Here is a 72,089-nt window from a genome sequence, read left to right on the forward strand (position 1 = left end):
GGAGTGTGGGAAGGAAATGTCAGATTCCTAGATTGGCTCAAATTCCAGCCTGGCAGTTCTCTAGGAAGTTGAGACATTGTCAATAGTCTCTGCTGTACTCTCTCCACTAAATTTGGACTTTCCTTCTGCTCTTTCATCCCTAGTATCTCCTAGGAAGGCCCAAAGAAAAGGTGCTTAAAACAGTTAGGAGCAGAGCATCTATGTTCTACCTATGGGTTGGAGAAAAATGAGGAGATGGATTGACATGGAGGGAGAAATGCTAAATGACCTTAAGATGGCCATGACACAGTCTTTCAGAAACAGTATCTGTACCATATTAAAACTTAGCCTATGGTGCCCCAGGCTTTCTAGAACAGGTGGCAAGACTCAGGAAATGGGGCTATCTCAACATCAGAATATCTCTCTAGGTTGGCATTCATCAGATTTGCCTGAGACTCAATCTACTTCCCCTTTACTCGTACATTTCTCTGGATGGCTTCATCCTGTATCTCTACTTCAGGATGGTCCCCTTCTTTTAACTGGTGGGACCAAGAGCAAGTGCTGTCCCCCCCCTCCTCTTTTTCTTTCAGAATTGAGCCTCTGGAAAACTTTCTTCTCAACACTCATCAGTTTTCTTCTTGAGGAACTCAAGCTGCCACTGACCTCTACTCTTTTCACTGCTTTCATTGGCTGCCTTTAGGACCTTCTACTCTCCTTTGTGACCTTAACATCTGGCTTGGCCTTTTTGCTTCTGTACATTTTCTCTCCATGCTCACTCAAGTTCAACTTCCCATCAACAACTTTGAAAAGACATCGATCACCTCTTTCTCCTAGTCATGTCTATCTTACTACCTCTTCCTATCTTTTTCCATGGTCACCAGGGTAAAAAGAACTGCATTTGATTTTCCCTTTCTCACCACACTGAGCTGCTTTCTTTTATACCAACGTTTCTCATCCTTCCTATACCCTCCATGAGCTGTTCATTATGAAGACCTCATGCTTTGGGAACATTCTGTTCTCCACTTGTCAGGAGCTCTTCTTGAAGTCACTGTGGTCAATGAGTTCAGCCTTCTCAACATAGCCTGGGCCCTTTCCAAACTACCCACAAAATTAGGAGATACTGTAAACTCATTCATTTGCCAAATATTGACTCAAGAGTTGGCATTTTTATAGGCACTAAAGACTTGAATCAGTTCTCTTCTCCCATCCAAGTAGTAACCAGGCCTGACCTTGCTTAGCTTCCGAGATCAGACTAGATTGGGTGCTTTCAGGGTGGAATGGCCATAGACCAGTTCTTCTATCTATTGGAGTTATGAAATAGTAAATAAGCATAAAGTGAGCATAAACATTAAAATACAAGCCATAGTGACAGAGGGAAATAAAGAGAGTGCTATGATGGCCAGACACAATAATACTTACTAGATAGTGTTATGCGTTCCATGTGCTTATTGGTTTATGTAACCTTCTAACCAGCCTCTGAATAATCACTTCTTAAGTATGCTTGGGAAACTGGGGTACTAAGCAATTGTGTTTACTTGCTTGTGAGCTAAACCAGTGGCTAATAGCCTTGAAATTAGATGGTCACCTTCTTGCATCTGTCCTTTCAGCCTCTGAATCTGCGTGTTAGTGTTACTGTCACATTATTTTTGTAGACAAGAAGGTCACTGGAGGACTCTTTGAAAAGAAGGCATTTAGCCTGAGGCTTCCAGACAAAGAAAGAGCACTTCACACATACATAACCAAAGGAACTAGTCAGGGAAGACATTCCAGCAAGAGCCAGCAGCCTGGAGAAAGGCCTCAGTGTATGTGAGACATGGAAAGAAAGTCAACAGTTCTGTCCTGCAGAGTAGGAGAGAATGACCTAAGAGGCTGGGACAGACTTAAGACAGATTTGAGAGAATACTGGATTTTATTGTGTGCAAATAGCCATGGGGAGACAGAGTTAGTTTTCAGTTTACAAATCTCTCTCTGGCAGATGTGTGAAGAATGGATTGAAGGTTAATAAGGAAGTGGGGAGAACAGCTGGGAAGCTGTGGCAAGGGTCCAGTCTAGGGATAATTGTGGCTCGGTTTGTGGTTGTGACATTTGGGATGGAGGCATATGATGCTTTTATGGAGATACTGACATTGGAGGTGGCATCAGCAGGGCCAGGTGATGGTTAAACCTGAGGAATAATTGAAGGGACAGAAACGAGGGTGTTTCTGCTTTTTTACTCAAATAGTGGGCTTCATCCTTATTTTCACTGAGCAGAAGAGGCCAGCTAGCAGCCAATACTCCTCCTTAATCTCTTGAATTACCTCTTTCTCTCCCCACCATGTCCTTATTCCATACCTTTCTAATGTCTCCAGCCTCCATTCTTGACCCTTGTTTTCTCATGTATTTTCTGCCTTTCGTCCCCTGGTATGCCCCTGAGCTGAACCAACAAATCCAAGTTTTATCCATTCTGAAGAACGTCTCTTCTCATACTGTTGGTGATCTCTTTAGTTGCTCCCACAGACACCATCATGCTTTAAAAGCAAGTCATTTTAGTAAATGAGCTACATCTCTCATGACTGCTACTAGAATAAATGTTCTCACCTTGATGTCTCATGAGAAGTGAGTGATGGTGGGCCTTCCTGGATGCTACCCAGGCATGTGATTTATACCAGCTTTGAATTCTGCCTGAGACCATGCTGCTGCTGCACTTCTAGGTAGTTGGTAGAGATTTAGCAAAAGGCAAATCTTGCCTGATAGAATCATATTGGGAGCCTAATGCTTGTTGCCTTTAAGTTGTTTTTTCTGGAATCTCTTAAAATATAAGACTTAGGAGGTGAATTGACAAGGATCTTATTAAATTCATGAAAGATTTGGTAATGGTTTCCTCTGAGGTAATCAATAAGTTACGATATAGCCTTTTGTGATATGGACATAAAAAAAAATGAAACTTCTATTTAACCTTGTGGCCAAATATCCAGAACCATTTTTAAATGCCCAATGTTGAGTGGTTATTCAAACAACATTAAACAGTTGGTATTTTCAAACAGCTGGTTTATTAAAAGGGGACAGTTCTGCGATTATCCCTTGTAGGATCATTGTTCTGATGAGCTAACAAAGCTAGCTATTGAATTAAAAGAGACCATCGAGAAAGAAAGAAATGAGGGTTGGAGTCACAGGAAGGGCCTTGTACAGAATTCAACTCTAATGGTAAATCTAGGAGGGAAATTGAGAAGCCATAAGAGGGAAGAGTCCCCGCCTTGGCAGCTTTAACTCTGTTTCTCTAATCTGTCTACACACACTGCTAAGTTATCTTCAGACACTGAGCTTGGACACTCTGCCCATGCTATTCCCTGTGCACAATCCCCTCTTCTGTCTTGAACACTGCATACATGTTATTTTCTGTGTAAAGCATCCTGAAACATCTGCAGGACTCTTATAATTTGGGTTTGGAATTGGAATGCCTGGATTCAATTCCATACATATACATCCTCTCTCTCTCTCTCTCTCTCTCTCTCTCTCTCTCTCTCTCTCTCTCTCTCTGTTGAAATTTGTTCTCAGACAATTTTTCACATGCACATAATGCATACTGACCACTCTCACCCACCGATACCAGCCTCTCCCACCTCCCTCCCATCTGTCCATCCCACCTTTTCCTTACAAATTGCTCTTACACACGTGTCTATTTCTTTTGCTTTGTTACTCGCTGAGTGTAAGTAATCAAGGTTGTCTGTGTGACCATGGGTTTGGACCTGGTCATTGGAAATGAGTGAGCTCAGCAGTAGGTATACCACTAAGCACAATGATTCTCCTTTCTTAGAACCAATCAATGGTTAATAGTTCACCAATAATGAGTAGGGCCCCAGGAGCCCCTCCCCTTTCATGACTGATTGTTGATAGTGCCAGTCTTGTGTAGACCCACTGTAGGTGGCCACACTTGTGAGTTAAGGACTGCAACAGTTGTACCTGTTGTCTCTGACTCTGTCTCTTATTAGCTGTGTGACCTCAGTTAAGGGACACAATCTCCTCATTTCTCTGCTTACTGTTACACAAAATGAAAATAACCACAGCAAGTTTTTCATAGCAGTGTTGTGATACTTACAGTTGACATATGTAAAATATTTAAAATATTATTTGGGTATATTAAGTACTTAATAAAGGTATCTAGAATTTTTTAAGTAGCATTATTCATTCCTTCTTCTGGACTCTTATAGTCAATTCTTCTATGAAAATGATTGGCACAGTATAGTGTGCGTTGATGTGCATTATGGGATGTAGTTTTGTAGGAGATGGAAATGACAACATTACTTCTTCTGTCTTCTGTGGAGCCTCTTTTGATGCATGGACATAAGGAAAACTCAACAAACATTAAATGAATTGTGAAGTAACCATGGGAAAATTTGTGGTTTATTTAAAGATAAATTAAGAAGGCGCTCAAAGTGCAATTGTTAATAAAATCAGCTAGCGTGATTAGTTACATTATGTAGTTATTTGTAATTTTGTAGTTTAATCTTTGGCGACATGATGCTCAAATTTCGTACCTGTGTATACCAAGGGAAAACCAAGCCATGAAAGTTTACTGAGGACTTCCATAGGCTTTGTCATCCTAACTGCCATCCTCTCTTCAGATGTCAGTGCCATTACACAGCTCAGTCAAGGAAGCACAGTGAGAAACCCAAAGTTAAGCAAAAAGGAATGGGTGGCCAGTCAGGATTTCCAACCAATGGAGTCAAAATTTAGAGTCTAAAGACCCCTAGAAATGAAGCCTGCTTCTCTCGTTGGTACCTTTCCTCCATGGAGAACATGCCACTGTGTGTGGTTTGCCATTCACTCTGGCTTTTAGAAGACAGATTTGTGGCAAGATGGAAGAATTCAGAGTGAATGGGGAGGAGAGGTGTTCAGTTCTGCTTGATAGAAACACCATCATTATAACCTGAGCCTGTAGCTTTACCATTCTTTCCAGGTCCTACTTCATAAGCCTCCAAGGACAGCTCCCAGATCACTGAAGAGACAAGATCTACTTTTCCAATATTTTCTCGAGCTCTGCTCTTAGGTTCATACTGGACTCTTGCAAAGACACCCTCCTAATCTAAGCATCGAAACCCTATGACTATCATATAGAGAAATCTTCATTACTGGATCTTTCTTTTTTCTAGGTATTTCCTGCTTGAACAACTTCCCAAGAATATCTGTCCACTGTTCTCACATTATCAATTATACATCTAGTTTTTTTTATTTTTTTCTTTATTCCCTCAGCTCCTCCCCTCCATTCCCATGTCCTCCAGGATCAAGGCACCCCTGGGGATTCATTTAAACCTGGTAGATTCAGTACAGGCAGGTCCTGTCACCTCCTTCCAGACTGAGCAAAGTGTCCATGTGTAAGTCCAAGGTTTCAAACAGCCAGCTCATGCACTAAGGACAGATCCTGGTCCCACAGACTGGATGCCTCCCAAACAGATCAAGCTATTCAATGGTCTCACTTATCCAGAAGGCCTGATCCAGTTGGGGGCTCCACCGCCTTTGGTTCATAATTCATGTGCTTCCATTCATTTGGCTATTTGTCCCTGTGCTTTAATATATCTGGATTTTGATCATTCCCTGAGGTCTTTCCTTCCATCTCCCATATATAATTTCTGTAAAAAAAAAAAAAAAAAAAGGGTTCATTTCACCGTGGGTCTCTCCTGCCAAGCAGAGTAGTAGGACTCCTCAGGCTGCCCGTGTTTCATTTCTTACAGTGATGACTTTGGATCCTCCACTCCGTTTTCATATTTGAGAACTTAGTCAATTGAAAAACAGATCAGATTGCCACACCATTGAAGTGGTTTTGTTTCTTCTTCTCTTTTGAGTTACAAATCTTTGATGTCTGAAAAACATTATACACTGCTTGACAGCAAAATCTTGAGGGCAAATTTCCACCATTACAAAGGTGTATCTATTTCAAAAGACCTGGGAGATTAACTAGATTACTGATTTATAGATAACAAATATGTGGTATCCCAGGGGCAAACACTAGCCTAGAAATTAATGATGGACATTTGTGCAGACCTGTGTCCTTCTTCCCACAAGTTTTTGAATGATGGAAGTATTCAGTTGGTGAAATCAATTTAAAGTATTACACATAGGTATATTTTTTTCCTGTGCAGACACTTCTGTTATTTAGGATAAATAAGTCAGTCCTTCAAGGAGCTTACAGGTTTCTTATCATTTGCAACTGTCTGTGGCTTACTACTTCTCTTTAGTTTTAAATGCAAAACCAATTTTATGTGTATAAGTGTTTATCTGCACATATGTACATGTAATATGTGTATGCTTTATGCCCACAGAGGACAGAAAAGGATACTGGAACTGGAATTACATACAGATGGTTGTAAGACACCATGTGAGTATTAAGATTTGACCCTGAGCCCTCTGTAAGAGCAGCAATGCTGAGCCAAGAGCCACCATGCCTTTAGCAATTCTTTACTGTTGAGGAACTTATTTGGCTTTGTATATACATTACTTCCTGTGCATAGTTTGACTCTACTTCCATAAAGAGAGTTTGTAGTTTTCATTTACATGGTTTTATTTTGTTACCTATTTACTGTGTGATCCACTGAATTAGATTAGGGTAGTTTGCTTGAGCATGGATGAGAGGTAATTTACTGGAGCATAAACAACTAACCAATGGCTACACCACTGAATAAAATTATTCTTTCTCTCTTATAACGTATCTTCTTGCTTAGGTCTCTGTTACTCTAACTTTAGAAACGAAAATGATCCCACTGAAGTGGAAGTCAGATGGTCACACTCCTCTGGTCAGCTTCCATGGCTCCCTACTCTGTACAGAATGAAACATTTAAATTCCATGCAATGGCCTCCCACACCACCTTGGTTGCATTTAGCATTCTCCCTGTCTCTCCTTTTCTTACTTTATGCTATAGTTGGTGAGTACCTTGTCCTTTCTTAGGTTTAACAGGCAAGTCTGTTGCCTTAGCAACATTGAAAGTTCTTCCAGGGGCTCACTTCTGAGGTTAGTCTTGGGGCTCAGATCCTTACAGAGCTTTACATTTTCAGTATGAGTTTCTCTAATCACCCTATTCAAAAAGTATGTAACCCAGCCCTTGTTCAACACAACAGTCCTCCAATGCTTTTCTGTTTTGACTTTCTCCATCATCTGCCATATTGTTTACAATGCTCATTTAAGATTTTTCATATCTCTCCATTAAAGTATAAACTCAACTCGGGCAGGAACTTTATCATCTGCTTACTGGTTTATTCCTTGTCTAGAACAATGTGGCACTTAGCAGATAAATAAATATTTGTTTAATGAATGAGTAGCATGGCCTAGAAATCTGACATTCTTTCCATGTCTTCTCCTAAATTCTCTGATAGAGAACAGGGTCTAGACCTCTATCATTTGGTATCTTTCTTTCTTTGAAGAATCTTCTGGGCACTTGGCTGTTTGTCACAAAGATCTGAAGGCAATACTCAGGTATAACACTTTTATAATAAACCTTTTATAATAAACCTTTTAAAGTTTTGGAGTAATTTTGGACCTTAAAGGAAAGTTGCAAAACAATACAGAATGTTGTATATCTTTATCTAGTTTTCATTCTCCTGAGAAATCTATATTATTGGATTATGATTGAAATGCAAAAAGCTATACATATATAATATATGTAATTTGATGAGTTTAGTGATAATAATGTATTGTCACCAAATCTATGCCACAGACCTACTAATCATCTCTAAAGTTTTCCTCCTGCCATTACTATTAGTATTGCTACTATCATTTTCTAGAAAGGACAATTAATAAAAGTTCTATTGTCTTATTAACATTTTAAGTACATACTATATTATTGTTACCTATGAGAAATAGCTTTAGTAGATCTTTAGGATTTATTTCTCTTTATAATTGATATTCTGTGCATTCTGAACTAATACTTTGTTTCCCCTCTTCCCAGCTTTCAGCAACTCATTAGTTCATTCTCTGCTTCTGTGCATTGAACTATTGTAGAATCATTGTACACTGTACATGAAATAAGATTTATTCTTCTGTTTCTAACTTATTCTACTTTTCATAATGCCTTCCATATTAATCCATATTGTCTCAGACAGCAGGGTTTCCATCCCTTTTTGAGACAAAACAATATTTCATGGATGTAGATCACATTTTAAAATCCATCCTTTTATGAGCATCTAGGTTGTTGCTATCTTGGCTGTTGTGAATAATGATGCCACGAACACGGTAATACACTGGAGATCAAAGCCTTTGTTCTTTATTTTTTCTTTCATATACTGTCTTTTCTTCTTTCTTAAAATAATCTCACATATAAATTGCATTCCAATACATCCCCAGTGATCTCACTGGATCTTCACCTTCATCAGGAAGGAATGAGCCTAGTGATAGCTGGTCATTGCTTGGTGCCTGAAACTGAGTCATGAATGATCATCACGTTTATTCATTTATGTTAACCCCAGGATGGAGATACCTTTAACCCATTTTTACAGATGTGGTCCAGTGAGCAGTGACTGGCCACATGCCTGAGATCACATGGGCGCTCCAACTTAAGTGTCTCTCCTCTTGTGTCTCTTTCCTCTGTGCACTGGAAGCCCCTTTGTGTGGGCATGGTTTCACTTAAGTCATGTTTGAAGCTCTTCTTCTTCCCTGGAGATGGTCTGCTTTGGTAAAAACAGGTTGTTGTAGGTTCTTCATGTTGGCTATTATTTGTCTGTGAGTGTGAGTAAATCCAGGGACTAGAGAAGTCAGACTTTGTTTAAAACTAGAAACACACACACACACACACACACACACCACCACCACCACCACCACCGCCGCCGCCGCCGCCGCCACTGCTGCCGCCACCACCACCATCACCATCAGTACACCACCACCACCACCAACAACAACAACATTACAACCACCACTACTACCACCACCACCACCACCACCACCACCACCACCAAAACTGTAGAAGGCTTTAACTCATTAGGAGAAAGTTATCCCAGAAAATTGCCATTACAGTTGTCAAAAATGGGGTTGTCTTTAACATTTGGCTTGGTACCTGGAAAATGAGCACTGGGAATTTTATTGAGGAAAACATTGGAAGTTGTTCATCCTAGGAAAGGAGGATTTCAGTTCTTCTAGGCAGAATCTATGGGTGCTCTCTGAAAAGGAAGGGAGGGGTGATTGGAAGGAAGCAGATTTATCCCTAGGAAAAGTACACACAATTTTAAGGGAAAAAAAACGAAAAAACAAAAATGAAAATCAGAGCATGTAATTCAGCCAAGTTTTTTTTCTGTTGGCAGAGTCCAGGACATGTCTTCATCTTAAAATCAGCCCAGTCCTGGGAGAACTTCTCAAAGTTAAAAAAAAAAGTCCCAAATTATCCATATTTGCATGGAAAGCTGCCAAGGTGAACCTCATCGTTCTTATTATTACCACACACACTTCCTTAGTGCCCACTTTGCAGAGCTGAACGATGGTAGAAACTCTTCCCATGTCCTGTTGGCACCATGGTGTCCTGGGGCAGAAAGCCCAAGTCCTGTGTCTTCCCTTGCACACTTTTCACCCTTACTCGCTGCTTGCTCATGTCTCACTCAGCTTCTGCCTGGAGTTGAAGTTCTTTTCTGAGCAGGCTGTGTGTCTGCTGTGCTTCCGCGGGGAAGGGATTTTGTTTTCCATCTAAGCAAGCTGGTTTTAGAGCTTTTAGGATACACCCAGGCAAACAAACAAAATGTTCCACCACCCCAAAGAAGACGCTCAGAAAGTATGTAAGAGCAAGTGTAGTTGAAGGACTTTGTATGGGCTGACGCCGGCTCCTAGGTGTGCAGAAAGGTTTGTAGTGGGTGGCGTTGGCACAGTGTGCTTAGGGACTCACTTGTCATCTGATTGTGAGCTGTGAATAGCATTGTTGGTATTGTTATAGGAAAGCAGAAATGAGGAGAGAAAGAAGGAGAGGAGGCAGGGTATGGTAGGGCATAGTACACTCCTTTAACCCCGGCACTCCGGAGGCAGAGGCAGTTGTGTCTCTGTGAGTTCAAGGCCAACCTGGTCTTCAAAGGGAGTTTCAGGACACCCAGGGCTGTTACACAGAGAAACCCTGTCTCAAAAAACAAAACAAAACAATAGCAACAACAAACAATAAAACACAAAATGAAACAAAAAAAGAAGGGAGGAAGGGATGAAGGGAGGGAAGAGGGGAAAAAGAAAAGAAGGAGATGGGGAGGAAGGGCATTGATTTTAGATCTAGAAAGGCTCAGGTGACAAATGGCCTCTTTGTCCTCCTGTTGTGTGACTATGGTGATGCCATTTAACTCTCTGAGTCTCACTTGCCTGAAAAGCAGGAGTTGAAGTCTCCAGCAAACGTTTGGAAAGGTCCAGTGCATACGCAGCATATTTCTTTTCTCCTTCACTGCTCCGCCCTGTACTGATGGCTTACAGGTCCTCGGGGTGTAACTGGGTGGGTTTTCCTCTCCCTCCCACTTTCTAATCAAGTTAGCTCATCCTCTCCTCATTCTTCCTCCCTGAAGCCATGTTTTCAGTGGTGAGATGTGAACTAGTGGTATTAAGGTTAAATCCTGAGGGCCTCAGAGCATTGAAAGTTACCCAACAGTCTACTATTAGATATTATAGGCAATGTTGTCATGAAGTGCGGAATGACGGTCTACAGGTATGGCGATGGCTGTGTACTATATAGCCTAGGTGTGTTGGGTTCTAGTATCCAGGTTTATGTAAGGACAGCCTGTGATGATTATACAACAAAAAACATTTACAGAGGCTATTTCTTAAAACACAATTGCCATCATTAAGTGATGCAGGGCTGTATTTATACTATACTTAAACATTTAAAACTTACATGTATTTATTTACTCTGTGCGTGCGTGCATGCGTGTGTGTGTGTGCGTGTGTGTGTGTGTGTGTGTGTGTGTGTGTGTGTGTGTGTGTGTAAGGCAGAGGACAACTTTCAGGAGTCAGTTCTCTTCTTACATCATGTGGGTTCCAGGGCTCAAACCTGGTCTTTGGGACTTGGAAGGAAGATCCTTTTCCCACTGAGCCATCTTGCCTTGTGTGAACTGTGCTTTAATATCTAAGAAATACTTCCAAACAGATCTTCCTGTTTTATTTGTTAAAATATTTTGTGAAGTAGTTTTTAGTATCTCTTGTTATTCCAGTTTACAAGTGAGCTTTGGAGTTTGGAGCTCGGGAAAAGTCGCAGGACTTGGCCAAAGTCACACAGTTCGACATCCTGGGCTAAGCCGGGCTCCACTCTGGGCAGCTAATGGTAAATAAAACACGAGCTAATTTAGGGTACTGCTCTTCCTTCTTCCGGCTCTGTCTCAACACCCACCACTACTTCCCTTGGTCTCTAGTATTTCAGGGTCTCAGTCGTTGTCGCTGTTTCTTGAGTTCTCATAAACATACCTTCTGAGCAGCTGCTTGGTGTCAGCCACTTTCTCTCTCCCCAGGTTTAGTTTATTTTCGTTAACAGTCTGCCCCATGAATAGAACTATTGTGAAGGTGCCTCCCTGTTGCCATGGCTACTGATGCCTGCCATTGCAGGAGCTCCAATTGAAGGAAGTCTCCTTGTGCTGTCAGTCATTGGTGCTGCTGCTCACAACTGTCATTACCTAGGCCATGGTGAGCACGCTCATGTAGCTCTGTGGTGAGACCATCAAGATAGAGAAACTCTCACGGATCCGTGTCTCCCTTTCAGGTCTCAATGCAGTAGTACTGCCTCCATCTGCAGCCCAGTAACCCCCCCCCCCCCCCATTACTACGAGTTGCTTTAAAAGCCAGGGAGGTCTTATGGCTGAGGTAGATCTGTGCAGTAGGTAACAAACTGACCTAGGGATTAACCGCTGACTCCATGCAGAGATGGTGAATGGATGCAATTTCTCATCTTCCAGGCAGAGGAGTGACTTGCTGGCAGTTCCTTTTTAATTCCAATACATCGACTAGGTCCTCTGGTGATCCTAGCTTAAGTTCACACAGGGACCTTTGCCATTGACATATTATGACATAGTATGATCGCTCTCCTATGACTTTGATTTCAAAGACTGGAGATAGTTCAGGAACAATTTGTGGAAATAACACTGAATTACCAACTGTTTATTGTAACAAGACAGAGCAAAATGAAAAGAATAGCCATTGACTAAAACCATGGAGGGAAAAAGAGCTGGATTCCTGCCAGGCCCTTAATAACAGCAAGAGGATGTTAACACCAAAAAGGGGGCAGGAGAAACATGATAATCAAATAAAAGATCAGCTTTTAATGAACCAGACTGGTCACGAGCCCATATATTGTTCTCCTTTTCCCTGTTTTGCTGCTGTTTTGCCAATATTCTCTTGCCTCGTCTGCTCTCTCAGTAGTACTATGAGGTAAGTGCTCCCACCACCCCTCTTTCATAAATGTAGAAATCCAGAACCAGAAAGAGTGGGCATCATGCCAAAAGTCACAGAGATAATAAGGGAAGGAGCTAGGACTTAAATACCGGCCCTTCGGTGGCAAACATGCCTTCACTTGGTTGATTAAGCAGTCGAATATGATGGTGTACTCAATTGGAACGAAGCTTGCTCATATATTTACATTTTTTAAAATGTCAAACACCTTTAAAACAGGTCATTGTTTATCAGTTTTCTCCAGTATGTTGTTGTAGACACATATTTGCTAATAAATGTGCACATGCATTGTTAAAGTTTATCAATTCTCTGTAATCAGTATTATAATGTGTGTATAAATCCCTTTATTCCTATAATCCCTGATAAATTTGCTATAGAAAAAGAGTCGTCTGTTGCTGTAATTCTGAGTGTTGTAAATGTCCAGCCTTTTCTGCATGCTCACAAAACACAGGCTCAAGAACATTTCTAAAGCTTGCCATTTCTGTTTCTCCTTCCTCTTATTCCTTCTGTAGCTTTGCTTTCTGCTGACAGATTGGAAGCATCTCCAGGCAATACATGCTTTGCTGATCAGACTCAAGACTTATATCAAGACTTTAATTCAGACCACAGCAACCACAAACATGGACAAAATGGTTCATTCCTGGTGGAACATGGATGGAGGGATGGAAGAAATTATTGGGAAGACCCAGCCATGCATAGACTCAGTATTCAGTGCTTCTACTTTAGATTGATGACTCTGGAGATCAATGGCCCCATGGTCACTTGCCAATTTTCTAGGACATCAATTTGAATTAAATATATGAACTACAATGGGCATAACATATATATTTTAATACTGTTTTTTTAGTGTTTATACTTACTGTTAATACATGGTCATTAAATTTTTTTTTTTCTAGAAAGTCATAAAAAGTGATATGGACTAGAGAATCTTCACTTGGTAGATGAAGAAAATTTGGTAAAACATAGGCTATAGATATAACAGGTAGTCAAAAATTGGTGTATTCAGGAGGAAATAGTGGCACACACCTACCATTTCAGCATTTTGGAGACTAGGGCAGGAGGAAAATCATGAGTTCAAGACCAGCCTGGGTTACATTGTGAGTAGGTCAGCCAGAACTACATAGCAAGACCCTATCAAAACTGCACTAAACTCTCAAATCTTGGTCTCATCCAACTGAAATGTAAGATCCTTATTGGATCCCATTTCTACTAAAACAATTTCAGAAGACTTACTGTGATCACACTGTGTTTCTCAAACTGTATGCTTGAGTTCTGGGGTATCCCCTCCTTTAAAGTTGATGCCTGTGATGCTTAGTAACAGTTGTAAAAGCAGTAGGATCTTGAATTAATTTAAACAGCAAAGTTCTGGGGACATCTGTGAGGGATTATCTAGATGGGGTTAATTAAAGTGGGAAGATCCACCTTAACTGTGGGTGGCACCGTGCTGTCGGCTAGGGTCTTTGTTGGCCATAGTTAAGAAGTGTTAAGTGAGATGAACACAAAATCTTTCTCTGCTTCCTGGCTGTGATTGTGACGTGACCAGCTCCCTCAAGCTCTTGCTGCCATGGATTCCTCCAATAATGGACTGTACCCTGGAACTGTAAGCAAAACAAAACAAAACAACACAGCAAAACAAACAAACCAGCAAACCAAATCAAGCCTTATTTTTTTCAAGTTGGATTTTTCAGGGTGTTTTGTTGTATGAGCAAGACAAGTAGCTAATACAATGCCTGTAAAAGTCCTCTTTGTTTGGGTAATTCACACATTTATTTTTAGCTAGTGAAAATAAGGAGAATTTGAAATCTAGAAATGATATAAGGCCACAAAATTGAGTATTTAAGAATATGAAATAAATTATATGAGTCCTATGATTTATGGGAAATATTTTTCAACTTCTAAGCTCTGTTAGGACCAGCAGTAGTCATAACATCAACTTTGATGCTCTGCTCACTAATTATTTGTTCTGTAAGACAAATCCTTACAGGGAAAGGTGTCTCCTTGAAGCCCTCTGATTTTCTAGATCTAATTTGGATTTGGAGAAGATCCCTTTACTGTTTTGACTCTTTGCAAAGACATTTTTCATGATTACAGAGAAGTTTCTGAAAATATTGCATTTGCTTTTTCTTTAGGAGAAGTCTCTCTTGGGACTTTGTGGAATGAAAAAAGAAATGAAGACAAGGATGGGAGGTGCAAAAAGGAATAACATTATTATTTCCTCTTTCAGAACATCAACTAGAGTACAATCAGATGTTAAGGGTAGAATGTTTTAGAGTTTAGTAAAGTTCAATAACATTTTAGGAGAATATGTTATTTGAGATGGGTGGGTGGATAGATTCCTTTGGGACAGATTGGCAATTTGTCATCCCCAAATCTTAATTTATAATTTTCTTTTTCTTCAAGAGAGGTCTTGGGACACAGGTTCTTTGGAGGAGCTTGTTGGGGCGGGAATCTCAGAATGTTGGTTCTCTGGGACTTGAGAGGATGACATCATACACACATCAATCAACTAATCAGTCATTATTTCACAAATTTACTGTGTCAAACTGTTTCAGGCATGACTCTAGGAGCTAGTGTAAAGTAGGAAAGGGGCCATGTATATGATCCCTACTACCTCTGACCTTACTGTCTGTGGAGAAATGGAACACCAGCACATAGAAATATAGAGTAGACTTTTGTGGAGGATTCTGAAGTAAAGCAGAGATGGGAGGGGGAAGGGAAAGAGCCTGGATTTCCTGTTTTGTACTTTTGATGTTAGTGCATTCACCACTCCAAGCCCACTGAGCAAGAGCAGGTTCCCATGTGCCAGCTATGCTTCCAAAAACATGTTCAGACAGAACCTGGACATTCTGCTTTGACCCTTGCCTCTGTCCTACTCACTGATGTACGCATTCCTTCAGTACATGTTGGCTCAGCACCGAATCACTTCCATCCTGTGCCTGGCAGGAGCATCACAGAGTGGACGATGGACTTGGTTCTTGGCTTCGTGGCTGCTATAGCTGGTGGGCTATGGAGATGAGTCACCAGGCAGTTAAAAAGCAGAGGTTGTGGGCTCTGGGAGGGACAATACTAAGTGGTGGAAAGTGAACAGTATTGGGGGTGGTGGTGAGGGACAGTATTTAGAAAACTTGAGGTGAAGGGAAAGCAGGAGATTGAGAAACATTCCAGAACATTAGGCACACATGGGGTTAGACAAAGAAGATTTTTATGTGGAGCAGAAAGAAGTTAAACACAATGGGGTGAAGATGTAAATGGAGAGATGTAGAGGAAGAGAACATAGGTGTGGGAGGCACAGACCAGTCCGAGCAGAACATCGAAGGTCATGTTAATTAACTGGCAATCATTTAGCAGCTGGTACTTTCTCCTGGTTTGACCTTCATGTCCTTTCTGGGCTTTCTTTTTTCTTTTCTTTTCCTTCTGAGAATGTCACTTGATTATACTTCAATCTGTAGGAACCATCTCTACCTTTCATTTAACTTCCTGGTATTCTTGAATGGGCCTAGCCTGGTCTGTTGAAAAACAGCAGGGTGATAAAGACCTATGGATAAAATCCTTCAAATTACCCATAGACTAACTGGGTGGTCTAGACTACATTCATGAGGTAATTGTACAGAGCATCCAAAATGGGGAAGAGCTATGGGCCTTTCTCTTGAATGAGAACACTTCATAATGACAGAGTTTCCAAAGACAGCTGTCCAGGAATACGTGCACTCAGTCTTGCCTTCTAAAGATCAAGTTTCTAAGACACTGACGCAGCTCAAAGGATAAGTGCTCAAGGGATAAGCTCCTTTCTAGAGAGTCTTAGCCAACGCTTTGTTTAGGGCCACAGCCCTTATCTGAATAATTGGAGCTAAATGCTCTCATAAGTAAAATATTCATTATTTGGGGAAGGAAAAATGGAGCATGTATTTTTATACTGGGACACTAGCAGTGGGTTTGGGGTGGCACCTTAAAATCACATTAATATTTCCAAAACAAAATGTTTGAACATCAATTATCTAGATAATCAGAGACACAAAGTTTCTGGTGAGTTAACTTCAGATCAGTCAAGTTCACAACAGGTTTGGTTGACAGATGTTATATAAAGAGGCCTGGATTTCAAAGCTTTGGGATTTCAGAATTGCAGAAAGACAGTGGACCTGTAGCATATTGATTTGTTAAGCACAATGGAATGTTCATCATAGGAATTGAAGAAGTCTCAGGAAATCTTAACCAAGGGTTTTAGTTCTGGTTGGAGACCCCACTAAATATGTCTGTGTGGGTTCTGATAGACCAGGAAAAGAGACTTCTAACAACCTCCTTGGGTGATTCTGATTCACATCAAAATTTAAAAACCTGTACTCTAGAAGAAATACTCATTTCTGTATATTTAAGAATATGTTGATTCTTTTAGACTTCTATGAATAGATAAATATACAAACTGTGCATCAGAAAGGCTCCTACTGGAGCTAGGATGAAAAGTGTCTTATTTACTTTTCAATTATGGTGACAGAGTACCATGAGTGAGGCAGCTTATAGAAGGAAAAGTTTATTGGGGCTTAGAGTTTCAAAGACTGAGTCCATGACCATGATGGAGGGAGTATGGCCAATAGGCAGGTAGGCATGGTGCTGGAGCAATGCTGAGAACTTATGTCTTGAGACAATAACTGTGAGACAGAGAGAGAATCAAGTGGGAGTGGTGCGGGCCTTTGAAACCTCAGAGACCACCCCCAAGGACACACTTCCTCCAACATGGCCACACCTCCTAATCCTTCCCAAACAGCTCTACCAAGTGGGGACCAAGCATTCAAATACATGAATATATGGTGGCCATTCTCTTTCAAACCACCATAGAAAACTTTTGGGGTTTCCCTGTCTTTTGAAATAGAATGTCTTCCTGACTGTAAGACCTGGGGGTGATAGATGTTTATGTGTGTTTGAACTCGAACTTTGTCAGCTCCACCTCAGAGTCACCCAGCAGTTGAGTCTTGCTTCCAAAGAACTGTTTCCACAAAGAACAAAAAAAAGCCCCAGTATTTTACTAATTCTTTGAGAGTTTTATATATACATGCAGTGTAATACCAGAACTTTTAATTTGACTGAGTTTAGCTTACCACTGATACCACTTCAGGGCTCCATTCAGAGACATATGGGAGTTAAATTAGCATTTATTTTTTGACTTTTGGGGAAAAAGGAATTTAAGAACAGAGACAGAAGATCTCAAAAATTTGAGATGTGTTTTAGAATGCCTCAAGATATGAACCTGATCAGTTCTGTAAACAAGAGATTAGTTAGGAGAAGAGTGAAAAGACAAGGACTTTAAGGTCAAAACAGCTTGGACTTGATTCTCAGCTCTGCCCTGATCTGATTTATCTTAGGCATGTTTACTAAACCTCTGTCAGTCAGTTTTCCCATACACGATAATGGAGCTAGTATCTACTTCAAGGGTGTTGCTGTGTGGGCTCTTCTCTCCTCTCTACAGAATCACTTGGAGCAATAAAGGCTGTTTTCTTCAGTGTCTGCCTCACAGTACTTGGATATTCTGTGTTTCTGTAGTGTTGCTCTAGCTCATGCTACCACACCCATGGTTAGTCTCTCACACAGGACTGTGCATATCAATAGAATATGGACCTCATCATTTTCTCTTATTTCTCTGTCTAGTATGCGGTAAGTGTTCAACAATGTCTTCCTGAGAAGAAAGGGGGATGGTGAACTGTAGACTCTGAAAGAAAGTAGACATTGAGGTGTGCTGGTAATAACCAAATTTCTGATCACCAATCAAATGCCAATGTACATCATTTTATTAATATTTTAGTCATCTAAAGGGCTTATTGCACATATTTTAAAATCATGATAAAATATATAATGTCTCCCTTTAAATTGCCTATTTTATATAGCCAATTGAGTCTCTTAGAATGCTTCTTTTTAAAAAAAATATTTTATATATGTGGATATTTTGCCTGTATGTGTGTCTGGTGCAAGCCTGGTGCCTGATGAGGCCATAAGTGGATGTCAGGTCCCTTGGAATTGGAGCTACAGACAATTGTAAGCCACTAATTGTGTGTGCTGGGAATCAAATCTGAGTTTTCTATAAGAACAGTTAGTGTTTTTAACTACTAACCCATCTCTCCAGCACCTTCAGAGTGCTTCTTAGCTCCAGATCTCCAACTCAGGCTGGAGAAATGGCTCAGAGGTTAAGAGCATTGACTGATGCTCTTCCAGAGATCCCAAGTTCAAATCCCACCAAACATATGGCAGCTCACAGCCATCTATAATGAAATCTGATGCTCTCTTCTGGTTTATAGGCAAACATGCAGGCAGAACACTGTAAACACAATAAATAAATAAATCTTAAAAAAAAAAAAGAATTGACCAACTCTGTCCTGAAAGTCAATTTGACCCACAACCTATAAATGAAACTGTATTGATGTATAATTACACTCAATGGCCGCTTTTGTACATCTGTGGCAGAATTATATAGGTGTGACATAATCCCACCAGAATAAAAATATTAAATATTTTACTGTCCGACCCTTTGTAGGAGACCCTTTTCTTATCACTTTGCTTTTTGTCCTACTATTTCTTCTTGGACAGTGCTTTAAAATGGAAAACCAAGCTTTAGTTTGTGAGTCATTAAAAAATAAACTAGAAGTCAGATTGGCTATTGGGGCATAGGTTGATAAGCCCTAGCCTTGGTAATCAACAAACTAATATATCAAGTCTTGATTTTCAGCATTTGCTAATTTCTGCGATGTCAATACTGGCTCCATGGTTGACTTCAAGCTACCAATATGATATTACTTAATGTAGTGTTAGAAGAGAAGCATGATAACATACTTTGCTGTATTGTTTCTGCCGTGCAGGATAATACATGTCGACCAAACACCACAGGAGCACAGGCCATAGGAAAATGAAATACAATAATAAAGAGGTGATGTGTTTGGACAGTTTGCTACTTTTGTGTTCAAGGTGCCTCTTTTTAATAAGATATATGTGGAACTGAAGTTTTAATAATACTTATGGTTAACTACTGACGTGCAAAATTTCAGAAAATGTACTAATGTTCTTGGAAGGTAATAAAAGCAAGTCTAGTACATTTCTGGCTCTCTAAATCATGTTCATCAGGAGTCTGGGTCATCCTGAGTACTGTCAGGGAGTGTTGGGTATTCTGGTTTTTCACCTCAGTTTTTGGTTCCATGGCTTTGTCTAGTTGATGTTCCAGTGATGCTAAGGCAGAACCTGGTCCATGTTCTGGACCTGGAGTCTTCCTGCAAAGGTATGGACTGAATCATCAGATGTGAAGGTGAAGGTGGAACCCAGGGAAGGAGCCACAAAGAGGGTAAAACTGCTAAAAGTAGGCCTAACTCCCGTAGGACACGCTGGTCCTACCCCTTCAAGTGGTCATCTTGATGCCCTAGTTCTCATGCGTGCACTGAGTGGTGTGAGGAGAAATATGTGGAGAAGGAGATGCATTATGTTGATTTGCTCAACCTCGTTTATTGCTGGCTGTTCATCAGTAACTGGACATTTGGCTTCTATACTTAGGAGGCTTATCCTCATCTCTAATGGCAACGTAGTAGTAGTGCCCTGTTATTTTCAATATTACACTTTCAGGGGAGAGCAGGGACGAGTCAGAGCCCGCTGATGTAGTCATTATCATGAGCAGACAACAGGGCAGAGCCACCATCGTGCCAAGCCTCTCACGCCGAGCTTGTTAATGGGTGTCATTTTGTTAGTCTTGCAGTGAGGAATCTTTAGGTCATTCACACTGCGAGAGGTGAGGAGGAAAAGCTAATTGAACAAGGTTGTCACCTTCCTGAAAGCATAGTCAAAGGCTTGCTGCGAGCTGAAGGATTGCAAATAAAAGGGAGGGGGTTTCGCTAAAGCTTTTTCTCCTCTCTTCATTTTTTCCTCCTTTTCTTCATTCAACGGGGACTTCTAGAATTATCTAAGGGATGGAGAAAGAAAGATAAAGAGAGAAAAAATACATTTCTTCTTTTTTCCTCTTTCCTTTGAAAATGCACATGAAGGGTGTGGGGCTTGAGTGGAGTGGATGGCGAGTTTTGCAGCTCTCGGTGACATTACCAAGGGGAATCCAGGGCCAGAGGTGTGCAGGTGGGGCTGTCAATCAGAGGCAACATCAAGGGCTCTTACAAAAACAAAAGGGAAGAAAATGGATGTTTAATCAATAAAGTTGCTCTCTGCTTAACCTTTTGTGTTTTAAGCAACATTCACCGGAACCCAGAAACAGAGTCCAATCTTCAGCACATAAAAGATACTTAGAAAGGTGAAACCTCGGAGAACCGCTGGGAAGTGAAGATGGGACAGAGGGTCAAGAAATGGAAAGAAAAAGACTTGGAGGAGAAGGAGGTCAAATGCATGTTGAATGGCTGGAGGCTTTTGGAGGCTGCTTGAGAGACAGATGAGAGAGCCAGAGAGTTAGCCTGTGTGGGTGTTGGGTCCCTTGTGACTCCCAGCTATATGCAGTCTGCCTAGGCTTCCTTGTAGAAGGTAGCCAGAGCATATCAGGTTTCAGCTAAAAAGAGTGGAAGACCGGCCATAGTTGGCTCGCCTTACTTAGACCTCTGTTCTCCCAGCACCTGTTTGTTCATCTTCCTGTGGTTACTCTGAGCGAAGATGCATATAGTTCAGAAAGGCAGGAGGGCAAGCAGTCAGCAATGTCAGAGAAAACATCCAGGCAGAGTCTTTGGCCCCTTGGCAACACACAAGGCAAGCTTTTCATAATCATATTTGTGCTGTTAGCCTGCCCCATGCTCGGGTCCATCCTCCCCTGTCATTGTAACGGAGACAAATTTTGAAAATGTAAAAATAACAGAAAATCAGGAAGAAACAAACAACAACCTGCCTCTCCCCTTCCACATCCTTAGTTCCTCCTCTTCCTGTCTTTCCCAGACTTGCTTTTTTTAATCTTATGTCAGAAATTGTTTTAGCAGCTATAAAGATGAGTATCAGTGACTCGTGACCTCAATTTGGAAGGAAGACACATAGGAAAATTACAATATTATTTTGTTCCAGCATATGTATACATCTTATGTTTATTTTGGTAATAATTTGATTATTTATTTTGTTTAAGCAACATATGCAAACAGGACAAAATTCACAAGTCACAAGTGACCATAGAGTGACATGCAGGTCTCTCTCTTTCCTCTGTTCCTTTATTATTCAACTTCTGATCCCAGAGCCAGCCTCCAATACAAATTACCTATTTGTCTTTTCTTTCTGAATCCCTAATGCTTATGTATATCTTTACGAGCATGTACACACTTAAATACACATGCTCATAATGCATAAGAGCTTGCCATAGTTCTCATTTTTCAGTTTTTATATCTTACTTTGTGTAGTAGGAGAACAAGTGTGAGTGTATAAGACCGGCCTACTTTCCACTGGCTGCATAGTATTTAACTGTGCACATATTAAAACCTATAAATTTAAAAATCGTGTGTTTTCAAGTATGTACTTGACTATTTAAACTTTCTGGTGCAAATTATTGAGTTACCTAATCATACCCCTGACTTCACAGGACATCATCAACCTTGCTCCTTGGGCGGTCCTCTCTTTTTTTTCACTACAGTTTTTTTTTTTTTTTAAACTCTGTGTTTCTTTGTACCTCTATAGTTTAGTTGCTTCTAAATAATGCTTAGCATATGATAATCTGCCCTCTGCACATTTTACTTAGCTGTTCCTGCAGTGATTGACAGCTAGATTGCTTCCAACAGTTGCTATTACAAACAGCTCAATGAACCATTCTTGAGTATGTTTCTTTACTGACTTGTGATATATAAAGCCAGGAATGGAATTGCTGGGCAAGGATTATATACATGTTCATCCAACCAAAGTACTGTTGGGTTGCACACCAGAGTGGCCACATTTGTGCGCATTTCCAGATCCGTTGGAGGTGTCTTGTATCACCAGGTCTGTCCCACTAGTGGGTTCAAGCCTACTTTCTAGGTTTGTTAATCTGTTTAACATGTAGGCATACTTCCTTACTAGTTTAAGTTGCATGTTTGTAAGTATAAATTTATTTGAGCAAATTTTTGTAAACTTTCGTGTCTGCTGCTCATCTTGCTAACTCCTATCTTGGTCTCATTTTCTTACATTGTACATTCTTTTATTATTTACCTTGGAAAGCTTAAATAGCTGACCTATACATTTTAGATAATAGTTTCTCATTGTTTTTAGACAATAAAACAGTTTCTCCTGGCTGTGATCTGTCTGGTAACATCATCAACGATATGGACAAATTTTATGTAATAAAGTATTTTTCCTGCCTTATGAATCAAGCTCTCAGAATTTGTTTTAAAATCTTTCTCCACCCTTGGTAGTCTATATTCCCAAGTCCTAAGTTCCGACTTTCCTTTTCACACTGAATTCATTTGTAACACATTTTATATTGCATAGAGTAGGAACCCAATTTATGTATTTCTTTACATATTAGGAGAACTATTTCTTGTGCTTTGTTAGTCTATCCTTGCTGATATAATAAAACACCACATATAAAGCAATGTATAAACAACATTGATTTATTACTAATTGTTGTTTTTCTTTTTCTTTTTTTTTAAATGGTTGTGAGCCACCATGCGGTTGCTGGGAATTGAATTCAGGACCTCTGGAAGAGCAGTCAGTGCTCTTAACCTCTGAGCCATCTCTCCAGCCCCCTTACTAATTGTTGTGACTGAGGAGTTCAGGGTTAAGATACCAGCAGGTTTGGTGTCTGGTGAGGACCTGATCTCTGTTTCCAAGATGGCGCCTTCAGTGATGTGTCCTCTAGTTGAGTGATGTGTCCTCTAGATCTGATAGAACTGATGTCCTCAAATGGCAAAGGGCATCAGGTCAAGGACATCCAGAGCACATGGGTGCTCCCCTCCAGCTCTCTTTATAAAAGATCTAATCCTTTTGTGAGGGCTTTACTCTCATGACTTACACAGTTTCTAAAGTCCCAAGTATTGCTACATCCTTTGAGTTTTAACTGCCAATGCAGATATTTTGGAGAGACACATACATTCACACCATAAGCAGATATAATCTGCATTTTTCTTCTTTTTGATAAAGGCTAATTTGAGTCGATCTAATTACTGTAGTTACAGCAATGGCTTTGCAGTGAAGCCTAATATATAGAGCCCAACTCTCTACCCTTTACTCACCTTGTCAAAACTGTCATCATTCGTCATAAACACTTTATTTTCTGAGTTTCAAAAGATGACCTCTTTAAAGACCCAACTAAAAGATGGTTTAGGATTAAATTTTGAAGTTAATTTTAGAGGAAATTGGTATCTTTATGCTGTAAAGTATTATTATCTGAGATCATACAATTTCTTTACATTTATCTTTATTTTACTGTATGGCCCTGAAAACACAAACTGATGTATACAGTTAAATCAATTCTATGGTAACTTCCAAATAGTATCACGTTTTATTAAAATTTCTATTTGATAACTTTTGGAAAGATAAATGCTATTTTAATATTTCCTTTGTTTTAGAAACTTCATTGAACCCTTACTGTTCTAATAGCTTGATGATAATGGTATTTTCCCCTTTTATTGAAAATACTTTTTCCCCCTCACATAATATAGTTTGATTATGGTTTCCCCTCCCTCTATTCCTTCCACTTCCTACCCATCTCCCTCCCATCTGCATCTACTCTCTTTCTGTCTCTCATTAACAAATAACAGATCATGGGGGATTTAGCTCAGTGGTAGAGTGCTTGTCTAGCAAGCGCAAGGCCCTGGATTGAGTCCTCAGCTCTGTTTAAAACAAAAACAAAGAACAAAAACAAGACTTACTAAAAAAACAAAAAAAACCCAAACAAACCAAAAACCCAGACTTCTAAAGAATTAAAATTTAATATAATAAGAGCAAACAAAAACTAACACAATGAAAATGGGTGAAACAAACAGAAGGGAAATAACTCCAGAGCAGGCACAAGAGCAGAGACTCACCCGCTCATTTGCACACTCAGGAATCCTATAAAAACACTAACTGGACAAGACTTATAAGGGCCTTTGCCTTGTCTTATTATATCTTTTGTTGTTGTTTCTTGCAGGCCTACTCTTTTGTGAAGGGAGATGGGGGAGAGGGGAGGTGGGAGTGAACTTGGGAGAGTGGACGGAGGGGAAACTGTTTTTGAGATGTATTATATGAGGGAAGAGTCTATCTTTAATAAAACAAACAAACAAACAAACAAACAAAAACACTAGACTGGAAACCATAGTATATATAGAATGGGTAAAAAGAGAGAAAAAATATTAATAAAATAAAAAATAAAAAACAAGATAAAGTAAAAAAAAAATAAAAGGAAGAGTCCTGACATGGCATAGGAGACAAGGAGCCTCCAAATATGCTGTTGAGTTCATTTTGTGTTGGCCATCTATAGCTGGGCATGCAGCCTATCCTTAAGAGTAGTTTATTTCCCCAGTGAGACTCTCTTGGAGGAAACTGACTTTTCATTTCTGAGTGTTAGCAATTGGAAATTGCTTCTGGGTTTGGGATGGGGTCATGTGTCTACTTCTTAAAGCTCTAGGACCTCAGCTGGTATAACCTATGTAGGCCCTGTGCATGTTGCCTCACTCTGTGAGGGCATATGTGTGTGTGCATGTGTTCATTTCAAGGGACTTTCTTTCTTAGCATCCTCCATCCCCTCTGGCTCTTACATTCTTTCTTCCTTCTTGGGATTCCCTGAGTCTTGAGGGGAGGGATTTGATGGAGACATCCCATTTAGGACCAAGTGTTCCAAGGTCTCTTACTCTCTGCATAATGTTTAGCTGTGGGTCTCTGTATTTGTTCATGTCTGCAGCAACCAGAATTGCTGATGGTGGCTGAGAAAGCCACTGATACAAGAGTACAGCAGAATGTCATCAGGACACATTTTATTGCTACATTTTTTTTTTTTTTATTTAGAACAGTATTATTTGTTTTTAGCCTACATCCCTGGACTATCTAGTCTCAGGTTCTTGGTCACTCAAGCAATGTCAGGTATGGGTTCCATTTCATGGAGTGGGCTTAAAGTCAAATCAGATATTGGTTGGTCACTCCCCCAAACTTTGTGCCACCATTGCCCTAGTGTATCTTACAAGCAGGACACCATTGTAGATCAAAGGGTTTGTGGCTGGGTTAGTATTTCCCTTTCTCTTTTGATAGCACACAGAGTACCTCACTGAACCAAAAATGCTAGCATGTAGGGCCTTGTCATCAGTCATCAGTTTGTGAAGAGCAAAATAGCCTTGGCAACAGCCTGAGTTGTTCGGCAGGTTCCTATGGGACCCCTTTGGCCAACAACTCAATTAGATGTAACCTAATCCCAGTACTAGAAGCTTCATTTGGTGATGAGAGATGTCTAATTGGGTTCTGTCTTCCTCATTATTTGGCAATTTCATTTAGATTGCCTTCCTATAGGTATATATCATAGAAAGCCTCTACTGTATTGTTTCCATACTACCCCTCAAATGGCACGTAATTTTTACTGTCTTTCTCCATATTTCTTCCCTTATTCCCTCTTCTTCCCCATCTCTCCTTGATCCTCCTATTCCAGACCCTCCCAATATATCTATAACTATCTAATCTATTTCTTTTTCCTAGGGATATCGATCTGTCATCCCCCCCCCCAACCCAGTCCTTTACTCTCTGCTTAACATCTTTGGTTCTACAGATTGTGATTGACATAACAGCTAATATCTATCTATAAGTAAATACATATTGTAGCTGTCTTTTCTGTGCTTGGATTATTTCACTCAGTATGATTTTTTTTTCTAGTTCCACATTTTTACCTGAAAATTTCATTTTCTTTTCAATGGCTCCATTATGTAACTGTACCACATTTTCTTTATCCATTAATCTGAGACCAGACTTATAGGTTGCTTCCAATTTCTGGCTACTATGACTAGAGCAGCAATGAATATGGTTGAACAAGTGTCTCTTTGGCAGGATGAAGCATCCTTTGGATATATGCATGCCCAAGAGTGCATAGTTGAATCTTGAGGTAGATCGATTTCCATCTTCCTGGGGGAACCACCCCACTAGTTTTCATAATGGCTGTACAAATTTGCTCTACTCCCAACAATGGATGAGTGTTCCCCTTACTCCACATCCTCACCAGCATGAGCTGTCACTTGTTGCATTGATCTTAGCCATTCTGATGGGTATAAGATGAAGCCTCAACATAGTTTTGATTTGAAAATTCCTGATGACTAAGGATGTTGAACATTTCTTTAAGTGTTTCTCAGCTATTTAAATTTCTTCTTCTGAAAATTCTCTTTTTAGATCTATACCCCATTTTAAATTGTGTTGTTTTTTGATATCCAGTTTTTTAAAATTCTTTATGTATTTTGGATATTAGTTTATAAAATTCTTTTCCTATTCCTTAGGCTGATACTCTGTCTGAATCATGGTGATTTGCCATGAAGAAGCTTTTCATTTTCATGAGGTTCCATTTATTAATGCTGATTTCTTAATGCCTGTGTTATCAGTGTTCTGTTTGGAAAGCCTTTCCTGTGCAAATGAGTTCAAGGTGGTTCTCCACTTTCTCTTCCATCAGGTTCAGTATATCTAGTTTTATGTTGGGGTCATTGATCCATTTGGAGTTGAGTTTTGTGCAGGATGATAAGTATGGATCTATTTGGATTCTTCTACATGCTGACATCCAGTTTGACCAGCACCATTTGTTGAAGATACTATCTTTTTTCCAGTATGTGTTTCTGGCTTCTTTATATAAAAAAAAAACTAGGTGTCTATAGGTGTATGGGTATATGTCTATATCTTCAGTTTGATTCCATTGATCATTGTGTCTGTTTTTGGTCAATATCATGCTGTTTTTATTACCACAGCTGTGTAGTACAACTTGAAATCTGGGATGGTGATGTCTCCTACAGTTCTTTTATTATTCATGAATATTTTAGCTATTCTAGATATGTTGTATTTCCATGTAAAGCTGAAAAACATCTTTTCAAGATGTGTGAAGAATTTTGTTGGAATTTTGAGGGAAATTGCATTGAATGTGTAGATTGCTTTTATTATGGTGGCCATATTTTACTATATTTTAACCTTTCTGATTTATGTGCATGGGAGATATTTCTATCGTCTGATATCTTCTTCAATTCGTTCATCAATGTATTACAGTTTTTCTCATACAAGTCTTCCACTTGTATGGTTAGAGTTACTCCAAGATATTTTATATTATTTGTGGCTATTGTGAGGAGTGTTGTTTCCAGATTTCTTTCTCAGTCCGTTCATCATTTGTATATGGGAGGGCTACTGATTTTTGTGAGTGAATTATGTATCCAGTTAGTTTGCTGAAATTGTTTGCTGTAAGAGTTTCCCAGTGGAATTTTAGGGTCACTATGATACTATCATATCATCTACAAATAAAGATATTTTAATTACTTCCTTTTTAAATTGTATCCCTTTGATATCCTTTAGTTATCTTTCTCTAGCTAACACTTCAAGTACTCTATTGAATAGATATGGAGAGAGTGGACAGCTTTGTTTCATTCCTGATTTTAGTGAAATTGCTTTGAGTTTCCTCTCCATTTAGGTTGATATTGGCCTTACTGTAAACTGTCTTTATTATATTGATGTATGTCATTTGTGTGCCTAGTCCTTCCAGGACTTTTATCATGGTGTTGAATTTTGTCAAAAGCTTTTATGAATCTAATAAAATGATCATGTTTTTTTTTTCTTTCAGTTTGTTTATATGGAAGATTGTATTTATTTATTTTCTTTGCTTGTTGAACCACCCTTTGATCTCTGAGATGAAGCCTTCTTGATCATGGTGGATTATATGTTCGTAAGTTGGTCTGTAACTCTTTGTTGGGTCTTTATGTAGTTTGGAATTATGGTAATAGTGGCCTTGTGAAACATATTGGACAATGTTCATCCTGTCTTTATTTTGTGGAATTATTTGAGAAGTATTGGCATTAACTCTTCTTTGGAAAAACTGATAGACTTCTGGTCCTGGGCTTTTTTTTTGTGGTGGGGGACTTCTAATTACTGCTTCTATTTCACTAAGGGATATAGGTCTGTTTAAATTACTTACATGGTCTTGATTTTACTTTGGTAAACAGTATTTGTCAAGAAAATTATCCTTGTTTATTTTAAAATTTTCCAATTTTGTAGAATAAAGTATGTCCTTATGAGTGCAACAGTCAGTCTGCTACAGAGCTGGGGACAATACTGAGGGGCCAGATTTGGAGGCACAGATGCACAGGTGAAGATCTACAGGTAGCCTATCTGATATCCTGGCAGGAGTGGCCTGCAGGTTCCCAGGAAATGATTGCTGGAGAGGGGGCAGCACAGGTTGGAGGGAAGACCTGTGTGAATCACTGCAGATGTCTGGTGGCAGTAGAGGAAGAGTGGCCACAGGAGGTGGTCTGCTGCAGAGCTGGAGGTGAGACTAGGGGATTGAATTTGGAGGAATGGAGAGAGACATGAAGGTCTTCAGTTAGCTCACCTGCTCCCTGGCCGGTGTCATCACAGTGTTTTCAAGTAAAGACTTCCTTTCTTTCTTTTACATCTCATATCTCTTTTCTTATTCATATCCTGTAGTATTATGTCAAAGACTAAAAGCCATTTGTCTTGTTTCTGCTCTTAAAATTTTTCTCTATTCAAGACATATGTAGCAAGGTTTTACATAGAGCATTTCCCATGTTAATGAAATTCTCCTTAATTTTTGTATTGTGATAAATTTCTTGTCCCTTTATTGCTGCATGAAAGGCTTTTCTTCCTGATGTGTTGCCTTAAACTATTTTATTTTATGTATATCGGTATTGTGCTTGCATGTATGTTGTGCACCACTTATATGCTTGGTGCTTTTAGAGCCAGAAAAATGATCAGACCCCTTAGAACTGGAGTTACAAATGGTTGTGAGCCACAATGTGGTTGCTGGGAATTGATGCCAGGTACTCTGCAAAAGCAGTATGCTGGGGATGTCTTTCTGTATGCTGTGAATGTGTTGCTCTGATTGGTTGATAAATAAAATGCTGATTGGCCATTAGCCAGGCAGGAAGTATATAGTATAGGCAGGACAAGAGAGAGGAGAATTCTGGGAAGTGGAAGGCTGAGTCAAAAGATGCTGCCCGCCGCCGCCACCATGAGAAGCAAGATGTATGGATACTGGTAAGCCACAAGCCACGTGGCAAGGTATAGATTTATAGAAATGGGTTAATTTAAGATATAAGAACTAGATAGCAAGAAGCCTGCCACAGCCATACAGTTTATAAGTAATATAAGTCTCTGTGTGTTTACTTGGGTCTGAGTGGTTGCAGGAGCTGGGTGGACACAGGAAAACTCCAGCTACAGCAGTAAGTGCTCTTAAGTTCTTAACCATGTCTCTAGGCCCTTAAACTCTCTCTCTTTCTCTTTCCTCCCTCCCCCCTCTCACAATCAGTTTTGCATATTTGGAATCAAACTTATCTGATCACAATATGATGTATTTTGTTTCATATACTGCCATTAGATGATTAGCCACTATTTTTACATCTAAGGAATAATTAGGTTCTCCATTTTGTTCTTGGAAGAATGGGACAGTGCTTATGAGTACAGACTTTTGGAACTAGATTCTCTGGATATGAATTGTAGCTGGGCCATTTATTTGTTGTATGATTTGAGGAAGTAGTTTTCTGGCTTCATTTTTCTTATCTATAATATTCAATTAATCTGAATGATACTCAGGCTATATCCTATCTTGGTGAATAAATGAGATAAAATATTGAGAATATTTATGATAGCACTTGTTATGCAGTAGGTTTATTTAAAGCTAATTATGATTATAGTACCATGCTTACTTTGCTTGGCAACTTACATTACACTAGTCTTAGAGAAAATTCTAATTTTTCTGACTTAACTTTGTGGAAATAGTATACAAGAAATTATCTATCCCTTAAAATTTGGTGGGAAATATCAGCAACATTTCATGAGCCTGGAATTTCATTTTTGAAAAAATTCTTTTGAACTTGTAATTTTACCTTCTTTATGCTTATTGGCATAGCCAAGTATTCTATTTTGGTTTTTGTTGCTAGAACAAAAACCATCACCAAAAGAAACTAAGGCAGTATAGGATTTATTTCAGCTTACAGGGAGAAGTCTATCATTTAGGAAATTCAGGGAAGGAATTCAATAAGAAACTCATTCAACATCAAAATAAGCACAACAGAAACCACTAAGGGGCACTGCTTGCTGCCTGGATCTTCACTCACTCAGACTCATGCTCAGCTAGCTTTCTTATACATCCCAGTACTTCCTGCCCAGGGAATGGTTCTTCCCACAGTGCTCTGGGCCCACCTACATCAATTAACAATAAAGACAATCCCCCACATACATGTCTACTGACTAACACAATAAGGACAGTTTCTCAATTGGGACTTTTTCAGGTAATTCTGGATGTATCAAGTTGACAGTTAATGCTTGACATTGAGTATACTACTTTTTGCATCAATTTTGCTACTTCATGATTAATTTTGCAAAAATATATTTTTTATATCTGTATTTAAAATTGCTTATGAGGCTGTTAATATTTAATAGTATTTTCAAACATTTTTTATTGAGTGTAACTATATATTCTTTTAATTTTATATTTGGTTACTTGCATTCATATTGATTTGCTCAGTATTGCTAGTCTCCCTACGTTTTTAAAAAGCTTTTTTATCTAAGAAGTTTATTTGTCTGTAAAGAAACAAGGATTTTTTTGAAAAATCCCATAGATTGTGTATAGTTAAAGTCTATCCTATTAAAATATTTTAAAGTAATAGCTTTGTTTTCTTATGTGCATTATTTGTTTTATGTTCTTATTTACTATTTGTCCTTTGGAACATGTGTTTTTTGTTGCTTTGTTTTAACTTCTCAAGCTAAAAGCTTTTTGGACATGTGTTTCTGCTATTGATAAAATGGATTTTTAGACATTACCTTTAAATACTTCTTTAGCTCTGCAAGTAAATATTGGTATATTAAATTTTATTATCAATTACTTTTAAATACTTTCTACTTTATCTTTTAATCATTTGAGCTAAAAGACGATTTAGTACCATGCAGTTTACTTTTCAGATAGAGCTATTTAAGTAAAGGTTTTATTTTATAATCAAGACATTTTGCATATTTACAACATTTGTTATATATTTTACATACACAAAATATGAACAGTTCCAGGGAATGGAAACCAAAGAGACATAAGGGGAAAGAAGAATGTTACTATTATGAAGAACACTGAAAAAAATCTGTAAGGCTGATTTTTGGTAATAGTTAAATTCCAAGTTTTAAATATTTTATCTCTTAATATTATCAAAACAATGTTAATTAAGGAATCTCTATGGGGTTTTGGCATTTAAATTTGCAAGATACCAATGTAGTTTTTAAGCAGTGAGCTAATACTCCACAAATGGATTTATGAACCTGCTTTTTTGGTGTAACAGATAACATAAAAGAGTCCTCCATCTGGAGAACTTACTCCTTGAAGAGGGAAAAGGGTACCTGCTGCCACACCTTCACCCACTTTGGAGAGAAACCCTTCAAATCTGAATCAGCATTGCCAATCTGTACTTACAGTCTTGTGTATTTCAGAGCCATGCTTGGGAGCACATTTAGACAAGTGGGAAGAACATCATCATTTGGCTTCCAGGGTGACACTATCTTGACTACTCAGATGGCAGTAACTCTTCTCACTGTTCAAAAACTTGAGGTGGAAGGTTTCGATGGTCTTGTGTGGTGGAGGCACATCTGTCTTTGGCATACCTTTTGATGCAGGAGAAGTTATAGGGAAAGAGTTGCACAGTTCTGCAGTTCTGTTCATGGTAGGAACCTTTGCACTAAGGTGTACAGAGAGACCATCAGAAACTAGAGCATTGGTGCCTGGATCCAGACAGCAAAAGGTTGGGTATTAGCATTCCCTAGCAGTGGTGATGCACTCCTGTGTTCGCCCTCAGGGTTGATTCTGTTATCCACAGCCTACAAAGTGTTCAAGCAGGGCTCTCTCATGCTTGTAACCCTTGAGGGGTTGAAGGCCTCTTTGGGAGAGGAGACAAATACCTTAGTCCTCCCACCCTGCACCTAATGTCAACTTGAGTAATTCATCCAAATGAAAAACTTCTTTCTACAGGTTTTCCTCACAAATATCATCTTGTTTTTATAGGACATCTTAAGACTGTGAAAATGGGCTTCAGAGAAATCACATCTGTTTAATTAAAATATACCCACAACTTCCTTTATAATAATACTGTTAGTCTGGCCTGGGAACTACTCACTTTAGTCTGTTCTTGCTGAAGTTATGAAGTTATTTAAAAATTAAGAATTGCCCTTCAAATTCATGACAAGTCTTCAAGGAAGAATGGAAATCATCTCATAGATGTTTCTGTGATCAGAGTAGGAAGGTCTCCAGCTCCTGGAAATGTTCTGAAATCCTATCTCAATGCTGGCTTCTCAGCTGCAAGCATCTTGGGTGGCTGATAAATCATATATGTATCACAATAGCTTTATAGGTATATACACAGAAAGATTATCTACTGGGAAGAAACATAGTCCTTATATTTCTTACTTTTCATTTGTTATTTAAATCTACTGGATGTCTAACTATTTTTTTAATCAATTGATCAGGGCACTAATAAAGTTTATAACCCAGTCATGCTCTATCTATAAATTTAAAATAACAATAGCTTGGTTTACAAATATGAGCATCTTGATAATGTTTAATAGTAGGTTTTCCACTTTTTATTTAAGTACTGGATACTTACATGAAAGTGTATCTTCCATTTATCTATTTATCTATCATCTATTTTTGTTTTTACATTTTGACCACAGTTTCCCCTCCCTCCTTTTCTTCTAGTCCTTCCCTTACTCTCTTCTTCTCCACCCCAACGACTACTCCTCTTCCATTGCTGTTCAGAAAAGGGCAGACCTCCTATGGATATCAGTCAGCCATGTGTATCAGTGAGACGAGGTACCTCCTCTCCCATTAAGGCTGGAGGAGGCAACCCAGTAGGAGGAACAGGTCCTAAAAGCAGGCAACAGATTCGGAGACAGCCCTTGCTCCCACTGTTAGAAGTCCCATAGAAAGACCAATCTACACAACTATAACATATATGTAGATGGCCTAGGTCAGTCCCATGCAGGCTCCCTGGTTGTCAGTTCTGTCTCTGTGAGCCCCTGTGAGCCCAGATTAGTTGATTCTGTGGGTTTTCTTATGGTGTCATTGACGCCTCCCCCTCTGGCTCCTACCATCTTTCTTCCCCCTCTTCTGCAGAATTCCCCAAGCTCCATCTAATGTTTGGCTGTGGGTCTCTGCATCCATTTCCATCAGTTGCTGGATGAAGCCTCTGTGATGACAGTGGGATAGGCACAGTGGGATCTATAAGTATAGCAAAATATCATTAAGAATCATTTCATTGACTTTTTTTTTTTTTTTTTGCCAGTCATGTTTGGTTGTCCTGCCTTTAGGTCCTGGCCCTCCAGATAGAGCCAAAGGTGAGCTCCCTCTAATGATGTGGATCTCAAGCTGGATCAGCCATTGGTTGGCCAGTCCCACAATTTTGTTGCTACTTACCACTTTTACCACAACACATCTGTAGGCAGGACAAATTGTGGGTCAAAGATTTTGTGGCTAGGTTGGTGTCCCAGTCCCTGTACTGGAAGTCTTACCTGGTTATAGGAGATGGCTGGTTCAGTCTCTGTATCCCCCTTTGCTAGCAGTCTTAACTAGGGTCACCCTCATAGATTCCTAGGAGTTTCCATTGCACTAGGTTTCTAGCTTTTCCAAGAGATGCCACCCTCACCTCATTCAAGTTATTTCTCCCAGGGTTCTTTCCCTCCACCTAACCCTCCTCTGATCCTTCCTGTTCTCATCTTCACTCCCCCAGTTAGGTCCCTCCTCCCATCCTCCAGCTATGTCTATTCTATTTCCCCTACAGAGTGATGCTGTGGGATAATCCTCTTGTGCATTGTAAAGCTTTGTCACTCAGACTGGTTTAATAAAATACTGACAGGCTGATAGCTGGGCAGAAAGTTAGGTGGGAAAGCTCAACTGAGGATGATAGGAGGGAGACTGGCGGAGGCAGGAGTCACCAGACAGACAAAGAAGAAGCAAGATGAGAATGCCATACTGGAGAAAAGGTATCAAGCCACCTGGCTAGACATAGATAAGAGTTATTGGTTAATTTAAGTGTAAGAGCTAGTTAGTAATAAGCCTGAGCTACCAACTGAGCATTTATAATTAATGTAAGCCTTTGAGTGGATATTTTTTATCAGGAGTTAGGGACAGAGAAACTCAACCTTTAGTTACAGAGTGAGATTCATGCCCAGCCCCCAGCCCTCCTTGTTACTTAGCTTCTCTTCTACTTTACAGCTAATATTCACTTATAAGTGAGTATATGCCATGTGTGTCTTTATGGGTCTGGATTACCTCACTCAGGATGATCTTTCATTCATTTGCCAGAAAATTTCCCGATGTCATTGTTTTTAACAACTGAGTAATACTCCATTGTGTAAATGTACCACATTTTCTTTATCTATTCTTCAGTTGATGGACATCTAGGTTGTGTTCAATTTCTGTGTATTACAAATAAAGCTGCTATGAATATACTTGAGTAAGTGTCCTTGTGATATGATGAAGTGTACTTTTGGTAGATGCCCAGGAGTGGTATAGCTGGATCTTGATGTAGATTGATTCCTCATTTTTTAACAAAAATGACATATTGATTTCTAGAGTGGCTGTACAAGTTTCCAGCCCCACCAACAGTGGAAAAGTGTTCCCCTTGCTCTATATCCTCTCCAACATAAGCTGTCATTAGCATTTTTGATCTTGGTCATTCTGATAGGTGTAAGATGGAATCTGAGACATTTTGATTTACATTTCCCTGGTGGTTAAGGATGCTGAACATTTCTTTAAGTGATTCTTGGACATTTGAGATTCCTCTGTTGAGAATTCTCCCTTTCAATTTGTACCCCATTTTTCAAGTGGATTATTTGGTTTGTTGATGTCTAGTTTCTTGAGTTCTTTATGTATTTTGGATATCAGTCCTCTGTCAGATGTAGGATGGGTGAAGATCTTTTTCCATTCTGTCATCTGCCATTTTGTTCTTTTGACAGTATCCTTTGAATTGCAGAGGCTTTTCAGTTTTATGAGGTCCCATTTATTAATTATTGATCTTAGTACCTGCATTATTGGTGTTCTGTTCATGAAGTCGTCTCCTGTGCCAATGTGTTCAGGGCTATTCCCCACTTTCTTTTCTATCAGGTTCAGTGTAACTGGATTTATGTTGCAGTCTTTGATCCACTTGTTCTTGACCTCTGTGCATGGTAGTAGATATGAATCTATTTGCATTCTTCTGCATGCAGATAGCCAGTTAGACCAGCACCATTTGTTGAACATGCTTTCTTTTTTTCCATTATATAATTTTGGCTTCTTTGTCAAAAATCAAGTGTCCATACATGTGTGGATTTATTTCTGGGACTTTGATTTTATTCAATTGATTGTTAAGTTAAAACAAATAAACAAAACTGAGGCCTATTTGGATCCTAGCCAGAAATGTCCAACATCACCCTGCCAACCAGAAAGATGGCTCTCCTGTTACTGACTGGTAAAGGACAGAGGAGATGGAAAAAATGTTACCCTTGTAGAACAAAAAAAAAATCTCCTGAAAGGACATCCATGATATGGTAGCCACTGCCCAAGCTATGTGTCCACCCTCCAACTTCCCTCTCTGCTATTTTAATAACAGTCTTTGTTATATTACAGGTCTATATTCTCAACCCAACACTCACCACTAGTGTTTTTCCCTTCAGTAAACTTATGAGGGCAAAAAACAAAAATCCAAAAAATAAAAACCAAAATCAAAACCAAAAACAAACAAACAAACAAACAAACCAGGAGACTGGGATCCATGGACTGCCCCAACCAAGGATGCTGTTCCTAATTCAAAACCTAAATAACCGTCTCAACATTACTGTAGATGACCCCTGGAATAAAAGATAAAGGACAGGAGTCAGGGGAAAACTGTATCTCACTGGTTATGCTGTACATCCCTCTGCTGACATTCCTATTTCTCAACAGCTGGTGCAGACCTCCAAGTCCATGCTAACCCATAAAGATATTCTTAAACAGGAGACACAGCTAAGAAGAAATGCTCAGTCCACCCTGGCCACAGTTCAATATGTTGTTAACTTTCTCGCTTTCATCACCCACCCTAATGCCTCTGACTGCTTCTTTTATATATCCAGCAATAGACTTCTGCTGACAGCTATACTGGTCATTACCCCTCTCCTTTACCCCAGGACCAATGTCTCACTAACATCACTCTTTCCAGGCTGACAAGCATCACCCTTCCCATTCTTCTTTGGTGTAAGGGAAAGACAACCTCCTGCATAGACACTCCCCTTTGCACCTCTGTTGTGATTATTCTCAGGTCTATCTATATGAGGAGAAAGAAGCAACACTGCTGCTAACCAAAGACAAAAGATATCCATTCCTTTGCTGACAGCAATTAGACTTGCCATCTCCCTTGGATCTTCCAGGGCTACAACAACTGCCATCATCCAGAGACATCATCTGGCTGGAGACTTCAGAGACAGACTTGATCAGGCCATGGCACCTATGTCTGAGAGCCTTGAGTCACTGCAAAGACTGATGAACTCTCTTACTGGGGTCATGCTCCAAAATAAAAGAACACTAGACCTAATAACTGCTGAAGATGGGGGGACTTGCTTGATATTGGAGGAAGAATGTGGCTTCTATGTAAACAAATCAGGCGTTGTTAAACTAATGTCATTGCCCTCAAAATACTCCACAAAAACCTACTCTCAAAATTCCAGTCCATAGAGCAAATTAGCTGTCTCCATAACCCCCTATTTTCTTGGCTCTTACCCTTTATCAGTCCTCTGATTATGCTATATTTTATTTTGATGCTTGCCCCCTGGCTTTTTCATTTCCTCTGGTGACAGATCACCACCATTGTAAAATTACCAGCAATCAGGTCATAGTTCACTACCAGACCTTGGACCCTTCTGACACAAGGGACATGTTCCTGAAGGCTTACAATGCCACCTCTCCATTAAAAAAATAAAATAGGGAGAGATGTTGGAAGACATTGCTGGCTGGTCAGAGGTTGTAGCCTCCTCATGACCTAGTAGCTTATCTCAATAAGATGAGCAAAAAGGAGCTCCCTCCTTCCAGCAGAACTTCTTGCCTCTACTTGCCTTTATCTAGAGTATGTCCCTGGGCCTGGAGGACTGACCTTATCTAAAAGCTCTCTCTAAAACCAGATGCTCAGTTCGTCTTTAGATTGACCCTTGGCACAGATCCCTGATGAGAGGACTTGTATGAGGGGCTCTGCTATAGGGACCTACTGCCACACACTAAGCCTTGTGATAGGAGTGTGCCACTTAATGCAAATTAGACTTTGTCTGCAGGCCCCACAATCCTATGTATTCCTTATACTCTGGGATAAAATTTAGCTGATTTACCAAAATCTGTCTCCTGCACGGCTGTCTCCCTTTGTGCTCATGGGCTGCCAAAGCTTTCTGTCATCTCATCTGCCTCTTTCCCCTCTTGACCTGGTGGCCAACAGGCCAAGAGAGAAAGAGGACCCCCACAGAATATTTTTCTTTCAAGGTCTGTAGAGAATTATGTTGCGATTTTAATGGGAATTGAATTGAATCTGAAGATTGCTTTTGGTAAGATGACCCTTTTTACTATGTTAATCCTACTGACCCAGCATGGGAGATCTTCCCATCTTCTGATACCTTCTCTAATTTCTTTCTTCAAAGACTTGAAGTTCTTGCCATATAGGTCTTTCACTTGCTTGCTTAGAGTTACTCCAAGATATTTTATATTATTTGTGACTGTTGTAAAGGGTGATGCTTCCCTCATTTATTTCTCAACTAATTTATCCTTTGTAAATTTATCCATTTATCCTGATTTTTAAAGTTAATTTTGTATCCAGCCACTTCATTGAAGGTGTTTATCAGCTGTAGGAGTTCTCTGGTAGAATATTTTTTTTTTGGGGGGGGGCACTTATATATACTATTATATCACCTGCAAATAGTGATACTTTGACTTCTTCTGTTACTATTTGTATCCCCTTGATCTCCTTCAGCTGTCTTATTTCTCTAGCTAACACTTCAAGTACCATATTGAATAGTTATGGCGAGAGTGGAAAGCCTTGTCTTGTTCCTGATTATAGTGGAATTGCTTTAATTTTCTCTTCATGTAATTTGATGTTGGCTATTGGTTTGTGTAAATTGCCTTCATTATGTTTAGATATGTCCCTTGTATCCCTGATCTCTCTGAGACTTTTATCATGAAGGGGTGTTGGATTTCATCAAAGGCTTTTTTTAGCATTTAATGAGATGATCACGTGGGTTTTTTCTTCCAGTTTGTTTATATTGTGGATTATATCAACAGATTTCCATATGTTAAAGCATCCCTGCATCTCTGGGATGAAGCCCACTTGATCATAGTGGATGATCTTTTTGATGTGTTCTTGGATTCAATTTGCAAGTATTTTATTGAGTATTTTTGCATCAATGTTTATGATAGAAATTGTTCTGTAATTCTCTTTCTTTGTTGTGTCTTGGTGTGGTTTGAATATTAGGGTGACTGTGGCCACATAAAATGAATTTGGCAATGTTCCTCTGTTTCTATTTTGTGGAATAATTTGAGTATTGTTATTAGTTCTTTTTTGAAAGTTCTGGCCTTGGGCTTTTTTTCTCCTGTTGGGAGACTTTTACTGTCTGCTTCTATTTCCTTGGGGGTTATAGATCTACTTAAATTGATTATCTGATCTTGATTTAACTTTTGAAAGTGGTATCTATCAAGAGAAAATTGTCCATTTCTTTTAGATTTTCCAATTTTGTGGAGTATAGGTTTTTGAAGTATGACCTAATGACTCTCTGGATTTCCTTGGTTTCTGTTGTTATGCCTCCCTTTTATTTATGATTTTGTTAATTTGGATATTCTCTCTGCCTTTTAGTTAGTTTGGATAAGGATTTGTCTATCTTGTTGATTCTCTCAAAGAATCAACTCTTTGTTTCATTGATTCTTTGCACTGTTCTCTTTGTTTATATTTTATTGATTTCAGCCCTGAGTTTGATTATTTCCTACCATCTACTTCTCTTGGTTTTTTTTTTTTTTTTTTGTTTGCTTTTTTTGTTCTAGATCTTAAGTGTGCTGTTGGGTTGCTAGTATGAGATTTCTGAAATTTCTTGATGAAGGCACTTGGTGCTATGAATATTCTTTTTAGCACTGTTTTTGTAGTGTCCCATAAGTGTGGGTATGTTGTTTATTCATTTTCATTGAATCCTTGGAAATCTTTATTTCTTTCTAGACTCAGTGATAATTTAGTAGAGAGTTGTTCATTTTTCATAAATAGGCTTTCTGTTGTTTCTGAAGTTCAGCTTTAATCCATGGTGGTCTGATAAGATACAAGGAGTTATTTTAATTTTCTTGTGTTTGTTGAGACTTGCTTTGTGACTGAGTAAGTGGTTAATTTTGGAGAAGGTTCCATGAGGTGCTGAAAAGAAGGTGTATTCTTTTGTGTTTGGGTGAAATGTTCTGTAGATATCTGTTAGGTCCATTTGAGTCATAACATTTGTTAGTTTCACTACTTCCCTATTTAGTTTCTGGCTGAATGACCTGTCCATTGGTAAGGATGGGGTATTGAAGTCTCCCACTGTTTATGTGCAGGGTTCAATTTGTGATTCAGTTTTAGTAATTTTCTTTTACACATGTGGTTGCCCTTGTGTTTGGAGCATAGATTATCAAAACTGAGATGTAATCTTGGCGGGTTTTTCCTTTAATGAGTATGATATGTCCCTCTCCATCTCTTTTGATTAATTTTGGTTTGAAGTCTACTTTGTTAGATATTAGGATAGCTACACCAGTTTGCTTCTTAGGTCAATTTAATTGGATTATCTATTGTCTGCATTATTGTGGGTGTAGTTAACTTCCTTGAGTTGGAATTTTATTTTACTTTATTACTTTCTGTAGGTCTGGATTTATGGGTAGATATTGTTTATATTTGACTTGGACATGAAATTTCTTGTATTTTCCATCTATGGTGATTGAAAGTTTTGCTGGGTATAATAGTCAGAGCTGGCATCCATGGTTTGTTATATTCTGCAAGACATCTATCCAGGCCTTTCAAGCTTTTAGAGTCTCCATCGAGAAGTTGGGTGTAATTCTAATAAGTCTGCCTTTATATGTTACTTTTTCCTTTGTAGCATTTAATATTCTTTCTTTGTTCTGTATGTTTAGTGTTTTGATTATTATGTGACGTGGAGATTTTCTTTTCTGATCCAATCTATTTGGTGTTCTGTTAGCTTCTTGTACCTTTATAGGCATCTCCTTCTTTAGATTAGAAAATTTTTCTTCTATTATTTTGTTAAATATATTTTCTGGGTTTTTAAGCTGGGATTCTTCTCCTTCTATTATGCTTAGGTTTGGTATTTTCATAATATCCCAGATTTCCTAGATGTTTTGTGTTAGGAATATTTTTAGTTTAACATTTTCTTTGCCCGATGAATCTATTTCTTCTATTGTATCTTTAATGCCTGAGAGTCTTTCTTCCATCTCTTATATGCTGCTGCTGCTTACATCTGCAGTTCCTGTTCAGTTACCCAGATTTTTCATATCTTGAATTCCTTCAGTTTGTGTTTTCTTTATTGCTTCTATTTCAATGTTCAGGTCTTCAGTAGTTTCCTTCACCTGTTTTTTTTTTTTTTTTTTTTTTCTTGGCTTTCTTGGCATTCTTTAAGGGGTTTATTGATTTCCTTTAATTTTTTTGGTTGCCTTTTCCTCAATTTCTTTAAGGCATTTTTTCATTTCTCTTTAAGGACCTTTATCATTTTCATAAAGTTGTTTGTAAGGATATTTTCTTACACTTGTGCTGCATTGGAATATTCAGGTCTTGCTGTTGTAGGACAGCTGCGCTCTGGTGGTGCTGCATTGCTGTGGCTGTTGCTGATTCTATTCTTACACTGGAGTTTAGTCTTCTGGGTTTGGGATGATGAGGTGTAGGTCCTGATTTCTGAATTTGTCCTGATTTCTGAGTTTGAGAAATTTAAGTCTTTGTTAAATAGATGTTTTGTTCCTTGATTTCTGTTTCCTCTTTGGTCTTCTATTCTTGTGGCCTGGTCTGATGGCCTGTGTGACTTCTGATCTAGTAGGGAGTCTCTGTCCAAGTTGGGAGTTGGCCTTCTGGAAGTTAGCTAGGCCTTTGATGCGGCAGGGGGTTCTCTGTTCTTCTGATTGATGGGGCGTGAACCTGAGCAGCAGGAGTCACCTGGGGTTTGGGGCAAGGCCTGGCCTTGGGGCTGGCCATGAAGTGTGAGGTGTGAGTGGTATAATGGTTCTTGGAGAACAAAATCCAGGTAGTGGGGCAGTTCAGTTGGCATGCAGGCTACTCCCTTGTTCTTCTAACTGGTGTGGCCTACACCTGAGCAGCAGAAATCTCCTAAGTACTTTTTGATCAACCAGTTTTTGGGGAGAACCTATTAAAATCTCTCATATCTCCCACTATAATTATCAGAGTATATCATACTTTGCAAATGTAAATATCAGTTAATAAAGCATTGTTTCAGCTTTGTAGACATATACACCAAAAAGCATCTTTTGGGAAGAAATAGATTCTTTATTTTGGGAAACACACACACACACACACACACACACACACACACACACACACAAACACACAACCAAAAAACTCCCCCAAAACACAAACCTGAAGCCTCTGCCTTGTGTTTATTCCACTATCTGAAAATGCAACAGAGGAGGCTGCTATATAGTTTGGGTATCAATGCCCCTCAAAGGCTCATGGGTCAGTACCCAGCCGTCAGATCAATCATTGAGAAGTGATTGGATCATAGAAGTTCTAACTATTAATTAATCCATTGATGGGTTCATAGCTGAGCGGACTGTTGGGAGGTATATGCACTATGGTGCCTAGAGCCAGGTTGGAAAAAGTGGGGCACTGAGGGTATGGCTTTAATTGGTTTGTCTTGTCCCTGGCTTCTTCCCATCTCTGTCTTTCTACTTCTCAGCTTTCCGGAGGTGAGCATCTCTGCCTCAGCATGTGCTTTCCACATGTCCATGTAGCTAGCTAACTATGGACTAAAACCTCTAGAACTGGGAGCCCAAACAAATCTTCCCAATGAGTTATTTCTCAGTTATTTTGTCACAGTGACAAGAAACTGACTTAAATGCTGATCCTTGTCTACTTTTCTTTTCACTGTGGTACTTTATCTCAATAGGAATTATGTTTATTTTTATTTTTCGAGACAGAGTTTTATTCTGTAGCCCAGGCTGACCTTAAACTTGAAGCAATCTTCCCGCCTCAGCCTCCCTCTTGAGAGCTATAGTTTCAGAGCTATTTCATGAGGCTTTGCTCAATAGGACTCTGGGAGAGTCTTTATTGCTTTTGTCTCACTGATTCTATGATTTTTTATCTCAAAAAAGTGAATGAGTGGGCAACGATACTTTCAAGACAGTATTAAGAGTAGGTAGGAGCAGAGCATAAAGGCTAGATTCCAACTTATCCTCTACTAACACACTAGCCTTCCTTCTACTTCTTTTTTACTGAGTTTTCTATGGCTACAAGGTTCCTTGGTGGGGGAGGCCCCTAGTTCTTCAGACACAAGGTTGTTGAAATTTAATTTCTTTATGTTAGATTTTGGGGCTACCAGAGCGCCATTTACTCAGATAAGTTTTCCAGTTTTTGTACTTGTGAATATTTGATATCACTACATGTTGAAGCTCAGAATTATTCATGGTTTACCTCAAGGTTGTAATCAACAGTTTTTCATTTTCTTTTGTCACCAACAGCTCAAATGAAAGCATTTCTGTATCTATATAATACTCCATCAATTATTTTAATCACAATTTGACTGTTTCTTTAGTGCTGGACATTTAGATTGTTTCCATTTTTCCAAGAAGAAATGTAACTTTGAATTGGAGATATGTATGTCTCAATATTTTCTCAGGGTTTAAATTAGAATGACTTTTTAAATACCTGACTCGATCACACCATTTACTAGATTATAAGGAACCCATTTCCTCTGATGAACTATTATAGTTGAAAGGAAATTTCCCTGTGAAACAACAACATAGTCACTGAGATAGTCCACTTCTACATTGCAGGAATGGCTAGGAATTATTAACAGAAACAATATCCATCTTTTTTTGAAGACAAATTAATGTCTGCTGTGAAAGTCAAGATGACGTGAGATGATGTGATGGGAAAGCATTATTTAAGGAAGTTGAGCTTTTCTGCCTGGAAGTGTGAACATTATGAGCTGTTTTATTTTTACAACTATTTTTAACTTTTTCAGAGTGCATCTTCAAATGGTAGTTTAGAAGGAGCTTGGCACTGGGAAGAGGAGAAGAGACAGGGAAAAGTACCTGATTTTGAAGAAGATGCCAGGAGACTTTTGAGAAGTCTCAGTAGGCGGTTCCCTCTGACAAGGTGCATGGGTGGCTGAGGCAATCATGTCTAGAGGTGTCCTTGGAGAATGAAAGGTCTCTCTTATGATTATGGGAATATTAATGTAAGTAAACTGGGGCTGAGTGGGACGTAGTAAAGAGGTGGTCATTGTGATTCAGATAAAACTTGGGTAAATAGACTCAACATGAGCTGTTAGCACCCCAGAATGTTTCAGACAGAGAAAGGACTTGTAATTTAGTTAAAGAAATAATGGGAGCTTGAGTTTTATTCTTGTGTAAAGGGAAGCTGTGCTTTGAAAGATAGGAGAGTTGGAGACATTTGGGTTACAAGGATTTAGCAAAGCAACTGAGACACTATCGTGTGCTTTAGAAAAGAACATAGAACAAATGTATGTCCTTTTTCATGTGAATAATCTCAACTGTAGTCATATAATTATATCCTAAGCTGTTCATTGGCTATCTACCCTTTAGAATGTGAAGCTGACAAGGTCAGGAAAGGATTTGCTTCATTTGCCAGAATTAAAAAAAAATATCCTTGGTAGACAGTCAGTGCTTGATGAACGTTTGTGCAATGAAGCTATGCAATCAATGTGTGGTGGTGTTTTTATTGTTATTAAAGAGACCCTCTATATGTCAACTCTCATGTTAGGATGTTAGAATCAAGAGTAGTATCCTTCTTTATTTCTCTGTTTTCCATCTTTTCAATATGCTTCTCATAATATTTTCACTCAGGGGGAAAGAGAACCGACTCTTGGTAAGACCCTTTTCAGTGGATCATCTATTCTTTGGAGTCTGCTTCTGCTGCGGTGTTCTTCCTGGTAACTGAGATTGATTGGCCAAGCTCTGCTAAAATGCCTAGATTTACCCACTAGAGAGCTAATTACAGACCCATTCGATGGCACTCCTCTGCCTTTAGGAGCTCCTTAGTATTGTCCTCCAGTTTACCAATGTGAAAATTTATGTTCAGATTCTTATTCTCCATAGCTATGCCTTGATAAATGATGAAAATGTTGCTGGGATGAAAAACAGCATAAATATAGGATTTTTGTACTCACAGCCTCAGCTGTGTTAAAGGGAAAGTCCCCATAAGCCAAATAAATATATACTTCTTTCTTTGGGTTGTATTCATTAATAATTAGTTCAATTGCACTTACTTTGAGAAACCTGGTAAATTTTTGAGAAGCCACCCCTTTGGGAAGTGAGGGTTTTGTCCATTGGATGTAGTTACTGATATGCACTAAATCTACATTCTCTTGGATTGGTGGCAACAAGTCTTCAAGTTGACATGGTATCTTTGTTTTATATCTTCTCATTGCCCCGTGAAAATACTTTCTCGTTTTTTTGATGAGCTTTACTAGAAGCATCTGCAAAACCCACAGGGAGCATGGAATTCTTTTGTTTTTGAGATTAGGCTGAGAGTACAATCCAGAAAACATAACTGATGGAATGGAATAATCTGAACCCTGCTTCACTTCTTTTTCATAGGAAAATCACAATTTCTCTGCTGTACTTTCCCTTGTCTACCTCTGTGTTCACTCACTCACCTCTCTCTTACCCCTCAATTTGCTACAGCTGGATTCCATCCCAGATCGACTCATTGAAATTGCTGAGATGACTAATACTATCTTGATTGATGAATGGGAAGTAGAATTTTCAGTGTCTCAAGGTTAATGTCTGCATTTTTCCCCCACCACTGATCCTCTCTCTGGTGGATGGACTTTATTATCCTAAAATTCCTTGGATGTCTTCTTCTTCCTTTTCCTTTTTCCTGTTTTCCCTTTTGTCTCCACCCTTCATACATGGGCTCTCCCCAAGGTCCCATTCTTGGCTGTCTTTTCCATGTCATGAGCTCTTTTAGTAATTACCTTCAGTTTTCTAAGTCTGACTCGGACACACATGCCAGTATTTCCCAAGTGTGTATTTCTAGTTAAGACTTCCCTTGGAACTTCAGTTGTATATTTCCTATCATTTCTGTGACAGCCTTCAAGTATAGAACTAAAGGCCAATCCCAACCAGTATGTTCAAAGCTGAATTTATTTTCTTTCCTTCTCTATGGAACATCTGTATCTTCTGCCTATGTCCCCTATCTTGATTAATGAGACCATCATGTACCTTCCAGAAATGTAGAAATCAGCCTTAACTTTTTTTTTGCCTGTGTAATTAATAACCAAATCCTGTTAATTACACTTAATAAATGTCTGCCATATGAAATCCTTCCTCTTCATTCCACAAGGTATTGATAGCACAGCCTCTACCAGCTCCATCCTCTCTACTGCCATAAAAATAGTCTCTGTAAAAGGAAGATAGTAATCATTTAAAAAAGTAATTCAGCAGATTAGCATTAACTATTTTTAAAAATGTGATGATGATGATGACGATGACGACGATGTCTGCTGCATGTGTGTGGGTGCCTACAGTGCCCAGAAGAGGGCATCTGATCACCTGGAGCTAGAGTTACAGGATGTTGTGAGGCACTTGGTGGTTGTTCTAGGATTCTTTGAAAGTGTAGCAATGCTCTCATCTGATGAACCATCTTTCCAGACTAAAGACACACCTCTCTTCAAATCTTCTCTACATAGATGATGAAGGTTCAAAGTCCTTAACACAGAAAACAAGGTTCCCCTCCATGAAGAAAGTCAGCATCTTCTGCATCCCGGCAGCATTTTGTGCCAGTTCCCACTTTTGAGGAGTGTTTTTGTGATTTGTTGTGTTCTTCATTGCTAGAGACTAGCGAGAACGTTGTGATTGCGAGGCAATTGTTCTACCACTGAGCTAAATTGCTACCCCCACCTGACAGCACTTAGTATGTAACACGGCTCTTGGCATAGTATATATGATCACTATATGGACTACAAGTGTGATTTATCAAGTAGGATATGAACTCCTCAAGGGCAAGAGCTATTTATTTTTAAAAATTTTTTGTATTTTCACTGTTAAGCTCTTGGTTTAGAACTGGGCAAGAAATATGGAAAGATTCTGTCTTCAGAATGACAAAAACCAAAGGATCACAGTACAAGAAATTGATGGAATGACATGAAAAACAGTGAAAGTAAGAGAGATCCCCAGGTGAGAGACATTGGTTACCAGAAATGTTGAATAATGCGTCCTTCCTGAATGTGTCCTGTGCTCTTTTACAGGCTACCTGGACTGTGGACTTAAAATATCTCTGCAAATTCTTGACACTCCTCTCTTCCAAAGGTGGGGCACAATTCCCATTCCTTGAATGAGAATCAGGCTCGAGACTTACTTGCCTCTAATAAATCAAAGTGATGCTCATGACTTCCAAGGTTAAGTTGTTAAGATGATAGCCCTGCCTGGTGTTCTCGCTTCTCTTTTTGATGGTTTGTGCTGAGAGGACTCTCAGGCAGCCTTTCCAAAGGCACACGTTGGGGAGAATATTAACAGCTCAACTTTCCTGCCATCTGGATGTGTCACCCTGAAGGACCAGCTTTCAGCCAGTCAAGCCTTCAGATGACTGCAGCCTTGATAACTTCATAACAGAAACATCATGAGAAATCCAGAGTTAAAATTGCCCAGCCAGGTTGCTTCCAAACTCCGTGTGCTCAGAAACTGTCAGGAGAGTGACTTAATTTAATTTTAACCTACAAAATCAGGAAGTAGTTTGTTATGGAGTCATAGATAACCAACACATCCTGTGCTAAGAATGTCTGTCCCCTTTTACCATCCTCCATATTCTTTCAGGTCTGCTATAAATACTTCAGCTGTTCTGGGTCATTCTTTGCTTCCTCCAGTTTGAACAGAATTTCCCTCTTGTCATTTTATCTCTTCCTATTGCTTGCTATCATTTATTCTTTCAGAAAAATGTATTCATTACTTATCCTTACTTAGCTATATATATCAGGCTGGAATTTGGGGCCAAAAGGTGAATGAGTAAGGTCTTAAAAAGAGAGCTGGAAAAATGACTCAGCCATTAGAGGCTAGGCTCACAACCAAAAAGATGATTTTATACCCAAATATATCCAACTTTCTTACAAAAAAGAATTATGATTGTTCTTTTGGGGCTTAAAAGTATGATCACTGGGTTAAGACTGTCTGGATAAGAATCTAGGTCACTATATACTTGACTCTGGGTGAATTAACACTCAGAGCTTATGTTATTCTGCTTACAAAATGGGCATAACAGGAATTCAGTCTCATGGTTATTTGTCAATTATGTGACAGGTCTTGGAGAAGCTGTTTCATGGAGGAAAGATTTAGTTTGCCTATGGTTTCAAACCATAGTCACTGGGCTTATTGCTTCTCAGCCTGTGATGAGGCATAACATCTGGACAGAAGAACATGATGAGACAGAGTTGCTCATCTCATGGTCACAAGGAAGAAGAAAACAAGGAAGGGGCTAGGGACACAGTATTTCTTTCCAGGTCGTGCACCTAGTGGCCCACATGCTGCTATTAGGAACTACCATCTGTTTTCCCACCACCTCCAAGTTACATAAGCATACTAATCCATCCATGGATTAATCTATTGAGTAGGCCAGAGCCTCCAGATCTAAGTGCTTATCAAAAGCCGGCTGGCAACCAAGCCCATGAACATGCTCCGGTGACCTTCTTTTCAATTTGGTTCCACATTCAAAAGCTTCTACTGCCTTCCAAAGATCAAGTTATCAAACTGTTGGTGGATTAATCTACAGGTTAGATCAGCACTCTCCAGGATCCACCAGCTGGGGAGCAAGTCTTCAACATATAAACCTTTCTGGAGGTACTTCATAGCCAAACCCTAAACAGGTTTTAGGGAATCTGTTCCTACTGTGAGAGTGATAGAGTCAACAGGTATTTATTTATCAGCTGTTATGTTACAATATGTAAGGATAAAATTGATCTTTACTCATCTGACAAATACATACTGGACATTGATGTATTAGCTTTTCTTCAAGGTTTTGAGGATGTGTTTGTGAATAATACAAGATCTTCTGGTCTTATGTGCCTTTTGTTTTCATGGCAGGAAAGGGGAAGATACCATTCGTATTTACATATTTAGTTTTATATGACACATAAGGAATGGTAGAAGCTTTGAAAAGAATTAAATAAATAAATATTAATAAATAAAGACCCTCCCTCCTGAATAAACTAACAAACAGAAAAGCAGAGCAAGGGAAATGGGATCAGGAATACTAGGGCTCCTATCTCTCTATGGCTTTGCAGTTTGGTATGTTTCTCATTTGAAAGTGAGATATTCACAGAGATTGAAGGAGAGGAAGGAGTTAGTTTTAGTGACAAGCCAAATTAGGCTCTCTCTCTCTCTCTCTTTTTTTTTTTTTTGCTATGTAGTGAGAGATACAGACACAAATATGATAAATATTTTGTTTTCAAATAGTGATAAATGCTATTAAGAGTGAGGGCAGCATGAAATTCAAGGATCTGGCCTGGCTGGCTGTGTCCTTCCATGAAGGAAGGCCAGTTTAGTGCAAGCTGTGGCCATATGTCTGTTTGGTATTGCTATAGCAAATATGCACCTGCTAGGAATGGTCACATCTGCATATCTGAGACCAGGATAGGAGGATCTCTGTATGCAATAGCAGGCATCCCATCTCATTTCATCAGAAGACTCATTGGAATCTCATGGCTGTACTCCTAATGTGGTAAGTGGATGATGAGGGAGCCTTGTAATTCACACATGGACTCCAGCCTCTTCACAAAATGGGGAAGGGAAGTCTTGAGAAACTTGCCTTGGCCAGGCAGTACATGGTACTGCCGAACGGGAAACAGCCTGTGATCACATTTGCTCACCATGCAAGCAGAATTTCTCGTGGATCTGATTTGATTTTAAAATGAGTACTATTAAAAGGCAATGAGTGTTTCCTAACGTAGGTTTTAATTTCACTATGAATAAATGCAGTACAGCTATGTCTGATGTTGAAGGAGTGAGCTGGGTTGTAAAATGTTTGTTTCTCTCACCACAGTTGCAGACAGAAGGAGTCTGGGAGTATACAGATCTTTGAAAGGGATGCAGGGGAGGGAGGATTCGGAGCAGAGCCCCAAAAGGTGATTAAAGGACCTGGGAGGAAGGGAAATCAAAATTATTAGACTGATAGAAAGGCCTGTATGTGGCCAGGATTGTGGGGAGGACAGAAAAGGGGTGGGGACTTACTGTTCTCTCTCCATTAGGGATGGTACTAGGAAGAGGGGGCATCAATGAGAACAGGATGGTTTAAGACGAGAAGACAGTTTCCTCCCTGGGTTCTAGAAGCTCTTCCACAGGATCTCTAGGGAGGAGACACCTTGGCCAGGTGTACCTTGTTCTAGTTTCGTTCTACTCCTTCCCCAGAGCGCACAGCTCTGTGGGTCCCTTTTAATGCAGCCAGCTGGTGAATGAAGTGAGAACACACAGCCATCTGACAGCAGCGTCAGGCGTCAGGCCGCCGAAATCTAATCTTACTGTAAGGTGTTGAATTTCCAATTAAAATGTTCATTTGTTCTTTGTGCCACATATTTGGGGCCCTGGACTAGTTTAAGTGGAGTATCGTCAGCGGAGTCCTGCCTGGAGACAAGGGGGTAGTCAATGGATGTCACTCAGCACTACCCATTGAAGCTCAGGTTCAACCACGACTTTTGAATAGTGGTTGAAACATTTATACATGATCTTTAATACTTACCACCTTCATAAATGGTATGTGTGGAATTGCTCTCTTTATACAAAATGTAATGTCACTCTATAGACATAGGGTTGTACATGCACAATATATTTATGTAAAATATATGTATTAAATAGGGTTATGTGTATTTATATGCATTAAATAGGAATATGAGCATATAATACATGTAACATAAGGTTATCTGGAATATGTAAGTATCAGGGTTATGTGTATATAATACTTATGAATTAAATAAGGTATATGTATATAAATAGAGTTGTATGCATATACATAATCATAAGGAGGTATATGAAAGGTGGTCAGATAAATGTCAATACTGCTTACATAAAGAAGGTAGAATTTCATGTGACCTTTACTGTCTTTTTATAACACCACATAGTTCTTGAATTTTTTATGAGATTATATCATCCATACAACCAGAAGAAAAGCAATAATGTGATAGAGAAAGCAAAACAAAACAAAACACCACAACCAGCCACATGTAAGGTTATGCCTCAAAGAAGTGAACTAATTTCTCGGGATTTAAACCCAGACCTCACGTGAGTGACCGGGACTTGGTTCCACAATTTGAGCAATACCACTGGAGAATGAATGACCTGAGTGGAAGTGGAAAAAGTCACATGGGCTGGAGACAGCAGACATTTGAGCCAGTGACAGGAAGTGAGAAAATCTTGGGAGTCCTGTGAGGAGGTCAAGGGGGATGTCCTGGATGAAGGGACTCAAGACTGGTCAACTGAGACAGCTCCAGGAGAAGGGGAAAGTGTTGCTAGGGGAAGACCTGGTGCTACCAAGCAAGTCTCCAGGAGGACGGGTACAGTAGACCAGGGTGACAGGGCCTCATTTGGGTCTCTGCTTGGATCCTTATTTGTGTTCTGAATCTCTTTTCTTCAGTCATGGAAGTTAAAAATGGAAGTTATTTGAAGACAACAGACATTGCTGGGTTTTGTTTTTAAAGAGCTCAGCTTATTTTGATGGTTATTAGAAGGAGAAAGAGACTTGGCAAGTACCTGCGACACAGGACAGAGGGGACAGAGGAGATGCCATTTTTTTGAAGACTATAGGAGGCTGCGGGTTAGCTATGGGCACTGGCTACACCAACTCCCTGCACTGGCACTGTGTTCCCAGAGGGTGGAAGACAGCACAAGGCAAGGGCTTTGCTGCCCAGCCTTGAAGGAAACCAGAGCCTAAACAGGGCTCCCACCTCATTGCAGAAAACCAAAGTAACCTAACCTGCTGAAGAAAACACAGAGATACTCATGGCCACACACTGGTGGGAATATATTTTCTTGATCAACTCCATTAACTTCTGAGACCTCAGCTTCTCCAGCTGCCAAATAAATGGGTATACTGATCCCTTCCAGTGGGAAAGTCCTTGAATGCATTATATTGGAATGGCTGTACAGGGTAATTTTTTCCCCTTAGCAAAGCAGTACCTATGGTGTGGAAGCTCCATTTTAAAAGATGAGACTCTGCACACCTGCAAAATACTTTTCAGCACATGGTGCAGCCATCGAGCATGCCTCTTGAATCTCCTAAGCAGGGGGAACAGGGCCTGATCAGAGGGGCATTGTTCTTCCCTTGCAAAATCATCTGGAATGGGGAGACTCAAGCGCAAATTTCCCTCATGATCCTAGAAGCCAGCTCCTCTACTCACACCCCTCGCTAGATACTGTTACCAAGGCCCTCATTTCTACAGATTCTTGCTTTCAACCTGAGGGGCTTGGCTCCAGAGAGAAACCAATCTCGTGCACAGAGAAAAGGAAATCAGTTCCTGGGCCTGAATATTTAGTGATGAACTCAACCTTCAAAAAGGGGTGAGAAATATGATTCTGTTTGGAAGGGAAAATAAATGTCTTCCAAATCAACGTGAAAATGGAGACCTGAGGAAGTGAGGTTTGCATCTGTCCTTAACGCGGCACTGGAAGGATGGAGACAGAGACAGTAAATGATGTATCAGATGTGGCGCTCTGCTCAGAAATTGCAATTCTAAATGTCATATGCTGTGAGCTTCTCTCGCTCCCCCCATAATTCAAGACAATTCGCAAGAGATAGCTTCTTTTCTCTGCCATAATAGTATTCTCTAGCTTGTATCCCAAATAAGCAACACTGGTTACTGCTTTAAGCAATACTGTCTCCGTTTCCCCATGCCACTTAAATCAACAAGCCCTTTGTCTGATGTGAGGCCTGAGCCCCCACCCTTGTATTTCACTGCAGACATGCTTCTCTTTTGTAGTCCGCATTCCTTATCTCCATTGCTAAAGAGCAGGTCAACGTCACCCCAGCGTACTGTAGCTTTTCAGTATGCTAGATAAAATGGGAATATTTTGTACCTTTTTGTGAAATCATCTTTTTAATCTTTATCATCATCTGCTTTTCTATCCCCTAGACTGATGATTTTATATTTTTCTGAGTCTCTCTCTCTCTCCACCCCCACCCCCCACACATGTGCGTGCGTGTGCGTGTGTGTGTGTGTGTGTGTGTGTGTGTGTGTGTGTGTGTGTGTATTTCCCTTTCACTAATCTTTGCAGACTCCAATCTAACCATCTCCTGCCTGAATGAAAAACTTGGCATTCACATTACTCAACATGGCTGGCTTTGGAGCTTGGTAAAGATTAAAAACATAAGCAAACTTATAAGTAACATGGACAGAATTAGAAGGTTACAGTGAGTGATTTTCCTTACTGGGCTGAGCTCATCTGCATATTTGGAAAGAGAAAGCGACCATTCAAATACACCAAGGAAGGTGCTGCCCGAGAGGCTTTACTTTAAGATTCCTTACTGGTGACAAAGGAGGACACAGACTAAAGCATGGCATGCTGTAGATGACCCCACGGACACCCTCATCAATGCTGTAAGCTTGAGGAAAAAGAAAGCACTGTCTATTGGAAGCAGAGTTGGCTCATGGAAGAAGAAAATGTCTAGGAAGAAAAATAGGCTATGTGTGACCAAAACCTCATGAGATTTGTAGAATAGTTATTCCTTCACAGTCCCCTAGACATGCAGAATTCTTTTTCTACAAAATTCAGCTACAGTGATGTGACCCTAAACTAGGAAAGAAGGTAATCTTCTGATGGTAACATATCCCCAAGTCCGCAAAGGTGAAATGATGCAGTGAATGGAACTGTCTTTAGACATGGTCCATTCTCTGAGATGTGTGTATTTGTGTGAACACAGAGCAGCTGTAGATTCTAAAAGTATACTTAAGATTTGTCTTTAGAATTAGACTTGAAAACTGAAGCAAGAGTGGACTTGATAGATTAAGAGATGATACTCACCATAATATGTATAATAAATATAATATATGTAATAAATATACTAAGCTTAGTACATTCTTGCTAGGTGTCACAACAGGCCATCAGGAAAAGATACTTATCACTGTCTTATATACCAGCTAAACACAGTACCATGAACCTGAGTGATATGTGCAAGGTCACACAACTGATCAGTTGTCAAGCAGGGAACCAGAATCAGATTTAATACTTTATGGTAGGAATGAATGCCAAATAATTTGATCACTAACTAGGTAGAGGATGGGGGTTTGGAAGGATGGATGGAGAGAGGGGGTGAGGTGGGGCTAAGATTGCCATCTAACTTTACTTTGACATACACTCAGCTGAGTCTTCATTTGTGAGTTTCTGTTCTCATATGCCCATCACCACCTTCCACTGGCTAATTTGATTTCTTGTGCACATGATATAGCTCTGCTACTAGAGACTGAAACCTAAATACTAAGTGACCACATTTGTGTCTGATGTATGTATGGCCCAGTGTCTCTTGAGTTGTGGAGGTCTGTTCCACTTGATCCAGTTCTGTCAAGTACAGGGTTGACTTGTTCTCAGCACACCTGAGACCAGGAACATGTGAGGTGACTGCTCATCTGAATGATTAAGCTGTCTGCTCCTTTCTTGCCACACTGGCTTGACTTTGCCATGTATTCTTTCTTGGAAAATCCCAGAGAAAATATTAACAACATGACAGCCACAGTAATGATTGCTGCCATGATCTGTGGACTTCCTGTGTGCCAGCAGCTTTGCCAGGTTCTCTGTGCATTCATTTAACCTCCTCGACAGTTCTTGTCTGAGAGGCTTCCCTTTACTGGGCGTGGACTCCGGCACAAGTGGTCACTCCAAATATAATCCAGTCTGTAGGGCTTCCTATGCTTATCTATTTGCTTTTGGCCACTGTGCTGGACTGTCACTTTTGTTCTAAGCCCCACTGTCCAATCTGGATCAGACTTGTGTCTTTGAGGCCCAAACTCTGTCTCCTTGAATAGACAGCTTTGTATCAGGTGCCACGAGCAACACTCCTCGCTTGCTTGGTTCTCTGAGACCTTCCTCTAGAGGAACAATCCCAAGAGTTTGTTGAGCTAGGGATGTAGGGACATGCTGGAATCCTTAGGCCTGGAAAACTGATCATCAGAATCTAAGCTCTGGTGGAGCTGTATGAGAGGTAGGAGATGGGGAAGGAGGAGGGTGTGCTGGGGAAGGCCTTGTCAAGTGACCCACTAACATCCATCCCTTCCTGCTTCTTTCTGTAGTGGCATCATCTTTCCCTTCATGCACTCCCAGCCTCTGGCACCAACTGCCACTGTGTCATTGAAAGGGGTCCTACTAGGCTTCCTATGTGGTGAGCTACAATGTCTTTAATACAGACTTTATGGTAATGGTGATAATCAGTAATAGCATTTTACTATTTACTGTGAGTGTAATGGTTTAGATTTGTAAGCCATGTTTTCTTAACTTTTTCCTGGAGATGGTTCCATTATCCTCACATGTTCTGAGGCTTAAGGAGGGCATAGCACAGTCACTTTTCTCTCATGTATTGTCACAGAGTTTCTTTTTCTTTTTTTCTTTTCTTTCTCTTTTCTTTCCCAGTACCCATTTCTGTGCGGGCCTGGGCTAGGTATTATATAAAGAGAGCCCACTGACCTAGTGTGTGATTTTGAGGTCATTTATAAGGCCAAATTACTTTGTTCAATGATATTATTGTCCCCTTTTACAGTAAAGGACTGAAGTCTTGGAGATGTTAAGTGGCTTCCTTAGTAATTTTTATAGATAAGTAAGTATAGTGTGGTCCTCCACACACCAAGAAGACTGATTTATAAGTAAGCAGCCATCATCTAGAATTTATCATGTATTAGGAGCGAGGCAAAGAAAAAGACAAGCACTGGCTTTGTTAACGATTTAACAACTTGACAAGTTGTGCCTTAACAAGCTGGAATGAACACCACATGGTGGATGAGGCAGAGAGAAGGGGAGTGGCTTTCCCATCACAGTGGAGCCAGGTTGGATTTCTGTTCCAACAATTTCAGTGTGACTCTGAGGATACTGCTTGATTTTTCTGAGCCTCATTTCCTTTGCTGTAAAAGTGGGCACGAGGGGCTGGTGAGGTGGCTCAGTTGGTAAATTACTTGCCACACAAGCATTAGGACCTGAGTTTGGACCCTTAACATCATGTAAAAGCCTAGCTGAATTGACAAGAACCAAGTTCAGCAAGCAACCCAACTCAAAAATAAGGTAGAAGGAGATCAAGAAGACATCCAGCATTGACCTCTAGTCTCTACATGCATGCCCACACACATATACATGCGCCCACATGAACATGTATGTGCAACACACACCACACACACCACAGGGTGGGAATGAGAATGTACTTTATGAATATAATAATGTTTATACAGTGTTTGGAGTTGAGCCTTGAAGGTGTTGGCTACTAATGGTATCTGCAATTGGAATTCATGGGATTTTTCTGTCTCAAAGATAATTTCTCTCTACAATAGAAGCAGTAACATTTAGACTAGGTCTTCAAAGGGCAGTCCATGGTTTGGTTCTAGCAATGTGGTCCTTGTGCAGACGATGGAATGCCATATCCAATGACCCAAGGGAAGAGTAGGCTTTTCATCCCTTTTGAATTGCCCCCCCCAATTGGCATCTTGTGGCTTAAACATGTTTGTATGTCTTCAATCTAGAAGTTATTTGATTTTATTACCTTAAAAGGTACATAGAAATTCTTCCAGCCATGGAAGTTGTCTACCTTCAAATTAGTGTAAGTGTTCTCCTGCTAGGAAATTCCAAAATTGTACTTCATGGGGTGACCTGATTATTTTTCTTTGCAGACTTTTAGCAATCTGGGCTTCTCTCCTTATCACAGATGACCCCCATTAAATGCTGCATTATCTTTAAAGAATACAGTCTAACCACTTAATCATGGAGCCTCAGCCCTGCTCCCAACTAAACTCAACTACCTTAGGTATTTTTTTAAAGAGACAGTTGTCAACGATTTTGTCTTCCTTTTGAATTCTTGAAGCCTGTTTTAATGAAGCCCAGTTATCCGGTAGTATGGTGAAACGGAGGTTTTGCAGTGTTGTGTGTATTGAATGAAAATGTTAGTATATACTTACTATTTAGTGTATGTAATTTAGAAATTCTTGTCAATTTAGTACCAATAAAACCAAATCAAGGGAATAAATAAGAGATGTCCAATTCATATTTTTATTGGGGGCAAAATGTTAGGCAGTGAAACTGAGAAAGTGAAATGCTGATATTTTCTGTTTGGGCAAAAGATATTGTGAAATATAGTTCCATTGGTGAACAAACCATCCTTATTGATAAAGCTACCATTTGTTGAGTGTAATTCAGTTAAAATGGGCACCTTCCTCCACACTGTAAAGATGCTAGTATTTAAAATTTTGAGATGCAGTGTAACTTTGTTCAGTTGGTAACACTATAATTGGGTCCTGGATTTCCATCCCAAATTTATATTCACAGTTATTATGCTATCTCTATTATACTGTGGAATAAATGATGTGGATGAGATTTGAACCCAATTCTCTGATTTGATAGCTCAGTCAGGTCATTGCTCTTCTATTCTGACCCTTGGAAGCTTTATTCTTGAGAGATAATCTCTTCCTAACACACACACACACACACACACACACACACACACACACACACACACTCACAAAGAACAAGCATCCAAGAAATGGAATTTGAAGCCAAGGCCTTCCATCCAATTTAGACAAATTTTTCTAAGACATGCCATTATGGTACAGACCTCTATAAGCTAAACAAAAGCTATTGTTAAGTTCCTACTCTTGACCTACTAGAGTGATCAATAAGGGGTTCACCCATATTCCAGTGCTGCTAAAGAAGAGGATAACTCCTTAACTTTCTAAACAATTTTTTTAGTGTTCTTTAAATTTTTTTGGTGATGGAGTTTCGAGACAGGGTTTCTCTGTGCCTTTCCTAGAGCTCACTCTGTAGACCAGGCTGGCCTTGAACTCACAGAGATCTGCCTGCCTCTGCCTCCCAAGTGCTGGGATTAAAGGCGTGTGCCACCATGTTCGTTTAATTTTTAACAAGCATTTTCTTTACAATTTATTTTTGTCTTTGATAGTATAATATAATTATATCATTTCCTGTTCTCCTTTTTCTTTACGATTTATTTTTGTCTTTGATAGTATAATATAATTATATCATTTCCTGTTCTCCTTTCCTTCTCCCAAGCCCTTCCATATACACTTCCTTGCTCTCTTTCAAATTCATGGCTTCTTTTTCATTAATTATTACATGCATGTGTGTGCGTGTGTGCGTGTGTGCGTGTGTGTGTGTGTGTGTGTGTGTGTGTGTGTGTGTGTGTTTCTAAATATAATCTTCTCAGTCTGTATAATGAATGTTATTAGTATGTATGCCTTCATTTGGTAGTAATCATACTCAAACCCCTGCTGCCATATAGAAATAAAACTTCTCACTTAATGTATGTATTGTATCAAAAGGTTCAAGAGAAGTCAACCCTTATATCCAAAAGCATATTGGAGATCCCTTCCCTTCCACCTTCGAGTGCTCTGGGGGATTTGACAATAGCCTGCTATTTGTGGAGTAGGAGTTAAAACCACAGGTTTTTATTGGCTGTGGGTCTGGCAATTGTGTGAGTCTCTTGATTTCTCAGATCTTCAGTGCTTAGCTTTGGATAAGGTGACAGATGACTCTGCACTGCCGGCCTCCGCGGACTGACTGAAGGAGCATGCAGGCTTGTTTAGGAATATTGCAGAGAACGAAGAGAGCTTAAGATGCATCTCTGTGATGCCAGGAGGGCCAGACTTGACCTGACAAGGTGGACGTGCCCTGCTGGTGCCCGCTCTTAGGCTGGCACCTGCTTCCTGCTTCTCTGTATCCCTTTCCTCTACTCACGTTAATCCTCTGGCTCCTTGCTCCCTCCTGCTGGAGTTTATGACCTTGGCTAATGAGACAAATATGGCTCCTCACATCAAGGGTGGGGAATTAAGACCTGGTTATAGCCCAATTTAATTTTCATGATCTCTTGAACAAGTGAAGGAATGCTTGGGAAACAGGCTGCTCTTGGCCTGCTGCCGGCCCAGCCCGAGTCGGGGCAGCCATTACCCAGCCTAGCTCATCGCACTCCTGGTAGACATTTCAATTAAAATCATTACCCTTCCTTCCTTCCTTCCTCGAAGAGGCAGCTGCCAGCCCTGGGTTTTACTCCCAGATCTTCCACTTTGGAGGCAGCCTTGAATGCGTCATTTAACTTTTCTGAGCCTTAATTTCCCCTTTTGTAAATGGGGGTATTAATGATTCCTGCCCAAGCTTTTCCACAAGAGTGTTTGAAAGATTACATTGGATCAAGTAAATGAAGTGATTTAAAATATTATTGATGTGCTATTACTACTTGTGTGTATGTGCATGCATGTGATGTGTGCACGGCCATGCACGCCACTAACACACATGTGGAGGTCAGAGGACAATTCTGTGTAGTTGGCTCTTTCCTACCACCTTCATATGAATGGTGGTGATTGAGAGCAGGTTGCCAGACTTGCACAGTAAACACTTTTACCCGAAGACCCACCTTTCCAGCCCTGAACGTGATTTTCAACTGGTAAGTTTCCTAAGATTTTAAATTCTTGTCTGGCATGGCTGGCCATTCTCTCTAACCCTCCTCCTTTTCGTTCATGGTGGAAAATGCTATATAAGCACTTGAGCTGCATTTCCAGTCCTTGCTGTTCGTGTGTGTGTGTGTGTGTGGGGGGGGGTCGGTGTGTGTGTGTGTAAGCATGCATTTGTGTGGGTCGGTGTGTACATGTGTAAGGATGTATGTGGAGACCTGAGGACATCCTTGGGTATTATCCCCAGAAATTCTGTCCAACTCCTTAGAGACAGAGTCTCTCAGTCTCTCATTGCCTAGGCACTCACTGACAAGGCTAGACTCTCTGGTCTGTGAAGCCCAGGGATCCATCCACCCATCTCCATCTTCCCAGTGCTGGAATTACAAGCTCATGCTACCACATACGGGCTGTGGGGATTGAACTCAAGTCCTCATGCTTGAGCTCAACTTAATTGTGATGATCTCTTGAACAAGTGAAGGAATGCTTGAGAAACAGACTGCTCTTGGCCTGTTGCTGGCCCAGCCTGAGCTAGGGCAGCCATTACCCAGCCTAGCTCTTAACCCTCATCCCTACTCCTTGCTTTCAATGAGCCATTTTAATCAAATGTTTTTGGGGGAGTGTATTAGCCATTCCCAGCTCTTTAGGAATGATCAGAGATTTAGACTAAGCACTCTTTTAAACCTTTGAAGAAGTATAATAAACATGAAATAATATACTATATATGTAATATTAATTCTAAAAGACAGACATTTACATTTCAGAAAACAGAACTTCATGCAAACTTACCCCTTTACCCTATAACCGAGTATTTCATATTTCATTATTATCATGAGGACCTTGAGAGTAACTTTGTCTCATAACTTTAATCTTCTATCTTCTCTGGGACTGTCTCTGTTCACAGAATCTTGCAAATTCCTAAGTGCTCTTCTTGGAAAGATCTCTTCTCTTTTGTGTGAACAAAGTCTCTACTCTCCAGTGGCTTGGCCTGCTCACTCTTCTCATGGGTTTGTTCGCATCTCACTCTCTCTGTCAGGGGAAAGTTGCTGAAGTAGTTTGACCAGCAACTGCAGTGTTACTTCTCTTCTCTTCCATCTTATGACTGAAGACTTACTTCCTGTATCAAGTAGATTCTATAAGGACCTCTCTACATATGAAACTCTCAGTATCACCTCTATTTTATCAATAAAATATATTTTATTAAAATACTTGGGTTTAAAAATTAAATGACATCACCAATACATTCTCATCTTCCTGTTCTTCAATGTTTAGAGTCCTCCCTGTGTGTGGTGTGTGTGTGTGTGTATACATGTACATTTTGATGATCTCTAGCCTAAACATTTGCCATCAATAAATAAACAAAAGTTGGAGATGCCAGGGCACAGGGCAATTTGAGCATCACTCTCTCCATCTTGATTCTAAACAAATGTGCTTTTTGTTGTTGTTGTTGGAGTTCGTGGTGCACTTTAATCCCAGTACTCAGGAGGCAGAGGCAGATGAACCTCGGTGTGTTCAAAGCCAACCTGATCTATATATCAAATCCTACACCAGCTAGAATAACATGATGGGATCTTGTCTTAAAAACATAACAAAGCAAAATGTGACCACCCCCCCCCCAATCAAGTGGGTACTAAGACCTTCCAATGACTCTAATAGACGTCTTTGGGTCCGGTTAAGTTCTCTAGACTAGAACCAATGCAGTTTCTCTTCATTGCTGAGCCACCATCCAGAGATCAGCACGAAAGCTAGGGAGGAAATGAGGAAAGACTTGAGGATGGGAAGAAAGGGACTGCTTTAGGGGAATTTTGGACCCTAGATCAAATCAAATGTAATTTAGGAATGCAATTATATACCCAACCTACAAAAGATAAGAAAGAAATGAAAAGAATAGATACAGTCCTTGCCTAGGTAAAGGAGTTCAGGTAGGAGTGAGAACAGAAAGCTTCAGGAAGGGTTTCGGTCCTGATGCTGTAATGGCTTCTGTCATCTGCATCAGGATACCTTAGCCTTTAAGTTTGATGGGTCCTAAAAATAGAGAAGAGAACTGGGTCAGATTATTGAATAATTAGGGCACAAACATGGTGAAAGACTTGGAGGAGATATTTAACTATCTGAATGAGAGATGGGGGAGGGAAGAAAATGGGCACAGAATTCAACATATCTTGGAGCACGATAAACTTAATTTTTGGCTAAAGATGCCACTATTTGAATGAAAAGAAAGAATGATCGAAGTGGTAGTTCACATTAATGACTGGAATGGTCTGGAGAAGTAAATACAAGAATTTCTTAAGAACATTTTCTTCATTCTATACCTCCACCCCCAACCAAACTGACAAACCAGAAACAGACGAAGGCAAGTGCAGGTGCTGTTATGGAGGAGATTCCAGAAAGTAAGAGAGAATATGGAGAGAGACATAGAAGCAAGTAATCCATGACGGAAGCAGGTGTGATGGCCATTCTTGGTTGTCAACTTGACTATATCTGAAAGGAGCTGCAATCCGGAAATGGAGGGGACACTTGTGATCTGGATCTGGAGGCAGGCAGGAAGACTAGGATGTTGATGAAAATTTTAAGGCAGGATGACATACACCTTTGATTCAGATCTTGAGGTGGAAAGATAGACCTTTAATCTGGGCCATAGTTTCTGCTGGGAGCCTATATAAGGAGAATGGAAGAAGGAAGGGATTGTTTGTTCTTTGTCTGCTTACCCTCACCTTGTCAGCACATCCACTCCTTCTCTGGCATTGGAGCCTACTTCTTCAGGATTCCAGCATATACAGAAGACCAGCTGAGATATCCAACGTTGTCAACCGAGCAACTACTAGATTCTTGGACTTTTTATTCACAGCTTTACATATTCATTCTATAAGTTCTGTGACTCTAGAGAACCCGGACTAATATAATAGGAATGACTAAAGTCACTGCTCTGGGCAATTGGGACCTCCTGAAAGGGTCTAGACTCTAGAATACCTTCTGAAATTGAGCTGCTGAAGACCAGGAGGCTGATGGCAATTTTCCACTCCCTACCTACTGAGGGATGTCCGGTAGCATCACTCTTTCATGTCTCCAGATGTGGACAGGGACTGAAGTGGGCAGCTGTCATTTTGAAATGACAAGGTAAGTCAGGCTGGAAATGACTGTTGAATATCTGCAATGGGGAGTCTGAGACATTATTCCAGAATAACACACTAAATACACAATTTGTGTGTTTCTTTTTTATCACATCCAACTTGTCCATTTCTCAGTTTTGCCTATCTCATCAGGTATTGTCATCTCATCATTGCTCAATCATAAAGCTCTGAAGACTCTTCTTGGATCCTTGTATCTCATACCCTTATATATAAACTACTTGTTGAATTTGTCTTCAGTTTATAGCTCACATCTGATGGCATGTCACCACCAAACTCATATTTTTTTTCAACTAATTACTTCAATAGCTTTTTTTAATATTGCATAAAACATTCATAATTACTCTATGATCCTGTTTTAAATACTTGATCTTTGTCTTCTGGTTCCTGACATAGGACTTCAGGACATAATTTCCTGGGTTCTAGGAAAGTGTGACACAGAGTTCTGAAATCCCTTGGGATTTCCCAGGCAGTGGGGGCATTTTATTCTAATGAGGTGACTCCTAGTAGACTCCTTGATAGCCTCAATGGAAGCTCATTGCAAGGAGAACCAACTATGTTATTTGTAACTTTTATCCTTATTCTCTGAGTCTGGAGAAGAGAGAGAGGTTGATTTAACTAATTATACCTATAAAATAAAGTCTCTCTCTCTATCTAGGGGGGAAATACAGTGCTGGGGATATAACCAAGTCTTAGAGCTCTTGACTATATGTGTGAGGCCCTGTGCTCAATCCCCAGCATTATGAATAGAAGTACAAACAAAATCAAAACAAAACAAAAACACATCAAAAGGACAGTTGAGCTCCCAGACTGGAAGGGCACTGCAGGTCTATGCCTCTTTCTCCACAACTATGCCTGCACATCTTATCCAGCTGGTTGTTTGCCTGTATTGTTTGTAATATCCTTTATAATAAGTAGGTACATACAGATAAAGTATTTTGCTGAGGTCTAGCAAGTTAACTGAAGCCAAGGAGGAGTCAAAGGAAGAATTTATAGCTGAAGCACATGTCATAATCTGGGGTTTGATATTGTCATCAGTAGTGGGGCAGCCTTACATGACCAAGTCTAGGCCTGACATTGTCTCCAAGTAGACAGTACTAGATTGAGTTCAATTGTAGAACACTCAGTCAGTGTCGACTGGCTAACTGAATTACTTGGAGCTTCAAGTATTGTATTGAGTGACTGTGTAAGTGTAGAGAGAAAACTTGATCTTCAGATATGTGTTTTTTTGTCCTTCTTGTTCTATAGGGTCTAATTTTCACATGAAGATCTAAGTGAATCCTCTAAATACCCATTATTCTTAGTTATTTCCTGATCTCAATGTTTCTGATGACTCCTATGTGTGACTTTACTTGGAATATTATTGGAGATACACTTCTGGGTATATCCAACAGGGTGTTTCAAGAGAAGTTTAACTAAGGATGGAAATTTATCTTGTAGGTGGGCAACACTATTCTATGGAGTAGGGCCCCAAACTGGACAAAAAGATAAATAAATAGAAATCCAACTGAGCAAGAGTGGTCATCTTTCCTTGCATCCTGAAGGCAGACAGATGGTACAGCTGCTCTACACTCTTGTACCATGCTTTCTATTTGTGACAAGCTATAGCCCTTCTTAAATTGTGGCCAGAATACACCCTTCTTTCCTTTAGGTAGTATTTCTTTACAGCACTGAGAAAGTAAAAAAATATACTGTAGTGATTTGAATGAGAATGGCCATGGGTTCATATGTTTGAATGCTTAGCCCCTAGTTAATGGAACTATATGAGAAGGATGTGTGTCCTTATTGGAGAGGGTGTGTCACTGGGGTTATTCTTTGAGGTTTCCAAAGCCTATGCCAGTCCTAGAGGTCCTTCTCCAGCACCCGGCTTGCTGCCTGCCATCATGCTCTTACTGGCAATGGTCTAACTCCTTGAAATTGTAAGGAAACACTCAATTAATTACTTCCTTTTATGGGTTGTTTTGATCTCTGTGTTTCATCACAGCGATAGAACAGTAACTCAGGCCTGTATCTTACATCTAGACAAGTACTAAAATTCCTTCCCATAGCCTGAGAAATCCTGCCTGATGTGTCCACCCCTTCCTTAGCATCTCTGTTCTCTCCTTTGCCATTCTTCAATTCACCTGTGCCAGTCTCCTCATTATTTCTAAACAGTCCAGTCTCCAACCTCTGTAGGACCAATCCATTCTCTACTTCCTCTGCCTTAAATTCAGTTTCATTGGAGTTTTAGGGAAATCTGTATATTACTTATTCTGAACTAATGTAATTTAATTTCTAAACTTAATAATTTTGATTGTGTTATAAATTGTTACTAGCAAATGTGTCTGTAAATGATAGCCAACTGGCCACAAATGGACATCCTGAGATATTGTCACAGCCTACTCTCTCTTAATTATTTTAGATCTTCTTATGCCAAGAGCCATTTTCTTTGAAAGGCCTTTATTTGCCAAACTATTAAAATATACTTATGTTGGTCTCTATTCCTTAATTTTGCTCTCTCTCTCTCTCTCTCTCTCTCTCTCTCTCTCTCTCTCTCTTATCTATGGGGACATGATATTTCTCAAAATTATACCATGTGATCATTTGATGATTTATTTCATGTCCACCTCTCTTTCTAAATATAAGACCTATAAGAGCATGGATTTGTCTGTCCTTATTACCAACATATCTTTGATGTCAAGACCATATAAGAAAAGCCAATACATTTTTTGTTGGAGATATCATGAAAGTCTTTGCAGAAGACCACAGTGTCATCCTTTTGCTTCATTAGATGAGCTTAGCTATCTGATGCTTGGGGTCAGACAAGTCAAAGAAGTAAAAGAATATTCAGGCTAAGCTTAGTGCCTCAGGGCTCTGTGCTGGGATGGATGGAACAGCAGGAGTCTTTGGGCACAATGTGGATAGATCATGCACTGTTGTGTTTAGGTACATTCTTTTCAGTCTGTGTAGGGAGTCACTGGTGGCCCAACTGCTTCTAGGACAGGAGTTTTAATGATCAGAATCATGAAGTATCAGGCTCCAGTTATTCTTGCTGAAGGTCAGAGGTAGCATCTGGGTCCTTGTGAGAGGATGAGGACTGCCAATCAGAAGATCTTCAGTAAGACAAAGTTTGATGGATTAGTGGAATCCTATGGCTGATTGATTACCAAGCAAGGACAGATTCTTTTTGCTTTCTGACATTTTCCTGCTCCTTCTGGTACTCACACTAGGATTTATGGAAAATTATTTTTATGACTGTTAAAGCTATATCTGGGGGAAGGTCATGTCACCAGAGTTGAATAAAGTGGTCGAACTAAAAAATAGCTTCAGCCTAGAAACTGAGAAATTGAAAAAAAATATATTTTAGGGGTCCGAAATCAGAAGGTTTATGTTCTATATTAGTTTGGGCACTAAATTCTTGGTGATCTCAGAGTATCATTCTTCTTCATCTATAAAATGAAGGGGATGGACAGGTTAATCTTAGGAGATTCTGTCAATTCTGGGAAGAAAACCACAGTTCATCGTTCGATGACTCTTTCCAATTTGGCAAGTATGGATCAAGTGTCTTCAATGTACTAGAAATAGCAGGAGGCTCTGGGCAAGCAGAAGAATTGTAGTCTCTGCCTGTAAGATGTTTGTAGTCCAGTGAGGCAAGCTGATGGAATAACATGGAATCAACTGTATGAACACCACCTTAGAGGTTTCTCTAAGGCTCCACGGAACATATTTGAAGGAGTAAGTTCATTTAGAAAATTATTTGAGCTATTATCTTTACAAAGGCCTTCAATGGAGAGAGGGCAAAGAACAGCCCAGTAGAAGGATGAGCATATACAGCGTCGAAGAAGTATGGTGGTCCATGGCAGACCAGAGAATGAATTTTTGTTCTGTGTGAGGTAAGAATTCATGAGATGGAGAGAATAGCTGACATGAGGATGAAATTGATCAGAATTAGATAAAGAACTTGTTTAGTACTTTATTTTCTTCAGGCACTTGTTAATCAGTTAGGAATATTTTAGGCTTCAAGAAACAAGATTCCCAGCTCATAATAGCTTAAGCAATAAGGTATAAAGTTGTCTTACAGAACAAGAAGTATAGCAGAGACGTCTTCAAAGATTCAAGCCCATTTATCCTTTCCCTTGAATCATTGCTGTGCTGACTTTCCATCCATAGGCTGTGGTCTCATATTCCTACATGGCTAATACAACATCAAGTGCTGTAATAGACAACTCCATGTAATAGACAATAGCACAACACAATGGAAGCTTATATTCCCTTTCTCTAAAATTCACACAGGTTTCTGATAAGCAAGGGTCTGTCTTTAAGTGGTTTTGATCTTCATCACCACCAGCTTCAACAAATATTTCACAAGTGGTGCATTGATTTCTATCAAAACTGGGAGAGGAAGGATGTGGAAGCCCATGCATGAAAGGTTTTCTCTCACACTATCCCTGTAAATCCCGTACAGCATTTCTTCCACGATCTGTAGAATAGAATTCAGCTACATTTACTTGCAAGGGAAAATGGAAAACACAGAGTACCAGTAACCCAAAGGTGGTTGTTGTTGGTGGAGAAACAGGTTTCCTGGTCAGCTACTAACCTCTCCTCCAGTTTACCATACAGCAAAGCAGCTTTAAGTGCATCTTTCTGCAAAGTTACTTGCCAGGGAGGAAGAAAGCAGAGGCAGTGCCAGAAAGTTTCCTTGTTTTATGTGTGCCAGGGTTTTCCTGGAGGTTTTCTGTACTGCTGTGACGGCTACTCTCGGTTGTCAACTTGACTACTTCTGGAACTAACTAAAACTGAAAAATTGCTGGGCACATGTGTGAGGGATTTTTTTTTTTTTTTTTTGCTTAAATATTTGAGATGGGAAGATTCACTTCTAATCTGGATCTTTGAGGTGGGAAGACCTACATCTGTTCTGGACCATACCTTCTGCTAGAATTCTATATGGGACACAAAAGGAGGAAGTTGCTCTCTTATCCTATGCATCCTCACCTTGCTAGCAAGTCCATTCCTTTGCTGGCATTAGAACTTATTTCTTCAGAATTCTGGCATATAGTGAAGACTAGCTGAGACAGCCAGTGTCATGGATTGAAAAACTACTGGATTCATGGACCTTTCCCTCACAGCCATGCATTTTTGCATCAGTTGGACCACAGTCTGTAAGGATATTTCATCTTCCTAGTGCTGCGACCCTGTAATATAGTTGCTCATGTTGTGGTGACCCCCAACCATAAAGTTATTTTCATTGCTACTTCATAACTGTAATTTTGCTACTATTATAACTCCTAATATAAAATCTGTTATACAGGGTATCTGATATGAGACCCCTGTGAAAGATTTGTTCAACCCCTAAAGGGGTCATGACTCACAGATTGAGAACCAATGCTGTAAGTCATTGTAATCTCCTTTGCGCGTGCACATGCATGCACGCGCGCGTGTGCGCGCGCGCGCGCACACACACACACACACACACACACACACACACACATCTTCATTCTATAAGTTCTGTTACTCTATAGAACCTTGACTAATTCAACCACCCTCCCATAGTCTGACTCAAAGTTATGTTTCATGCTTAATTCTTAGCTCCATATATTAAAGGTGGAAGAGTAAGTGTCTGAACTGACACAGATCATCTTGAATCATATCCTTAAATTTTAGTAAACTATACTTTTTTTTGGACACATTCTATCTGTGCATTATTTGATAAAAGAAAATTAAGTGGTTGATGAAGAAGAAAGAGAAAGAAAGATAGTTGAACCCTTGACTAAAAGTATCTATCAAAAAAATCCAAAAGAAATTTTTCTTGAGCAGGGGATGACATGATCTGATCTGTGGATTTGGGTGGCCTTGCTGCAAATAGATTTCAAGATCCTTCCTATTCTGAGGCAGAGGTACCAATTTGTCTCAGGACCTGTTAAATTCTAATAAAATCAGAGGAAATTATGGAGAGCACTGAACACTGTAGATGGTTCAAGACTTTTACCTTGTGAAGAAAGATTCAGACCTTTGATTCCGGAAATAAAATTTCTTTTTGAATAATTGAAGTCTGTGTCATTGTAATTGATGGTCAGGAAAGTGTTTTTAATTTTATTTCATGAAAAAAAAACCTTTCCATCTCTTTGAACCCTTGGATATTTTTGTTTCTAACACAGACTGGGGGCTTCAGGTTATGAATTCACTTTCATATTTACAGATACCTGGATCCAGATTTCAATCCACAGTAAATCTTCCTTGGGTTCACAAGAGAGGGTCCTAGTATATGGCCATAAAAGATTAGGCAAAAATCACAGAAACAATAGAGCTGTCCTCCACTTTGATTGTTTAAAGGATAGCAATAAGTGAATCAGAAAAAAAGTAATCCATATCAAAGATCGCTTAAGATAAATAACATTGAACAGAAAAGTAATCAGCATAGAATAACTCATTAATACATGATCTTTGGCATGTTTAAACTACCCAGAGCCCAGTGATGCTCTGAGGATCACATATGAACATGTGTTAGTATTCATTGAGTATCTGTGTGCTCCTTTCTGGACAATCAGCAGGCACTTCAAAGTCGGCTTCCTATCATGTAACTAATTCTGAAACGTGAGTGGAGCTGGTGCCACCTTTCTTGGGTTAAGACAGAGGAAGTAATGTACCTTTTTCCTTGCTACTGATCTCAGTCACCAGGTGTTTCAGGTGGGAGTTTCATATGATAGAGGACACTGGTTCAACATTGCATGAATGAGAAGTAATCCCATCCAGATAATGAAGGTAAGAATATGAGTATTCTTTCTGTAAATTAGTAGTCATTGCTGTTGGTGCTAAAGTAATAACAAATTTCACTGCCATCTCAGTTTATAGGCTAGGGAGTTCACAGCTGTCTTAGATAATGACTGTTTCATGCTGTGTCCCAACTTGGCCCTAAAGCCTTCAGATCCTCCTGGTCCACTCACACTTCTGCAGTTTCCATTTCTTCTGTTTTCTCCTATTCTTTTCGATCTTCAGTCAAGTACATTTTGTTGGAAGTACAAATCTATCCATACAAAATTTATTTCTTATATTTAGATAAGATACATATTTTTAAAAACAAAAAAACAAAACCTTTGGGGGGACTGGAGAGATGGCTTAGTGGTTAAGAGTGCTCTTTCAGATGATCCAAGTTCAGTGTTTTCCACCCTCACCAGGTGGCGTGCAGCTACCTAGAACTCCAGCTCCAGGAGATCTAATGCCCTTTTCTGGTCTCTGAGGTCACCAGCATCACAGGAACATCCCCCTTGCTGCACAAATGCATAATTTAAAATAAAATCAATCTTAAACAAATCTTTGTGCTTTGGAAGAGGCAAGATTTATAGAGAGAATATACCCTTTAGCTATGATTGTGTGTCAGGAATATGGGGGAGAACAGATAGGATAAACTTAAAAAATACATTCTTAGGTTTAGTTATAATCTATTATACTGTTATTTTTGTTAATGTTATTTTTCATAATCAATAAATGAAGCATTTGTTTCTGAGTGATAATGTCACATAACAAGAAAAAAGATTCACACAGCATTTTTGAGAACTATAGAGAAGATCATCATGAATCATTAAAGCACATCTTCTGTAGGAAGTGAGCACAATTCACAGCTAAGCACACAGAAAAGGTAATGAAAGCAAGCGATGACAGTGTCTACAAGGGATGTGTGTGTTCATGGGTGTGCATGCATGTGTATGTGCAGGTTGCTTGCCTATGTGCCTATGTGGAGGCCGATGTTGATGGTGAATGTCTTCCTCAATAGCTCTCCACCTTACCTTTTGAGGCAGGGTCTTTCACTGAACCTGGAGCTCACAAGTTGGCCAGACTAGTTGGCCAGTGGATTCTCCAGGATACTCTTACTACTCCTCAGTGGTAGGATGGCAGAAGTGCACCATCATTCCTAGGTTTTTATGTGGGTGGCAGGGATTGAACTCAGGTCCTCAGACTTGTGAAGAAGGTTCTTTACCCTCTGAGCCATCTCTTCAGACCCTAACAAGATTTGTAAAGGTATCTATGCATTATCAATTCAGGCTTCTTTATTATAAGCATCTTCATGACATTGTCCTAATGAGTCTTTCTTCCTCATATCATGCCTTTTTTTTTTTTTTTTTTTTAATATGGGACACTCTTGGCAACTTGTTTCAAATCAGTTGAAAATGACAAAAAGAGAAGTACAGCACTTTCAGCATTAGATGATAAAAGATCCTCACCATGATGAAGTTGGTTTCCATAAAGAAAGGTGCTAATATGGTACTGGAGACATGGATCTGAAAGATCAATTGTTTTACTTTGGGGTGGGGGAGCTTCTGTAACCCTTAGGAACAATGTAATGTGTGCTAATCAAGGCCTGTGCAAAGAGCTATGACGAATGGATGAAATAGGGATTACCAAGTTGTTGATAGGTATCATCCATACCTAAAGAAATTGTGTGTCTCCTGAGATGGCATAGCACAAGGGAGACCAGCTGCACAGTTAGATGGAGATGGAATATCAGAATGGTAACAAGGATTTTGAGACTCAATCGCTAGTATTTCAGTTTGGGTCCAAGGAGATGATCAATTGGATGGAACTGACATGTCTGTGTTTTAGGAAATGCAAGGGACTCAGAAGAAGACATGGGACCCAGGGAAGAAGGGCTTTGAGAATGCTTGGGTAGGATTTCTGATCTAAGCTCCTCCTGAATGAACATTTTTCCCATGAGGATGGTTTAGATTTGGCAGCTCCTTCTACAGAAATTCCAACATGTTATTTCCTGTTCTCCATATTTCAAAGCTAAATTCTCCCCAAACAATATCTGCAGTGACTTTTTTGCTTCCCTTGAAAGACATTTTACTACAGCAGAACATACACACAGAGTATGCAAATTCCAGGCTCACAGACTGATGGGTTTCCACTGTGGAGCAATCTATACAGCCTGTGCCAAGATATAGGAGACATCACTTCCTGTATCCTGGGAGCTCTCTTCATGTTCCTCTCTGTTACTTTTTAACCTTTAAAAAACATTTCATTTATTTTATAGAAAAACAGCAAAAGAGTATGGGGAGTATATGCCCCAATGTTCCCTTAATGCTGACATATGACCTAACACAATCCAGGTGTCACAGGGGACACAGAAAACAACTTGACTAAATCCAGTAGCCAAATGGTGTGTGCTCTAAGCAACAACAGTAAGAATAACAAAAACTAAAGCATAATCTACAGAATAAAGCCACATTCCCACAAGTCATTTGTACAATGTTAGTTGAATAAATAAACAGAGAGGGTCGACTCTTTCTTAGAATAAGATTTCTGCTAATAAATTACCATGCTGGAAATAGATTGGGCAAACACCACTTAATAAAATTGTGGAAGCATTGTTGATAGATGTTAAAAACAGCTATCAAAAGTGTGATTAAAAACAGAATATTTGCATAATCTCAAAGAATTTCACTATAAGATACTGCTTAATTACCAAGGGGGAAAATCACAGTAGCTTTCAAAATAGAGAAAATTGGCTAACACCACTGTAAACCAGTAATAAAAATCAGCATCACCAGAAATGAGACACATTGAATCTATGTACCTCTTGATTGATGCAGAGAAAAGGGCACAGTAGCATTTCTGTAAAATTCTTGCCAAAAATATATAACCCTGATGCATTCGTTGGACACACTGAATAAAATGAAATTGAGGCATATTCTGCCAGTCCTCTTTAAAAATGTCAAGGTTATGGAAGACAAAGAGTAAAGAAATGG

The sequence above is a fragment of the Onychomys torridus genome, chromosome 2 (assembly GCF_903995425.1).
Source record: "Onychomys torridus chromosome 2, mOncTor1.1, whole genome shotgun sequence".
Taxonomy (NCBI): Eukaryota; Metazoa; Chordata; class Mammalia; order Rodentia; family Cricetidae; genus Onychomys; species Onychomys torridus.